The 72,089-nt window shown below is 36.7% G+C and overlaps 4 protein-coding genes across 6 annotated transcripts in view; 1 reads left to right on the top strand and 3 right to left on the bottom strand.

The window, feature by feature from the left end:
* The window catches only part of LOC129272330 (NFX1-type zinc finger-containing protein 1-like), an 18,800-nt gene extending 14,149 nt beyond the window's left edge, over positions 1-4,651 (top strand). For both annotated transcript variants that reach the window (XM_054909479.2, XM_064107523.1), the window contains exons 5-7: positions 1-807; positions 1,647-1,746; positions 2,648-4,651. The exon at positions 1-807 is cut by the window's left edge and continues 3,159 nt beyond it. In XM_054909479.2, the coding sequence (XP_054765454.2) occupies positions 1-807; positions 1,647-1,746; positions 2,648-3,604 (1,864 nt within the window). In that variant the 3' untranslated portion in view covers positions 3,605-4,651. The remainder of the gene's footprint in view (positions 808-1,646; positions 1,747-2,647) is intronic.
* Positions 4,652-21,931: 17,280 nt separating this feature from the next.
* Positions 21,932-41,422, bottom strand: LOC129272336 (folate receptor gamma-like). Of its 2 annotated transcripts, none has more exons than XM_064107448.1 (6): positions 41,281-41,422; positions 33,014-33,204; positions 26,393-26,581; positions 25,475-25,610; positions 24,673-24,848; positions 21,932-23,357 (listed from the first exon to the last, which is right to left on the bottom strand). In XM_064107448.1, exons 1-6 carry the CDS (start codon positions 41,393-41,395, stop codon positions 23,229-23,231), a joined length of 936 nt encoding a protein of 311 aa, XP_063963518.1. In that variant the 5' UTR covers positions 41,396-41,422; the 3' UTR covers positions 21,932-23,228. The 2 variants fall into 2 exon arrangements, with proteins under 2 accessions (XP_063963518.1, XP_063963519.1); XM_064107449.1 differs by having other exon boundaries at positions 41,277-41,352.
* A 19,289-nt stretch (positions 41,423-60,711) lies between these two features.
* LOC129272630 (alpha-1A adrenergic receptor-like) lies at positions 60,712-61,614 on the bottom strand. The gene has a single exon (XM_054909748.2). It carries the CDS (start codon positions 61,612-61,614, stop codon positions 60,712-60,714), a length of 903 nt encoding a protein of 300 aa, XP_054765723.2.
* A 5,688-nt stretch (positions 61,615-67,302) lies between these two features.
* On the bottom strand, positions 67,303-68,205 carry LOC129273069 (alpha-1A adrenergic receptor-like). Its single transcript, XM_054910120.2, has one exon. It carries the CDS (start codon positions 68,203-68,205, stop codon positions 67,303-67,305), a length of 903 nt encoding a protein of 300 aa, XP_054766095.2.
* Positions 68,206-72,089: the final 3,884 nt, after the last annotated feature.

Raw genomic sequence — 72,089 nt, 5'->3', positions numbered from 1 at the left:
GCACAACAATAAGAATTTAGGTGATTATAGGTGCGAGCAGCAATGTCAAAAGTCTATATGCCCTGCCGGACATAAATGCACCAAGAAGTGCTTTGAGAAATGCGACAAAAAATGCAACAAAACATCAGAGAGGACCTTGCAGTGTGGTCATAAACAGGTGACGGAATGTTCCCTAGCCATCAGTAAAATCAAGTGTCGAAGTCCTTGTGAGAAGATGCTGCCATGTGGACATCCTTGTCGAAATGCCTGTGGGGAACCATGTGCTTCACTCTGTCTGGAAATGGTGGAGAGAGAATGGCCATGCAACCATACAGTGAAGGTACGATGTTCAGACACAGAGGAAACGTGTCCCTCTCCATGTCTAGAAGAACTCAAGTGTGGACATCGCTGTCGTGGAACATGCGGGAGCTGCATGAGAGGCCGCCTACACATCTGCTGTGAGGAGCCATGTGGCCGGATCTTGGTCTGCGGGCATCAGTGCAAGAGCAGATGCTCCACTGCCTGTCCACCTTGCACAGAGAAGTGCCGGAATAAGTGCAAGCACAGCCGCTGCACCGATCCCTGCGGGGAACCCTGCATCCCATGTCAGGAGCATTGTGAATGGCAGTGTCCTCATCAGGTTTGCCGACGTGCTTGCTGTCAACCGTGTGATCGAGAACCCTGTAAACAACCATGCAAGAAAGAACTGCCCTGTGGTCATGAGTGCATTGGTCTCTGTGGGGAACCTTGTCCTAAGAAGTGCAGAGTGTGCCACCATGATGAAGTCACAGAACTGTTCTTTGGAAATGAAGACGAACCAGATGCTAGGTAGGGCAATATTAATGACTCCTTCCGTAACTGTGAAATTGAGAAATAAGAAGCTTACAAGGCCACCAAGGCTATTCTATTGATTGGTCTCAATTTGTCTCTCATCCATCTTTGACATTTTTGTGCTATAATACAGAAATAATCCATATAGAAAAGCAGCCTTACATCAATATTTATGGCCTCTCAAGAAATGAATATGTACTAAAAATGAATATTGAAAATTGCTGACCTGCAGTAGGCCTAATGAACTTTGAATATAATGATATGCTTGTCATGTCTTAATAATAGCTGTACCTTACTAAAAAGAAGTTTTAAAAACAAAATTTTGAGGTCACAGCAGTTTCTCTTAATAGAATAATAGAAGCTCATTCCAGCCGTTTTGAATATTTGTGCTGATGACTTATGAAAAGCTGGATTATTTAGACTCGGCTGAATTGATAGCTGGATCAAACGACTGATTAATGCCTAATGTGAGGATTTCTTGTTTGGAACTTTTACTGCACTAAATGAAAAAAAACATCTTCAGTATTCTATTTATTGGACTTGGTACGCTTCAGAATAACTATTATTGCCTGAAAGCTTACCTAAAACGCAGTTGAGCAAATGTTCATCACAGTTCAATATTAATACAGGTAATCAAGTTTAATTATGTCAAATTTCTTGGGACCTCAAAAACTCTGATAGACCTGGGAGAGTTTTTTAATAGAAGCAATGAACCACACCTGCTTTGGATGATCTGTTCTGAATTATGAATGGTCTTTTCGGCTTTAATAATTGGTATCGCTTGAAAGATTCTGACATTTTTTCTCCCACTCGTTTCATAATTCTTGTCTGTGTAGATTTGTTGAGCTTGAAGACTGTGGTCATGTGATCGAGGTACAGGGATTAGACAGGTGGATGATGTCCTCTGGTGATGAAACAGACTCAGAGACAGTTAAAGTAAGTGTTTTAATAAATAAACTGGGTTAGGTTTTTTAGCATATTAACATTTCTAACGGTGCTCAGGTAATTGCATATTTTAACACTCAGTTACCCCCCCCCCACCTCTAAATTCAAAATAACAAGATTCCCTATGTCTCCCTCTCGAAACTTACCATATTTGTCTATTTCTTACAATGATGCACAGATAAGGGCATGGGGGGGGAAGAGAACTTTGATTTGCTATACACTAGTTAAAGTGTTTCCCTTGGAACCATTTTACCAAGACTTAATGGTATTGTCTAGGGACTGTGGCTTTCTTTGATTTATTATGACACTTCAGGAAAATATCAACAGTCTTTGTTAACTGAAATGACAAACCAGAAATTTCGCCCTAGTAAAAATGTGAGGTTGCAACAGACCTGCCAACCAGTACCGTTTTAGGCGTATTTAGTACGTTTTTGCAACCAAAATACGGCAGTACGTTTTTTCTTTTAAAAATGTTTTTTGTAAAAAAATATATATATTTTATTTATCTTTTACAAAATCGTAATTTATTGAGGAAAAATCATCTCTATATGTCTCTATTTCATAAAACGTATACAAATATGGTTATTAGATCAATGTAATTTCAGGTAACTTGTTTTTTTTTCAATCATTTTGTTAAAACCAGGGTGAAGATATACACATGTTTCAATGTTTTTTTTTTTCATCTGCAAGAGCAGTGCGCATTTTAGCTTGCATGCAGCTTGAGCGCCGCGATGAGCGAGTGGGCCAAGCATTTTATTATGAAATACACTTTTGGGGGGAAAAGTACAGTTTTTTTTATACAGTTTTTCATTCCCAGCGGTTGGCAGGTCTGTTGCAAGTGAATTAAGATTGTCTTTGAGGTCCATATCAATTATACATTTTTGTTTCTCAGCTCAAAGGATGTCCGAGATGCAACACACCCATCCGTAAAAACCTCCGTTATGGAAACGTGATCAAACGCACCCTTGAAGACATTGAGGCAGTCAAGAAGAAAATGATGGGTAGCAACACGGAGATCAAGGAGAAGAAACGTCTTCTAAAGAAGAAGATTGGCCTGCTAGAGAAAATTGAAGTCAATGGTCTTTCAGAAGAAGTCATCAGAAATTTCCGGGAGAACATCAATGAATGCCACCATCTGCAGACCTTGGTTTCCCGACTGAACAGATGCAACTTTATCCAGGAAGTCATCAATATGCAGTCTCAACTGGATGGTCTTCGACAGCTCCTAGATGGATCGACCGAAACGAAGATGCACAAGTCACATCAAGATATCATTAAATACCGGTGTGAGCCGTTGGCAGAACGGCTTGGCAAGATGAAGGGGGGACTGTCCTCTGGAGACCTTGGGCGTTTTGCTGAGCAACAAATGAACGATACCTTGACGGAAGTGGTCCGTCTGATCATGGAGTGTGATGCCGCAGGCCTCCTTGTCTATAACTTCAAATGGTGGGACAAGAACCCCTCGCACCAAGGTCTTCTTATCGAGTTCGACAGCCTCCTTTCCAACCAGAAACCACTCACACCCGACCGGGAGAATGAGATCAAAGGAATTTTAACACGTATCAACATGGTTCTTGGTCATTCGCAGAATACGGCCTTGGCCATCAGTGACAGGGAGCGATTGCAGGTGGTCCATGCAGTTGGATTAAGCCAAGGCCATTGGTTCAAGTGTAAAGAAGGTCATGTCTATGCCATTGGTGAATGCGGTGGTGCCATGGAACATGCACGCTGTCCTGAATGCGGTTCCGTCATCGGTGGACAGCGCCATCGCCTGACCGACACCAATGACCTTGCTGGAGAGATGGATCGAGCTCAGCATGCTGCTTGGTCAAAGGGAGGGCAACAGTGAGGCCTTCAAGTAAACAAATTAGAACCGTATCATTCCTGATACTCATGCTTTCAATTTGTAGATACATATTCATTTTTCTGTAATCTATGTGTATGATTCACAAAATATTTGGTCTTTTTTGGAGAGCACAAGCAAATGATTACCATTGGTGAAAATAATGGGACTAGCAATCAATTCCGAGGCAATTATAATACGCTATAATTCCAAAATGATGCATCGAGTGATTGTTTATCCCATCCACTGAAAACAGTGCATTATTTGCTTTATATTCCACGTTGGAAACTATCCGGTTATAGAAGGAAAAGGGATCATATATCCAGCAAAATTACAAGGCAGGATTTGTTTCGATACATTGAGGAAACAAAATAAGTACAGTAGCTGCAGTAACAAACTCCTTGATTGCTTTAGTGTCTAGTAGTAATGCAGCTGCGATTAAGATTACGATACATTATACCAGGCATGGAAAACTCTATGATTATTGTTATGGAGATACACTGCAATGGGCTACATGAAATACTTAGCGCACTATTCGGTATGCTGTATAGCCAAACTTTTTGTGTATAGGTACATGTATAGCGTTAACAGGTTTTTGATTTCTTTTTTTTTTCAATGTTTTCACTCCTCTAAATGTACATGTTATCAAAGTGGAAAATTTCTGAAGTTCGTCCTTGCCCTAAGGCTGGGGATTTCCCTGAAATACACCTGCTGCTAATGGAGTAGTTTTCATTCATTGGCAACGGTTCTACACTCTCCAAATTGATTTTTTTTTATGTATAACATGAATCAAAGTAAAAGATTCAGTGGAGAGATATTTCATAAAAGATGAAATAACTCTGGTTTAAATTGTGCAGTTGAATTTTATGAATAGATATATTGCAATAAATATGTAAAATATATATTTACCCATATGTGTACATAAAAGAGTTTTTTTTTTTTTTTGTTATCTTAGAGAAAAGTTCATTTAACTTACATTTCAATCTCACTTTATGTTTGAAGAATACCTGAAATCACGTTCTTAATTGTCATGATTATTGTACATAGTATTTGAAAGAAAAAATATTCATGCTGTTCACAAATAGCCATTTATGGTCTATATCAGAGTCTTGTTTCGTAAACTTGTAGAGTTGAAATTATTGTTATATTTACACTATTTGGTGTGAAATTCAAACTCTATGGTTTACTGTTAACAGTGAGTGGGTGCATGTTCTCCTACACCAAATAATGTTCTTTGTTGGTGTTGTTATAACACTTACCTTTACAGTGTTAGTTCAGTTATTGAAATTGCTATACGTGATCGGTTGATGTTGAATGTGTCTTAGGGGAAATTCTGCATTTGTTATTATGACAAGTTTTTGTGACAGAGCAGTTGAGCACCCATGGTTGTATTTTGCTTCAATGTTAATTATGGAATTCATGTTTCATGCCACCTAGCCTTATCTCTGATTATATCCAGCTGAGGTTTAGAGGTTAGTTCACAGGCATCCTCAATCGAGGTTAGCAGTTTGATTCCCTACTGGGGCATGCTTGGTTGAATGAGGCATCTTGTCAATCAAGTATTTCATAGTAAGGCCTATCATTCACTCTCATTGTTGCACCGGTGTGTTGACTCAGTTAGTAGAGCGTCCGTCTCACAACCGGGAGGTCGGGAGTTCAAGCCCCGGCCGCGTCAGACCAAAAGACGTTAAAAGATGGGAGTTGCTACTACCCTGTTTGGCGTTCAACAATTCAAGGGATAGAGCAACGTCGATCTGGCGCTGCAAAGCTAGTGGCTGTCGACCCACGACTAAGTGGGCAAAAATAATTTTCTGAGTATTTCGATTTCAGATTTCACTTCGAACAATAAAATATGGATTTTTATTTTTTCATGCATAAGAAATTTATCCATATTGTGAGCACTCAACCCAGTTGAGGAGCTGGCAGGAATCTAATGTGAAATTCAGAACACAGACGCTCTACTAAAGCTAGAGAATTTATGCTGCATTATTGTACAGTACTTAAATTGATTGGTTAACATTGGCTTCACTTTTAAATTATCTGAGCTAAAAGGTCACACTTGTCACCTGTGTCTGTCATATGTTACAAAAATGAAGCCCAGAAAAAAATTGCGTTCGAAAATAATTATTTAGTGCTTCAAAAATTGAAATATAAAGTGACCGAAAACACCATCTTAATTTCATCCCATACACTTATGTGTACTATTTAGGCGTCTATAAGACGCCTATTTACAAAATCGGGGTTTGCCTTGTAGTTTTAGCTTTTCATTCTCAATAATGGTTGTTTTCAGGGTTTATTTGTTCTAATACATGCACTTGTACACATGTTTCATCTTGGTTTGAGAATTTTTTAAATCGGCTGCTCACAAAGTTAAACAGTACCTTTAAAGACTTTCAGTAAAGTGTTAGGCACTATAAGCAAGTATAATTATTATTTTGAGTTTATGTGGATTGTGGTATACTGGTGTTAAGACAAAAGCTATATAATTCAGACACGATGAAAAAGCCGTAGACATTTTCAGACACAATGAAAAAGCTGTAGACATATTTCAGACATAATGAACAAGATCAACCTCCAAATAATGGTGAAAATCTTCTTGAAAATGCTTGCTGAACAAGGATGCTATTAAAATTCATGTGGGTTTTTTTTTATAATACTTGAGAACGTAGTATTATTTTTAGTGTGCAAAATAATGATTTAGCCAACATGTTGCCAAAGAGGTCCCAATTAAAGGACGTTCCACAGTTATGTTTATGCGCATCATGATCTGCGCATATTTTACGCACAATGATGTCACAATTGATGAACAGGTGATAAAGCAGATAGAAATAGGTATCATGATCTGCATCCTGACTGCAGATCCGATGTGGTTTCTTATAAAGCTAATTAGCTGAAAATAATCCATGGACTAACATTTTTTAAATACCACTACAATTTCTGAATACTTTACTCTGAAGTGCTGCAAGGTATGACGAATATGACCTCGAGTTCAAATAAATGGTAGGGTTGTTTGGATTTTTTTTTCTCAAATAGATACAAAGCCTTTGATGCATTTTTGGTGTTTCAAATAGCACACTTGCTCCAACAAAAGTGCTGATAGTTTGAAAACAAGCACATAAACTCCTATTTTTAATGTTTACATGGTATAGGTACACCTTCCTTTCCAAGCTTGCAAATTTTTGTGAAAATGACATGGATTTTGATAAAGTGCAGCATTATTGTACTTCTCAGATTTGTTACATAAATTTCGACTTTTTTAGATATGCTTTGTCCTCTTTCACACCATTTGAAAGAAATGAAGGCCTTAAAAGAGCAAATAAATAGTAATATGAATGAATTCTCCATCTTCAGTATAGAATTCTGAACTAAACTGTAAAATTTGATGAAATTTTTTTGGAGTTTGACTTAGTAATAGAGGTTTAACCCCAACGTAGTGATATTGTGGGGTCTCAAATTACTAAATTATTTTGAATGCGTAATTCTCGAGAACTTCCAATTGGGTGAACTTCAAAGCTCAAGAGCAAAAAATAAATCTTGTGAACCCATGTTGATTTTTGCATTTTTGGTATATTTAGGTGCTAAGTAACTATGTGCAAAATTTTGTGAAAATTACATGGATTTTACTATAACTGTGGAACGTCCTTAATGCAACTCGATGTGAACAGGTGCTTCTATGTTTTATGCACTAATGATATTTTCTTGGTACAAGTAATGCAGATATGTCCACATACATGTAGATCAGTGAAGATATTCAATCCAGTCTGTTTTAATTAAGTGACCTGTTGTTACCTGCACATTTTGTCAGCTGGACAAGTAGACCAATAACCAATCGTATTGTTGCTTCAAATTTGTGATTGATCACAAAGCTTTGTGAGTGGTGGTCCTAGCCATGAAAAACTAGCAGTGTATTAGCAGTGGGGGCATCGTGGTCTAGTGGTTAAGACTCTTGTCTTTCAATCTGAGGGACGGGGGTTCGATTCACAGCCATGGCGTGTTTTCCTTCAGTAAGAAATTTACCCACATTGTGCCGAGCAACTATCAAGGAGGACACTAGCGCTATATAAATACTATAACAGTATTATTTATTTTCAGTATAGGAAGAAATAGGATGTTGAGAACTATCTCACATTTAGATTTTGTTAGCCGTTGCCAATGGCTCAAGTTGTGCAAATTTTAACACTGCCTGTTATTTTTTCATCTGCATACACTTATTCATGTCAGAGAAGAATATTTTGTACATTTCATTTATTTCAAGTTATATAAAGCACAATAGTTTATTGACTAGTTGTTAATCATATTGTTTTTCTATTCTAACAGCTGTAGTTTGAGAAGTCTTGGATTTGTTTGAAAAGCAGTTTCATTGATAGCTTTTAAGAAATTGATACAAGCATACATTGTAGGAATTTTGATTTTTTTTTTTCTTCTTATAACTTGAACTATTTAAGTTGGTATCTTGAGTAAAAGGTTTAAATGTATAGACTATTTTGTTTTAATGTCTAAACCTTGTGCATAGATTTGCTGTTGAACATTGTTTCGATATTCTTCCTTCTTTATTTTATGCTGTTAAGAACGATACAAACAAATTGTCTTAAATTGGAATTATGAGAACATATACTAGACATAGGAAGTACCTAATGGAGAATTGTGCTGCTGGTAACACCAAAGTCAATGGTGAAGTTGAAATACATGTAAATAGTCTTCCAGTAAAGTTCTAGAGATTAGGAGATTCATGCATATTTTTTGTTGAATAAGTACTGTATCAATAATTGCTTTTGCACTTTGTATGTCTTAGACATTGATACACTGTACAAGTCAGTATCTATAATAACTTGGGTCATATTAGCAATTATTTCATTTCAAAGAACAAATCTGGTGAAAAGTTGTGAACTGGATTGTTGCCAGTAAACTGGTATAGAGATAAAAAGTTGCAAGAACTTTGTTTAGATCTTGATACTGTACAGTTTATTCAATAGCCATTGTTGCCAATTTGTTGGTAATGCTTAAGTCATGTGAGCATGTTACTTTGTCCAAGGTTAAATATCGGACATGACCGTCATTTTCAGAACAGAAAACAAAAGGTTTGAAAAATGCTGCTCAAAATTCATCACGTTGACTTTGTCCATTCAGCCAAAAATTGTGGAGCAATTATATGAGATATGCATGAGGTTTGAGGGTTAAGAAATATAAACCTTGGTAGCTCTTTGACAAAACTCTTTGTCATTCAACTTGGATACTAGTGGGGAGTAGGTCGTGGGAAATTCCCCAGTAAAGCAGAGTCAATTGTTTTATGAACAGGATACATGTGTATTACAATAACTCACTTCTTGAAGATATCTCCCTCAAATGGTCATTCATAACTGCAGGAAAGTGGGTGATCAAACAAGAAACACAGAGAAGTGTATGTATCATAATAGCACTGCGGTCTAGTAATAAAGAGCCTGAATTGTCATACAAGAAGTGCAAGATTCATGTTGCTGCAATCCTTAGGCAAGCCTTCTTGGCTATTTGTAATGCCTTCCCCCTTGTTCTTTTTCATGGACGGACCTGGCAATTCTTAAGGAAAACCCATGCTGGGCTGTCAAAGACCACTATCATAAGTATTACTGCTGACGTGGCTTTATTACAGCATAAAGACTTCAACTGATAAAGTAACGTCATAGATATGGTTATACATGTACCTTACAATGCTGTATGTGCATCTCCTGCAGGAGACCCAAAGAACAGTATCAAAGGGTCAGTACTGCTGATCAATGAGGATTCACAGCACAAATAAAGATTTCAAAGATGAAGTCAATTTGGTAGTGATGCCGTTGTATCCTCTCAATTTTCTAGTCTTGGCTATACCACACAATCCTGGAGGAATACTGATGCAGGAGTCTCAAAGGCCACTATCATATACTCAGTATTGGTATTGATGAGGCTTTATTCCAGCTCAGACTTCAATTGATGAAGTAGCTCAGTAGATATGTTAATACACGTACCCGACAAAGGGTATCACAGGGTCACTCACGCTGATGAGGTTTCACAGCATAAGTAAAGATTTCAAAGATGAAGTCAATTTGGTAGAGATGCCGTATCCTCTATACATGAAGTTCCTGGTCAAGGCTATATCAGACAATTCTTGAGGAATACTGATGCAGGGTTTTCAAAGACCACTGCCTGCCAGTCCCAGACGAGGCTTCCCAGCATGAAGCCTTCAAGTGAGAAAGTAACTAAGAAGAGACTTTACTATGTATACCTGATGACAATGCTGGATGATTAGCAATGTGGGCTATTGATGAAGAAATTGCATCATCCTACAAGAAGTCCAAGGTCCACGTTGCCCCATTCCTTGGGCAAGTCTTGTCACAAATATGTAATGCATTTCCTGTAGCTCTTATGTCATGGATGTACCTGACGAATCAAGAGGAATACTCTTGCTGGTGCTCAAAGAACAGTATTAACTATCAGTATCATCACTGATAATGTTTCTGTTCACAAATTAAGAAATATTGTTATACCCCTACAGTAACATATTAACCTATGACAGTGATTAGATAATACTGACACAGTGGCTTCAAAAACAACATAAAAATGCCTGCTTTATTATGGAAGAAGCTCCTGACAAAAAGACTTCAAACAATTAAGCAAACTCTGTAGAGATGTTGTATCACCTATAATTCCAGGTCAATAAAGGAATCATGCCAGGGTCTCAAACAACAGTATCAAATTGTCAGTTGATTATCACTGGAACATATTTCCTGCATGAAGACTACAAAAAGCAGTCGATCAAATATAGATGTATGCCTTGTAGTGAAATGTCATTGATATGCAGTAACAAGAGATCAATCAGAAGTCAATCTATGTACATGTAACTGACACTGCTTGAGGAATATACATCAAAGATTTGTATTATGAGGATATTACCCAGGCTTTCATAACACAGTCATGGATACACATGTGTTATTGTTTTATTAAGTGATTGTGTAGGAGCCTCAAGGAACAGCATTAGAGGAAGGTTCTCTTGTACGCTTCCCGGTAGGAAGAAATTCCTTGAATGCTTGAGCGCCTAGGCAGCTCAGCTAAAGCCGGGGTAATAATAATAGCAGGGCCCGCTGGTGGAACAGTTTTCGAAACTGAAGTGGCTTCCCTGGGTAAATAAACCTATATTATTATTATTATTATTATTACACTTCACTGCAAGACTTCAACAATGAAGCCTACCAAGATATTTTGTATTTCCTCAAGTTCCTTGTGATCTGACAATGCTTGATGAATACGCAGCAGAGGCCTCAAAGAACAGTATTGAAGGATCAGTTTAAAATCAAAAGCACTGAGGCCTTCCTGATTAAATTTGCATGTTAATATATCCCCTTTTCTTCAAGCTTGAGGACTCATGCAAGAAATGCAAGGAACGTTTTCTGCACGACTTCAAGACCTTTTTGCTTGAAGCTTAGCTTCAAGGAGAAACCTGCCATGTTGACTTGTGGTGTTGGGATTAAGGGTCTGGACCGTAGAGTCATGTCCTGAGTAAACCACATAGGTGGGACGTTCTATCACTGGATGCACTTGTGGAGACCTTGCCTACTTGGGGTAGCGTAGAGGTCTTCAACTCTAATGCTTCCAACTGATGAAGCCCTACTTGTTGCTTCTCTCAGAGATGTTTCATTCGCGGCAGATCTCCTCTGCACCATATTGAAACTTGGCTTTGGTTGAAGGTTCAAATGCCAGTCAGGTCATGATATCCGTCAGCAAAAAATTGATCCACACTGCAGCACTCAGCCCAGGTGAGGTGAAATTCCTTAAAATGATGATGTGCTATAAGGCTGCCAGGCTAAAGCCATGGTAATATATCCAAGTCCTTTGGATTGGAAGGGCATAGCATATATCATAATGTGATATGTGCTACAAAAGATCTTTTTATTATTATTATTGAATTGTCTGATTTCAATGCTTAAGCTATAAAAAAGCTCATGCTAGTATAGCAAAAAATGTATTCATGTTAGTCGTTGATTGCATAATTAAAAAAAAATACTGATGAAATTGAAATACATAATGCTTATCCTGATTTGTTGGTATGTTTTGTATAATAGGAACATCACTGTTACAATAAAATTACTTATACATCATAAAGTTGGTGGGGCGAAGTAACTTTTGAGCACCACTGAATATGTGTTCAATGTATATAATCCCTCTAGATTTCTAAATAAACATAGATCTGGGCCCTGTCTAACAAAGAGTTATGATTAATCCGATCAATCCCAAGTATATATGGAAATCCATCAATGTTATCATTCTTCTTTAGGAAATTTGCTCAATGTCTTTTGAAAACAGAGAAGCACACTGAATTGTCAAGAAAACGGTGAATGTATGAATATACATCATTTCCAGAAAATATTTTGAACAAACGTGTAATTGTAGATGTTGATGGCTTTCCATAGTTACGATTGATCGGATCAATCGCAACTCTTTGAAAGACGGGGGCCAATGAGATTCACAAGATGGACATGTTTGTGTAATTGCCCCCTCATGCATGCATCATGACCAGTGTTGCCCAGACCACTGAACCCTGTAACACCAAGGTTTGCAATTGCATAATGACAGTGGTGATCAATATCTGTGCAACATGCTTCTTTTATCAAGTTCATGTAAATAACGCCATTATCACCCAATTAGTCATTGAAATTTGCAACCGATAGAAAATCTTTCTGATATGGGGCACGGCTACCGAATCAGGAGCTGCATAGATTTTGTTAATTGTTCAATGCATGAATTTGCTTGAAAATCAATTATCAACTTATCTAAAAAAAACTTGGAATAACTAGGAATGCACATTAGTTTGATCTTTAATTTTCCAGCACTAGCTGGTATTTAGTGGTTCGAAAAGAAAACAGTATAATCATAATAAAATCTTTGTGCTAAAATAAGAGAACAGTTTCTGTTATCTTTATTTGATGATGAAAACTAGGGTTGAAGTTTGTGCAAGTGCAACAGATTTGGTTTTGTATTTCTCTTCTTCATCCACGATGAGAATCTCGGACTTAGATGTTATATACACTATTTGCATATTCTGGGGGGAGAGGTGTTTCACAGAGATATTTAAGTATGACTTAAGAGTCACACTTACATGTCTAGTTGCGTGCGGTATAAAAGCCATGACCCCATTGGTCAGATCAATCAAGGACGCATACTATTTCGTATGATCAATGGGATCGCACGTTGCATAAATCATGTATGTGTCGGCATTTAAGTGCGAATCTAAGTCATACTTTTAAATCTTTGTGAAACACCCCCCTGGTCTGGAATAATGCTTCAAGTTAGGTGATTATTTGACTTATGGAGGCTTGACTTATGCAGTCTGTTGTACTTGTGAGTGGGTGTGTGTGTGAGAGAGAGAGGGTGCACTTAAAGAGAAAGAGTGGGCATGAAAGAGAAGTTTTAAACATGTGTTCAGCATAGAAAAAAAGTGCTTTTAGAATAGGTGTGGTGAAAAACCTTTTTAAAGGGGAAGTTCACTCTGACAAAAAATTTATTGTAAAAGTCGCAGAATTGGGTATTGCCGAAGGTTTTAGAAAAATACATCAAAGAATTAAAATTTATTAGAATGTTAACTATTTGATTTGTGACGTCACATGCGAGCAGCATTCCTACATAGCGAATGGTAAAAGATCAATGAAATGTCATTTTCTCAGAAAATTTCTCAGAAAATTTAATGTGTTTTTTTACTGTAGGCCTACATGTACTTATTGTTTATCAATAGACATATTATTTCACACCCGATCATGAAAAGAAAACAAAAATAAGTCATCAGGAACCATTTAAAAATTGAAATTCATGCATTTTATATTACAAAACATATGGGGCAGCTGCTTGTTTATGACATCACAAATCCATAACTTAAAATTCGAATAACTTTCTTAATCTTTAAAAGATTTTCCTCAAATATTCACCAGTATTTTTTATAATTTTTTCTGTTTGCAACAAACTTTTCTTCAGGGTGAACTTTCCCTTTAAGAAAGCAAGAGAAGAGAAGAATGAAATAATAACTAAGTGTGTGTGTGAGAGAGAGAGATAGGCGGAGAGCACTACGTAATGGAGCATGTAAAGAGGGGGTTAGAGAAATGTTGGGGATGGGAGGGAGTGACCAAGGAACTCTTGTTGCTATGCTGGGAAAGAAGAGAAAGCTTACCTAACAGATTGAGAAACCTCGAGATAAAATAATGTAAGAGTTAGCTCTTGAATATCCATTAATAATTTAACCACTTCTTCCCCTTCATTCCAGAAGGAAGTAAACAAGATCGGTAAACTCACACAACACTTCTCATTTATTTAATGCATTGGGATCTGTTTGCAGTACACATACAATCCACTTCCATTCTTTGCCTTTGCACTCAATCCCAACATCTATCCTTCATATTAAATTAGTTTTGTTCCAACAATACTCACAGCCAACTGTTAAAGGGATGCTCCAGGCTGAAGATATTTATATTTCAATAAATAGAGTAAAATTCACAGAGCAAAATGCTGAAGATTTGATCAAATCGGATAACCAAGTTCTTGAATTTTAAAGATTCACAATTTTTCGGTCAAACAGTTCTAGGCATGTCTTCATGAATATTCATTAGGTGGGCTGATGATGTCATATCCCCACTTGTTCTTTTGTATTCTATTATATGAAATTAGGTTTATTCAAAATGTCTATACCAAGAATTAAAACAATGGGATAAGTGCATCAGATATTTATTGCTGCAACTTATCTAGTCATAATGGAGATCATGATTTACACATGTATGAAAAAATGAAACAACTATGATTTCATGTAATCACATAAGGGAATGTGACATCATCAGCCCACCTAATGAATATTCATGAAGACATGCCTAGAACGTTTCACCGGAATATAAAAATCTTTGAAATTCAATAACTTGTTATCCAATTTTGATGAAATTTTCAGCATTTTGCTCAGTGAATTTTAATCAATTTATTTATATATAAATATTATCAGCCCGGAGCATTCCTCTAAAAAAAAAATACTGTATGCTCATTTTGAAATAACAGCTGGTTGGCTCATAGATTCAGTTCTCATCTACTTTATTGAGCTCGTTTTCCCTAAACCAGTTTAGAAGGTCACTTTGACACGGTTCTCATTATACTATCTAAAACTATTTACTGGAAACCGGTTCAGGAAACCAGTTTGGAAGATCGCTTTGCTAGCATTCCCATTTTGTCACCCGAAAGTGGTTTTCAAAACCACTATAGGTAAAGCGGTCTTGTTGCTATGGGAACACTCTCAGTGGCTTCCCGAACAGTTGTGTCCTCACACTAAAACTAGTTTAACGAGGCAAAGCGATCTTCAAAAGTAAATCACGAGGTGGTTTTCTGAACCGGTTTGGAACATTGCTTCCAAGACCGCTTTGAGCGTTCTCATTACACGTCAAACTAGTTTCCACAAAACTAGTTTCCAGTAAACTAGTTTTAGGACGGCAGTGATAACAGTGTCTATTTTAGCATCCTCATCACAATCTCCTGAACTAGTTTCCAGAACTACTTCACGTTCAGTAGGCTTGATGTGTTTAGGGACACTGGGTGGAGTCACGTTTCACACAAAGTTAGAAATCGCAGTGTAGGCATTCTACACACAACGTGTGTTGAGTAGCACCCACAAAATGCACACTCTTGTTTTTCCAAGGCATGATCGCTTCCGGTTGTGTTCTCGACTACGCTTAAACCAATTTAACAAGGTACGTAAAGTGGTCTTGAAAAACCACATTGCGAGGTGGTTTTCGCCAACTGGTTTTGAAGACCACATAAGATTGCTTCCAAGACAGCTTCAAACATCCCCATTACACGTTAAACTGGTTTCGACTAAACGAGTTCAGGACATAGACGAGAATGGGGTCATATTCTCATGAACTTAAAGTAGTTAGAAAGCATCACTCTGTAAGGAATTCAAGGAAAAATTAACAAAATTGCAACATGTACATTCTTAATGGTTTTTTAATTATTTTCATGATCAAATCAGATTTTCTCATATCAACATGATATACAGATCAAACATGATATAAAGATTACACATAATATGAACCCCAAGTACAAATGTGTGAAATAAACTATAACTTTCCGAGGATCAACAATTTTAAGCATTGGAAAATAAACGGTTAAATTCCATGATCTTGTTACATAAGAACACTGCAAAGGGTACATGCAGGAAAAAAAAAAAAAAACTGAAGAAAAGAAAGGGACCAATAAAAAGGTATTAAAAATTTATCTATAAAGATTGAATAGTTTTATTACAAGGCTCCACATTAACTTTTTTTCTTGGTGGCCCGATCGGTCCGACAAAATCATCAATTTCATATTTTTGATGGCCCATAAAGTAAAGTTAGTGGCCCTATAACAATAGAAAACAGAATTTATCAAAACTTTGGTAGCCCGACCGGGCCACAAGTGTTGGCTTTTACATTTTACAGAATTTTGGTGGCCCGACTTTCATTTTTGGTTGCCCCGGCCACTGTTGTCAAGCCCTGATTATGAACATGGCAACTTGCACAAAACACTATGGGAGAATTCACACTGGTATAAATGCTTGGCCAATCATTGGTTTGCTAGTCAGTTCACATTACTGCCAACAATTGTATGCAAAATATTGGTTCAAATACACAATTTAGGCCCCATAAGAAAGCTCAGTGACCGGTTTTTCACTAAATTCTTACCAATCAATTGCACATAATGATCAATGTGATCAATCACAAAGATTGGGTTTATGATCAAAATTAGGCTTGTGTTAAAGGGCCAAGGAGATGTGTTCTTCTGAGGATAAGGCATGCAGAAGGGCCAAGCATCTTATACAGTAAAGCAAGTTGCCATTATAAGCTACTGAAATGGGGTGGCCTGATTGGTCAGGAACAAGTTTGTTGTTGAATTTTTACATTTGATGCTGATAAACTTCCTGTGAAACACAGCCTGGGTAAGTCGAGTAGCGGGTTACTGGAACTACATGACAAATATCCAGTACCACCATTTTCAGTTACTTGGCCTAGTTTTTTTTTTTTTAAGAGGGTGCCTTTACTTATTTCATATTCTATATAGGCCCATCTATTTGAAATAAATGTGCTTATATCAAAAGTAACATACAAAACACTTGAAAGGCCATTGCAACTGGCATAATTTTCTAAGCATGCTGATGCATGCATTAAAACAGATATCATGTATCCAAATTATAAATAAGCTTCATTAATAGCAAGAGCACATTATTGTGCAATACGATAGGTTATGAGAGGATAAGAAAAGTAATTAAAAAATATATATATATTTCTCTCGCCGATAAATTATTGTCAAAAGTGCAATGAATCCAGATTTCTCAATCAAAGCACAAGAAAGAAACTGATACACCACACACCAAAAAGAAAAAGGTAAAAAAAAATAGTGCTGAGAATTATAAACCTCAACATTGAAATAAATGAATAACTGAACAAACAAATGATCATGGAAATTGTAATCTAAAAATTATTGCAATTTCAGTTTAAAATCATACATGTAGAAATAGTATCTGTACAATGCTCTCCAATGTAGATTTCAAAAATCGAAACATACGTCTTCACTATCACTGGAAGACATTTATTTAGAGAGAAACCTTTTGATTAAAAAATAAATCAAATTTGATGGATTCTTGAGGTGAACGTTAACTCTTTCTCACAAAAAATAATGACACAAAATTCACGTCCTACAGCTACAACTTTCTTTCTCAAAAATATACAAAATGGCACTGAGTAGGTAATATATATTTTTTGGTATCGCACAAAAAAAAGAAAGGAAGACCAATTAAGTGAATATTACTGAAATACAAACAGTTCATAGAGAATGTACCATACATGTACATTGGATAGATCATCTTATAGTACATGAATATCACATCTATATGAAGAGATAAGTCTGTCACCATTAGTATATACATTTACACATACATGTAAAGTGTAGTTAATCATTATACATGTACACATTAAACATTACAATAATCATATTTTCATCATTCAGTACTAAATATGAACAACTCCGTAGGCTTAACTGATGAGACACAAATATTTTTCTTGATGGGAAAATATTTGAAATTGTAAATTGGGTGAAATAAAGCTTCAAGAAGCCCCCAAATACACTAATTATAACTAATAAAATCTTGGTGTTGTTTGAAGGTTTGCATGGTGGTATGTACAATCGCTGATGTGGTTTACGGTACACCATGTGAAGTGTTATAGATACAGTGGATAGAAGAAGAGAAGAAATGGATAGGCGAGAAAGTGGAGATTTGAAGACGGACAGTCAACCTGCCCGAAACGTTGAGTCTCTCTACTACTCATCATCTCTACTCGCCGACTCAAGCCAGCATCTCCTCATCAGCTCTACTACTCAAGCTGTTCTCAACTCATCAATCTTTCCTGGTTTACAGTCCTTTTCAGGACTACTTTCAAGAAAGAATACTCTACTCTCAAATCTCCACTTTCTCGCCTATCCATTTCTTCTCTTCTTCTATCCACTGTATCTATAACACTTCACATGGTGTACCGTAAACCACATCAGCGATTAATAAAATCTTGTCACACTGAACAGAATGAAATAACATACATGTACTAAGTACTGTACTGTCATGCCGAGGAGGCCATTTCATAAAGCTGTTTGTAAGTTAAGAGTGACTTCAAGAACGACTGGTGATCCTTTCTTGTGGTACATGATATACACAAAAATGTTCGTTGGCGAGGGTTTTGCGCGGAAGAAAGGATCACCAGTCGAATCAGCCAGTGCAAGTTTGACTATTAGCTTGGTCCTCGTAAAATGCTGTATATCAAATCGATCTGTGCACCAGCATTTTTAATGAAGGATGCTGCCTTCTGAGGAGCACATCAACAGTTCTTGTCCGACAAGTTATCAGATCTCACAACTTTCCTTGATGTTGATTGGCTGAGAAGCGATGTTACTATGGCAACAGTTAAATAAAACAAGGCTTGTCAGATAAAACATCTGACGAGTCTTTTCATGAAACGCTGCGCTGATGTAAAGCTGGAATCTTGCATATTCGTAAGTTGGAACTGACATTATGAATGATTGCAGGAGATCTCTTTCATCATCATGACCACCTCTATTTTCATCACAGAGTATACAAATATATAAATCACACATCAGTGATTCCATAGAAGTTTATTTCAATATTTCACCCTGACTACCGAATAATGATGCACCAGATGATCACAGCCTATTGTCACAAGATAACAATCAGTAATATCAGATAACCCCAGGTGGGCTACATGGAAAAAAAGGACAGTCCCCCCCCCCCCCATAGGGACAATTTTTAAATCCGATTCCCAAATGAAGAATCACGAGAACTTCTAACCAGGAAGGAGAAAGGTCCGCGAATGTGATAGTCACGCCTTAGGACACCTAACTCTCCTACGGATTATTTTCCATTTGCTAGGGAAATTTCCTTACTGAAGGAGCTGAACTAGATGATGAAATATACAATACCAACTACAAATATTCAATGATTATGAGTGTGATCCTTCCGAATATTACATGAGCGTGGCAGTTGAAGAGTGGAATCAACGAGTTATAAAGACTGAGCATTCAACTTGCACTGAATGTAATATTCGATTGGTCGCAGGAATAACAAAACATTGAATATTTCTGTTATAAAACACACAATATGTAGACATAAAATGACAAGACCAAATAACCCTTGATTGAATGCTAGGCCTAGATGGAGCAAACGACTAGGACAGTATTATTGGATCGACTGGGGCCTAGCTTTAGCTTTATATTTTGCTAAATTTTACCTACCCGTAATGTGTGCAGCGCAGTGATTCAGGTGAGCACATGCAGTAAGTGTGTAGGCGCAGGCCATGGTATGTAAGTTCATTGAGTTTGCGATCTGTACTGCACTGCTGACTTCTTTCTTGAGTATGACTTTTAGCCATCATAGCATTTTTGTAAGGTATTTAATAATCACAATAATGTATTTGTATTTGAGACCAATTGCACATCAATTTTAAAATATAATAAATCACAAATACATTTTGTGACAGAAAACATTTTTAAAAAGTGACCCTTTCTATGGTAAAAATCAAATTGTCCCATACATTGTAAAAAAATTCAAAATTGTGACAAAGTAAATCTCATGTATGTTCTTTTTTCTATACTCAAATCTATAAAATCTCTTCCAAGTCTTTTGCAAGCAATAATTTTTAGTATTAATGGAGGTTATTGTTATTTTACGACAGATGAGAAGACTTGCAAACGATTCTTTGATTTGAAAAAGGCTCGTATCGGAAAAGGGTAAAGAACGGCCACTTAGACTTCTTGAACGAATGTTTCCCATCAGTTAATCATCATGAAATATCTTCTTCATTGATGTTGAGAAAGAAGAAGGCAGTGAACTGGAAGCACGGCCTCTGAGAACATCAGCACTCTTCCAGAATCTTGGGTAAAGGTAATGGTAAGAACTACTCAACTGTATTGGTGAAATAAACTGATATTGTCCAGGTGTTTTGATAAATTGGTGACCCAATCGTAATGACTTTGAGGTGAAAATAAATATTCAAACTTAATATTTTTAATGAATTTTTCAGTTTTACAAATTCAGGGATAAAACATTTCTGACCACAATATTTAGGGAATATTGGATGGCCGTGAGTGGGATGCGTAGAAATATTGCACGAGCTGAAGAACAATATTGGATGAGTCGGAGACGAATCCAATATTCTTCTTCAGCGAGTAACAATATTTCTATGCATCCCACGAAAATTGGTCATCCAATATTATTATTGTTTAGATACCCCCACAAAGCTAAACATAAATTAATAAAGCAAGATGTCAACAAATATCTGCGCCTCTAAAACCCTGCATCTAAATAATAATAGATGATAGCGGTAACTACCTTATGACCTGATTCTATGAACAGCACATTAAATGCTAGTTATTAATGATGTTTATTGTCATTATTATCAGCAGCAGCAGCAGCTGCATCAATACCCTGTGCCATTGTATTACTATCACACACAGGGATGCCAGCCTTGTAAAACGACCTCAAGTACTTTGAGGGATGAAAAAAAGGTATTAAAGGTTTCTGCAATATACATATATTCTTGGAAAAACTACTTCTATAAAACCTGCAATATATTCATTTAACTCTTTGCGCGCTGATGTTGCTATCTTACACATTTGTACAATTAAATTCAACAATCGTAATAATTGGTTTTCTCCTCTACCTTCAAATTAGATAAGTTAATAAAAGGCAATAGTTCTTGGATAACATCTATATAATAATAATAATAATAAGTATCAATGGTGCAATATGAAAATCTTGAATTAAAGAAAATAACATGGAAACAATTGTCATTATTATCCCCCAAACAAGTGGAATGCCTCTGGCCGTCTCACCTGCATCACGCGATTCAATATAGCAGCAGTGCTGATTTTGAAAACTACTATAACTCGCACAAGATGTTCAGTGATACTTGGTTACTCTTATTTCCACGTTTTATGAACTAGACGACCAATACACTTTCAAATTTATGGCTGTAATTCAACAAATACCCCAATTTGGCCAAAGTTCTTTGACCTTACATGACCTTTGACCTTGATCATGTGACCTGTAACTCGCACAGGATGTTCAGTGATACTTGATTACTATTATGTCCAAGTTTTATGAACTAGACCAACACACTTTCTAATTTATGGCTGTAATTCAACAAATACCCCAATTTGGCCAAAGTTCATTGACCCTAAATGACCTTTGACCTTGATCATGTGACCTGAAACTTGCACAGGATGTTCAGTAATACTTGATTACTATTATGTCCAAGTTTCATGAATCAGATCCATAAACTTTCAAAGTTATGATGGTAATTCAACAGATACCCCCAATTCGGCCAAAGTTCATTGACCCTAAATGACCTTTGACCTTGGTCATGTGACGTGAAACTCATGCAGGATGTTCAGTGATACTTGATTAACCTTATGTATAAGTTTCATGAACTAGGTCCATATATTTTCTAAGTTATGATGACATTTCAAAAACTTAACCTTAGGTTAAGATTTTGATGTTGATTCCCCCAACATGGTCTAAGTTCATTGACCCTAAATGACCTTTGACCTTGGTCATGTGACATGAAACTCAGGCAGGATGTTCAGTAATACTTGATTAACCTTATGGCCAAGTTTCATGAACTAGGTCCATATACTTTCTAAGTTATGCTGTCATTTCAAAAACTTAACCTCAGGTTAAGATTTGGTGTTGACGCCGCCGCCGTCGCCGCCGCCGTCGGAAAAGCGGCGCCTATAGTCTCACTCTGCTATGCAGGTGAGACAAAAATGAATTCAGCATTCAAAGAGTTAAAATGGGTATAAAATACTGCACAAAAAAAGAACAGTTGGCATCTCTGCCATCACCTTATATCAGCTAAACACAAGTAAAATTGATTGAAATGCTCTTGCTTTCTTCCCATCTGCTGTGTGGAAACAAAGAACAAACAAAGACACAAAGAACATGCCTTTCGGTGGCAGTAATGTATTTATGATGTCTATTATTGAACACAAGGAGGTACTAGCTGTAATGTATCCATGGCTTACATTAAGAACCCAAGAAGCACTGGGTGGTAATAATCAACATTATATACTTCAAAATATGGTTCAATGAACTACATGTCCTTAACTAGTGTTACTAAATTGGGGCAATGTCCAATCTCAAGAATGCCTATGAGATGGATTTACCTTTTTTTAAGATCGAATGTCGACCTAAGAAATCGATTCGGTGTCTGTTATTTTCTTTGTCAAAGGATGGGCAACAGAGGGTTGAGCTTTGTAGAATCATTCATCATTCCTTCCGAGGAGGGAACCCAAAATGAGAAAGATGAAGGCGAATAAAGGAAATACAATGAAAACAGTGAAGCAAGGGTCAATTGAGTGCAAATAAATGTGGACATAGCCCAAGTGCGAACCTACCAAGCTGTTATGTAACCACATAACATTCAGTGAGCGCATATGCTTAAGACACCTACAAAGTCCATGAAGGTGGAGGTTCAAACCCCCTGAGAGGTTTTTAACTTCTTTTGTGATTTTTAGCTTGGGATTCCAGCTCCAAAACCCAACCCGACCTACAGCAGGCACGATGCATGTGTAGCATGCATTCCATATGAATCAGTAACAAACACACACTTGCCTCCGGGAAATGCATTGAAAAGCCGAAGAAATAGAAAGCACACACCATAGAAAACATCCCTCCTCCCTCTCCAAATCTTCATCCTAATCATCATCAAATAAAATTATGCAGCATAAATTCACATTCGAATCATTCCGATTCTTCTCACGATCAACAGAAATCATTGCTCAAAATGTCACAATAGGAAGACAAAGCAATAAAATGTTTGATTAAGACACAATTAAGGTTACTAGGCAAAGGTTACATACATGTAACTGGCAAAGAACAGATACTTCTATCAAAATTCAAAAGAAATGACATTGAAGAAGTTCTGTCAAGCCAGTAATGTAAGTGACCTTTCCCCTTGCTATAATGAGATTACTAGTGACATTTTTGTGTCATTTCGTTAGTACAGCTCCGGAAGATTAGTGTGGCAAGATCACCTCGTATCACAGGGCGACGCCTTCGTCAATGATGCAGCCACCTAGTGGCGAGAAGGACTGTCGTAGCCGCCATGGCAGTGGTGAAGATTGCATACTGTTGTGGTCCAGGTCGAGTGGCATCTCCGACAAGCTCCTGAGCCTTGGCAAGGGCAACCTAAGCAATGGAATTCACAATAATAGTAATATTAATAGTCAGGGAATAATTTTGCTTACCAAATTTGATTTGCATTTTTGGTTAAAAGAGAAGAGCTCTCAACTAAGTTCTGTACATTTCTATTTGAAAATATGCTACACAAAAGAGTATTTGTATACCAATCTGTAAAAATTGTGGAGCTAATTTTGATGCGATACTAGGAAAATTATTCCCTGATAGTATTTGTATGACGCTTAAGAAAAATATAGAAAAAAAAAGGAATATCACATAAATATTGACGAGAAAAAAACCCCTGCACTCCAGAGAAGCAGAACTCTAATCTAGGCTTGTTTTCCCACTCCATCACTAGGATCAAACCAGGTTACAAACTTGTGAAATGCTTGCATCTGATTGGTCGAGAGCAAATTTCTTTGTGAAACACACTGCCAAATGACTCAAATATTCTCTCCATGATCCTAAGGTTAAAGATAAATGCCAGTTGTAGTAACGATTTCAAAATGCGTTGGTACAGAATCCAATAAGATGACCATCCAAGTGTCGGTATAATTGCCAAAGAATTCTGGAAGAAATTGTGCGATTGCTGAGCATAATGAGTATTGTATTTCATCAAAATGTTAGGTCTTTTTTAAAGCAATAAAAAATACACTGTCCCACATGTGCTCATCTGTGTCGGTCATCTCCAGTGTGATTGTTTTCAGCTTAGATTTCATGATTTCACAAAGATCAGGTTATGAAACTGAAGCAGATCTAGATCTAGGATGATATGGTAACAATTTACCTTGGTTTTAGGGGCTTTCTCATGAAACCAAGGACTCAGTTTTAAGGGAAGTGAGAGTGATCATTCGCTACCGCTCTCCTTAATCCATTTTTGGTAGAGCGATTTATCACTCGCCTCAGCAATTGCTCAACAAGAGTGACAGTCAATGATCAAACTGTTAGAGTCAACCTTGAAAACCTCATTCTCTGTCAAGGTTTTGTAAATAACACACAATTACATTGTAAGCAATAACAAGATGACATTAAAAAGTTAAATGAGATAAATATTGCATAGATCTATATCTGATTGTTTGTCTCTTTTGGTTGAGGGTTGTAAATACGTTCCTCCATCAATTTTGAAATCAGACAAGACAGCTCCCTTGTATGTCAAAGAAGAGCTTTTTGTAATGCTCTCCTAATGCTCCCCTTGAAAGTTTTAGGAGAGCTTTTTATTGCTCCCTCATAATCATAAAACTGAGTCCCTGTGAAACCAGTGTTTAATACAAATACTTTCATTTACACTGTATCTTCCATTAATCTAATTCTAGAGATGACATACCTGATCATTAGGGTTTCCGCCATTAGCAGGATCAAACCAGAGTGTCATGCAGGCGTCAGTATCAGCCGGGACTACAGTGTAAGACTTGTTCCAGATCTTCTCACACATGTTCTTGGCATTCCCAAACTTGGCCTCAAACGTCTCGCAAGTAGCATCGGCGGGGCATTCGTTCTCACCTAGGATAAAAAGAAATGGGATATTGCTGTAATAATGGCAACGATATACATTATAATAGTGTAGGAGATTATTTTGAACACAATGAATGTATTGAATTATTCTATTTCCTTTGATGTTACCTTTCCTTTCATGTTACCTTTCCTTCTAAACTGACTCCTTTATTCATCTCATGCTCTTCATTGCCTTCCTTTTATCTCCTGCTTTGCATTCCTTATACAATACCTTTGCAATGTTCTTTTCTTCATTTTCCTTCCTTCCATGGTTCAGTTGATTTACTCTGAATGGTTTAGCTTTAGTTAAAGTAATGTTTATTCATAGAAGCTCATTAATATTCATTTGAGAGCCTTTTATATTCATGTACTTCTTTTTGCATACAAATTATCTTATTTGAATATTTATTGTGTAAGAAATTTTTCATTCAAATAAACCCCGAGGTTGAGGTTGGTACACCACCTCCAGGCAGATCACCACAGGCAATCAAGGAGTCAAGTCGTGTCTTGTATAATTCTGTAGAGATATACCAAGCGTATATGCTCGCCCACGGCCACTCCACAATAGAAATCGTCACTGTACAAAGACTGTGGGAATTACAGGACTAAGCAGTGAATGGGTCAGGAGAACTCACCTGATGACCAGTCCCATCCTTTAGCCCAGTTATCTTTGCAGGTGTAGTCATTCCTGCAAGCCTCGAACCACACAGAGCAATCGGTGTCACACAGCGGCACATGCTCAAAACGCTCATTCCTAATGCTGATGTTATGCTGGGTAGACAAATTGGGATACACAGAGAAGAAAAGGGTGAATTTATCCAATATCAATAAAAACAAGAAAGAAAACACACTGAAAATATTACATCAAACACTTTCTAAATGAAAAACGTGGCATGAAGGAATTTAAGCTGATATAAGAAGGAAATAAATATCCATAAATTTGGTATCTATTAAAGCAAACCCTACATCCTTTATAACCTGTTCATCGACATATTAGTTCACCAAAATCTTCTGGCTTCTTAATATCCTCAATTGAAATGCCAACAACTAGCCTCTTCCATGGTTTCCAGGGAAAAGAAACTCTCTCAGGAAAGCTGTTAGTATGATAACAGCAGGCAATTTTAATTTTTTAGGGCCACTTGTAGACCTTTTTATGAAAGTGATAATTAACAGAGAACTTTTGTTGATTTAGATAATTTCCCCATAAAGATTAGTACCAAAAAAAACCCAGCTACATAACAGCAATTTTTTTCCGCTTAGCACAGTTTTGCTCAATTTGATGTACAATTGGGACAAAGACTATGGGATGGGCAAAGAAAATGTATCTAGTTTTTCATTTCCGTGGGGCAGCAAATACAATGATACGATTTCGCATATTATTATTTTAATTTTAAATTCAGGAGCAGAATTCAGCGATGGCAACATGTTGCATGTATTCACACGTAATATTTTACATATTATCATGTCCAAGAACCGTGGTTGCGTTTGCTGCCCCACGGAAAATCACAACTTTAGCCACCATCCCACAGTCTAACACATTAAAGAGTACTTACCGGTACAAGCCATGGGCCTACATTGGGGGAGCACTCGTAGAAGCATAGATCCTGTCTCATCCATTGCTCGCAGGACGACGACAGGGGCGTGTCGCAATGGTTCCATTTGAAGTCATGCCATAATGGCTGGATGTGAAGGTCCTCTGAGATTTCTTCGGTGCAACAAGAACGATCCCGCCATGGTGTACACTTGAGGTGGGTGCAAGAAAAAAGTTCCATTATCTTTGGGGACCACAGGGGGCCGGTCTTACAAAGAGTTACGATTGATCCGATCAATCGTAACTCTATGGAAATCCAACAGTGTCATATTTTTTTCCTACGAAAAATTTGCACAATGTCCTTTGTATGCAAAGAGAAGCACAGTGAGTTTTTTAAGAAAACAATGAGTGCATGAATATACATCATAGCTGGAAAATATTTTGAACAAACATGCATAATAGATGTTGACGTTGCGGGCCGTCCATAGTTGCGATTGATTGGATCAATCATAACTCTTTGTAAGACGGGGCCGAGGTATCCATCAATGTCATAATTTCTACAGGAAATTTGTACAATGTCCTTTTTGTTAACAAAGAGGAGCATACTGGAAAGTATGAAAAAAAAATTTGATGATGTAAATGTACATCACATCTAGAAAATATTATGAACAAACATGCCTTTTAGATGTTGATCTTGCTGGGTTTCCATAGTTGTGGTTGATTGATCAATCACAACTCTTTGTAAGATAGGGCCCTGAAATATGTTTGACTTTATAAAACAGTTGCGTACAGGTTTTGCATATGGGCCCGTTTCATAAAGGACTTGCAACTGTTGTAACTGCGCCATTATGGCAACTACCATGGTAACAGGGCTCAGCAGCCAATCAGAATCAAGGTTTACCATGGTAGTTGCCATAATGGCAAAGTTGCAAGAGTTGTAAATCTTTATAAAACGGGCCCTTGGTCTAAATAATTGCTTTGACTGAAGCCCAGCGCACACTATATGCTATCCAATGCGATGCAATTTTTTTAATAAAGCGCATTTTCCAGTAAATATGAAAATTCCAAGAAGTAAGATTATTTCATTTTAAGTTTGGCATAATGTATAGGAATAGTAAAATCATAATTTTGCCTTGCAGCAAGCCCTGTGGTCGGAGTAAGTGTAAATCGGCTTCAAGTTGTAGCCGATGATGACGTCATTACGATTTGGACTTCAATTTGCTTTTATTCCAAGAGGGAGGCTCGAACTAGACTGAATTTCGATTTCAGTAGTACTACCACTATCCTGAATTCTGATCGCTGAGATTTTTAGTCATATTACAATTTCTTTGAAATTCTGATCGTAACGAATCGTATAGTGTGTGCCGGGCTTTAGGCGACTAATTCGACTTTAATATCAAAGGTTGATTTATTATACAAGCTGCATGTACATTGTAAGCTATGGCGCAGAGAGAAAATGACAAGGCCGAGGCTAATTTGCCCCCAGTATCAGTTTGCGATGCTATATTTTTTTTGTAGAGCATGATGAAAAATCCCACAACCCAAATTTGGTGGTAATCGGTCCATGGGGCCCAAAAATATGACCTCAGTAAAGTAGTCCAATTGAAGTCAATGTACTATTAGCCTGGTTCCTAACATTTAGAACCAGTCAACCAGGCCAATAATACAACAACAAAAAATACAATAATTCACAAAAATTACCAAAATATGGTATAAAAAATGCTTGAATGCTAAAAGAGTTTTAGGGGAAACCCCGTTGTAGTGGTCCACCTGCACTCCCCCAATCAGTTATATCGGGAGAGACATGCGGGTCATAGTTCGCTTTTCGCCTCCCAGGCACAGGCGACGCCAAACAAATAATAATAATAAAACAGTAGGCCTAACTCCGTTTTTAAGGCTATTTTACGATTTTAGAGTACCAAACATTGATTTAAAAACAGGATGGACGAACCAAAAAACATAAAGTCTCGAATGGGGTCCTGATCCTGGCAACTACATGTACCTCCAATCAGCAGAAGGCCTGTAAAAACATAACTTTAAAATTTTATATTTCTTTATCCAGAATAAAGACCAGCTTGGTTTGGCCTTGTCCTCTTTATTGCACATACATGTATTTCCTTCCGGACACATTTAAAATGTGAATACTAGCAGATGATTTTCCAATGACGAGTCATTTCACTACTGTTGGGACCTTCAAAGTAAATGCCGACAAGGTCCCCAGTTCATCTCCCACAAAATAGGCAGAAAGCCTGAACAAACATAACTTTCAAAGTTTTTTTCCAGATGAATTCATCCAAAATAATCACTATAATACCAGGGGCGGTATTCTGAAAGCTCAGTTAGCACTCAATTTAGCATTTTGGTACTCTGAAAAGTCACGTAAGTGCCCCTTTCCTTATTTGGCACGGTTGCGTTGCGCGCACTTGCAATAGTACGCGTTATGACCGCGCGAAGACTTAATTGAGTAGTTACAAGACTTTTGGTATTCTGAAAAGTCTCATAGCGCTCAATTAGTGGACTTTCCAGTGGGGAAAGATAATGGTGATAAGAGGTCCATTAAGTCTCATCATCTCTTGCTAAATGTGGCTTTCGTTTCATATAAATATCATCAAATCGGTTTAATACTGCGACCAAAATTAGGAGGAAGGAAGAGAATAAAGGAGAACGGTATAAGAAGGGAATAAAGGGAAAGAAGGTGGTACAGAAACAAGTAAAATAAGGAATAGGCCTATATTTGGTAATAAAGAAATTAGAAAAGAGGGAAAAAGGAAACAGAAATTGTGTATTATTTTTCTATATTTTCTTTTATTATTAGCATCATAAAGTGTTTTGTTTTTGCACATTATTTTGACAATAATGAGATTGCCAAATAATGGTAGGTGCAGCAATGTTCAGGGGTGAATCAAACCTTGTTTCCGACAATAAAAAAAATAAGCATAGACCCATTTAGTATTTAAATGAATATTCTCTCATAGAATAAAATACAAAAGAAAAAAAATAGTGAGTGATGCCATCATTTTCCCACCTATAATATCTTAAATGTCATAAAATTTGTATATCCAATTTTAATAAAATTTCGACTACCGGTATTTAAAAAATTATGCTTGTTTGATTTTTAAAATCTTTTAATTCAAATCAGCATTTTGTTGGAGATTTCTCATATAAATGAAAAGTATGTTGTAAAATAAGTAGGAATCAAATTAAAAAAGAACCCCCCCCCCCCCGATCAGGGCCCTGAGACAGGCAAATAAAATATTGTAAAAAAAAAACAAAGAAAGCTACAAATGGAAAGAGAGAAAGGGACAGAATACGAATTTGGAGGTACATGTACATTAGTGCTCCATTAAATGGGTAACTTATGAGGAAAGTTATGTGGAAACTTACGAGACTTTTCAGAATACCCCCCCCCCCCCCTAGTGGTTTTAGCATTGTCCTCGTCATTGAACATAAATGTATTTCCTTCCGGATACATTTAAGGTGTGAATACATTGTAAAGATGATTTATATTGATATAAATGGGTGAAAGCGGCAGGATTAATTCCTTGCATGCACTGAGCGCCGGTGATGGTAGCTCGAGCTAAAGCCGGGGTAATAATAGCAGCGCTTTGTATCCTAAGGCAAAAGGCGCTTTATAAATACAGCTATTATTATATTCCAAAGCATGGAGTCATTGGACCACTGTCGGAAACTTTCATCAAATTGAATGCCAACAAGTGTATAAGGGAATTCCCCAATTCATCTCCCTCTATCAAAATGAAAAGGGGCGTTAATCTTTAAGTTGATTTCCTGTTCCTCTAGAACAATAAAAAGGCCTTGCAGTCTTCCGTCCTTGGTGGTTTTGATAGCCTTCTTAAGCGAACCTAATTACTCAGTCTGATTTGTGAACCATTATTTTACCAAAGTAAAAAAAAAAAATGGGGATGAAGATGCTTTGCTCTTAAAGTTCAAAGCACTATTACACATCATGTTATAGGCCATTGCACTATCTTTATAACTTTTAGTCTGGTCATGGGATTTTATCATAAAAGAAATTTCTCACAAAATTGGAAAATGTTGATTATATTCTATCATAGCACACCAAAGAGTATGCTCATAAGGGCCGTCTGCATCAGCCCGAGTTTTCAAATTAGCACGCTATTTCTGATCCGGCAAATTATCCCGATCTGAACAATCTCAAGATTATTTGTAATGGAGACGCAATTATTGCGCTAGTTGTTAGGATTAATCTTAAGATTGCAATCCCAAGTCAACTTGGGAATATTTGCAAAATAGCGCACTATTTTACGAATTATCCCGCTAATTCGCAGGTGCAGATGCTCCGGGATTATTTATTCACGGCGTCAGACCATAATGCAACGATGCCTCGCTCTTGCAGGAATCGCTCTTCTTGCGATGGTGGAGATGGGGTTTCTTGAATCTCGAGATTAATCGTGAAGAGGGCCGATCGGGCTAAAATCTTGAGATTGGGCAAACTCGGGCTGGTGCAGCACTGCCTTAAGATTTGGGGATCATCAAATGGATAAGAAATCAGACTCGAGTCTGCCGTTATCACATGCACTGCACACGTGTACACATAAATCATGCAAACACTTACTGATCCTGAACAGTGGCCGACTGTGCAGAGCTCATGGTCTTTTGAGCAACGAGAAAAAGTAAACTTCTAATCTCCGTGTACAAAAAAATTGATTACAAGTTTTTTTCAAAAATTTTTTATAATCCCACACCTTTTCATTATGATCAATTTTGTATAGTTTTTTAAATGTTATTTGTTATTCTTTGTATAATACATATATGTATTTAATGAGAATGTGGAAATCAATTCAAATAATAAAATGCATACGTGAGAGTACATGCGAATGTTCAACATGAGCATTTTTGCTGTGAATTGAAATGTTTTTAATGTTCCGGCATCTGAAGTGCACCTTTTTCATTGATGTTCTTCCTACATAGATAATCCTAGTGGTCAATCTTCACATTTCTCACAAGATTTTCCCTAAAAGGGATACTCGGGCTGAGAATATATCTAAAAATAGAGTAAAATTCAGAGCAAAATGCTGAAAATTTAATAATAATAATAATACACAGTTCTTGTATAGCGTATATCACAATTACGAATAATGTCTATGCGCTTCCAAAGGACTTGGATATTATTCATTTGGTGGTCTGATGATGTCACATCCCAACTTTCCTTTTTCTACATGAAATCATAATTGTTTCATTTTTTCATAAATGTGTAAATGATGTGTCTCCATAATAATGAAATAAGTTGCAGCAATAATTACCGAATGCACTTTAATTAATAATCAGTTGTCAATCAAATTGTTTTTGTTCTTAGTAAAAAATTTTTTGAATTACCTAATTTCATATTTACAAAAGAACAAGTGGGGATATGACATCATCAGCCCACCTAATGAATATTCATGAAGACATACCTAGAACTGTTTCACTGGGATAATGCAAATCTTTAAAATTCAATAACTTTGTTATTTGTTATCTGATTTTGTTCAAATTTTCAGCATTGTGCTCTGTGAATTTTAATCTATTTATTGAGATATAAATATCTTCAGCCTGGAGCATTCCTTTATAAATACAGTATGTCTTTCTAAATAAATGACTTTATATCCTCCTATCAATGCACTGAATTAAGGACAAAATTCCCTCCCTGCAAGAGCTGAGATAAATTCTGCTGTCCCATGACAAAAGGAAGCAAGTTGATGATTTTCAAAATTGACTTTTCTTTTTTATATACTTTATTTGGGATAATTTAAAGGGATGGTCCCGGCTGAAAATATTTATATCTTAATACATAGAGTAGAATTCACTGAGCAAAATGCCGAAAATTTCATCAAAATCGGATAACAAATAATAAAGCAATATTTTGTGAAAACAGTTGTCATGAATATTCATTAGGTGGGCTGATGATGTCACATCCCCACTTTCCGTTTTCTTATGTTATTACATAAAATCATATTTTTTTCATCATTTCATACTTGTGTGAATAATATGTCTCCCTTATAATGAAATAAGTTGCAGCAATAAATATCTAATGCACTAAATCAATTGCCAATCCAATTTTTCTAGTTCTTGGAGGAAAAAATTTGAATAAACCTAATTTCATATAATAAAATACAAGAGATTAAGTGAGGATGTGACATCATCAGCCCACCTAATGAATATTCATGACGAATGTTTTCACAAAATATTGCTAAACTTCAAAATTCAATAACTTTATTATTTGTTATCCGATTTTGATGAAATTTTGCGGCATTTTGCTCAGTGAATTCTACTCTATTTATTAAGCTATAAATACTTTCAGCCCGGACCATCCCTTTAAATACATGTACGTACATGCTGTACATGATGGATAATGCAAAGGAATTTTGTAGTCACATAGCCCGCAATATTTGGCGCAATTCCCAAAAATATAGACGTTTCAATAGCAAAAAACTCTCTATATTTCCACATAAAACAATGACACACTTTTCTCATTTGCTATTAAAGTAAGAAACTTATTCCACAGAGTTGCTTCCGTTTATCCTGGGATGACAACCAAGTGAGCATAACCCAAAATCTAAAAAATAATAATGCTGAAGGTTGAAACAATTCACCCAGTTACAAACGACAGGAAGTGTCAAAGACTGACCTGGCTGAAGAGATCACTTTCCGGTCCAGGCTTATCCTTTTGGTACTTTCCATCCAGACACCTATCAGTGTAGTATTCAATGGTCCTCTCTGGTTCCGAAGACTCGGCCAAGCACAGGTCCACTGAGATTAGGACCAGGGCCAGGAGAGCGGAGATGAGTGGTAGTTCCATTGCACTTCTTGTACAAATATCTAAAGATACAAATATTAAAAGATGTGTCATAAATAAGAACAAATATATCCTTCAAGTGTAGGGTACAAATAATAGAAGTATACAACTACATGTACATTTGTATTGTTTCTATTGCTTTACAACCTGGTCAACGGAACCTGGCATGTCCGCACACAATGCATCCACTTTCTCCACACCCTGGGGAGCATTCCAAAAATAATTCAAAGACTAAACTGCTTAACATACCGTACATACTACATAGGCTTTAACACCTGGGTGGAGAGTTACAAAGTGCGGATTGACCCCCCCCCCCCCCCCCCCCCCGTAAAAGGACGCTAGGCAGCAGTGGGATTCGAACACACGACCCACTGATTTCAGGGCAAGAGTCAGAACCGCTACACCACGATGTTTCCACCTTTCCCATTTTATAGCCAATGGGAGGAATAAAAATTCAGTACCAACGTGTAAGTAGGCAATCGTAAAGTTATATGAAACAAAAGCCAGGGGTCTGTAACACCGTGGAGGTAAAAAGAATGGAGAGATAACGATATGCAAATAGAATCCAATTTCTAAAGTACAAAAGAAATACACAGGTGCAGTGTATCCTTGGTCGCTACCTATGATGCCGCCAGCTTCATGCGGAAACTGAAAAGTGATTTATGTCAAAAAATAGATAACTGGGATATTTCCATTTTCCTTTGAGCATATTAACATGTATATATATTGAACAAATGACGAAATATACATCAAAGGCTTATTGTGTCATGCAATTGGGCGAAACATTGAATGATAACAGTTTTGAAATGTAATAAAACCTCATAACTTGACATTCTTAGAATCAACATTTTACAAATTTCCACACTATAAAAATATCATGAATAGTTTGTGAAATACATGAATTTCTGATGATGTGTGTCAGAACTGCGGCCAACCGCAGCCAGTCGAGAAATTTTAGATCATATTTCAAGAAATATTGCAACATTTATTTTTTGTCCCCTGTATAAAAAGTGACAAGGTGTCTGCTTATATTACCCGACCAGAGGCAGTGAAAAGTAGTTATACAAAAGCATGCTTTCTTTTGTAATTCACCTGTAAGTCTGTAGTTAGGCAGGAATATTTTGTCTTTTATCTGCAAGAAATATGCAATGAAACACATTTGTAACATGTTTTATCATTGCGGGATCAAAGTGGCTATAAAGGGAAAGTGTTTGATGGTTCTCCATGTCTTTAACTCCTTGGTAACACAATGCTTTACAACCAAACACAAACCTGAAAGAAGATGGTTACTGGCGAGTCTTTGAACACAACTCACAACAATCTTGATTAGCCACATTGTAGATTTTTTTAGCAAACATTTGTGCTACACGGCCTAGTCTTCAATTCTCATTCCATGTATCATCCTCCAAAACAGATTTCGGGGGGGGGGGGGGGCATTTCATCAATATTTTCATCCGACAAGTTTGTCAGACCTGACAACTGTCCTTGATTTAGGTAACAGTCGGGACGAAATGGGACTTGTCGGATAAAACGTCCAACAAGTGTTACAAGTCCTTTTTCATGGAACGCTCCCCAGATGTTCATATACAAGAAGCCAGTTCATAGTTCCACTCTGCGCATGATCAGAAGATTTTGCGCATGATCAGAGGAAGGTCATTGGTACTAAAGTGACACAGTGGTTTAAGATTTAATGAGATGAGCACCAACTTTGATGACCTGATTATTAATATATTCTTTTGAATTGTGTTTTTCATTCACATCCACAAACAGAACGATGAGACCAAGATGGACTGGTATTTCACATTTTGCCAAGTACATTGTACAACATGGTACATGTACAATTTGCATTCAAAGTAGAAATGCAACTAATACCTTCATACAGTGTTCATTGATGTGCTATTCTACAATGTAGTCACCTGGGGCCCGTTTCATTTAGAACTTGCAACTGTTGTAACTATGCCATTATGGGAACTACTATGGTAACCTTGATTCTGATTTGCTGCTGAGCCCTGTTACCATGGTAGTTGCCATTATGGCAAAGTTACAACAGTTGCATATTCAATCTTTATCCTGCTATGTAAGGCATGCTTACATAGTATCTTGCTTTGAAATCTGCCTATCATAATGAAAGAAATGAAAGGTCATTTGACCAAAATAATCCATGAAGTAACTACGAACTGGTCTATTACTGCCACATTGGGCAAGTGATGCCCAATATCAAAAGCAACTCCAAGAAAATGACTGACAATATTGCAATTTTATCCTTACTCAGGACTGGTGAATGAGTCTGCAACAAAGCTACACAAATTACCTTCAAAATTAATTGTATTTAACTACAATTTAACTACATGTAACTAGTACATTACAATCGTTCATTAACCACTTTTATCATGATTCCATTCTAGACTCATTACTTTTGTTATAATTGTGCACATCCATTTTATCACCATTTATTCCATCTTTATGAAATCCAGCAGCAATTTAAACAATAGCACTATCTGTACAATCATTCTGTCAAATATTGACTCTTGTTATTCACATTATTTGCCGAGTCTGCAAAATCCTATGTCGGAGCGTCTGGTATTTACCTATTGTATCATTACTTTGTGTGCTTTATTGCAGGTTATAAGTTCAGGTGATAAACCTGTACACAAAAACTATATAACTTTGAACCAGACCCCCCCCCCCCCCATCCGTCTGTAAAAAAAAAAAAAAGCCGTACTATTTGAAATAAGAACTGCATGGAGCAAATATACACGACTTTAAGACTAAATAAATAAATTGCAATTAAAAAGAATTGAAATTTTAACAATACAGTGCATATAAAAAAAACGGGACAGTTTTGAAAAGTCTATAAAAAAATTGTTTCAAATTATTATATCTATATTTTGATGTTAATAGCTGCTCTTAAAATCTTATCTTTTAAATGCCATTTAAAAACTTAATTTTGTTCATGCTTGAGCGAACACGGGACGTTCTTGTCGGGGGCTCAAAAAGAGGCTTGCGCCAAAATGGCAGAAAAGAGAAATTTGATGATTAGACTTTTGACTAATCAGCAGACTTCCTCTTATTCTTTTCATTATCTTTGCCATAATTTTCTAATTATGCTGTCAAATTTCATTTACAAATTTATTTATTTACCTGAATTATTTTGTTTTTCATTTAAACTTCTTTAACCTTTGAATTTTCCTTCAAAAGTAAGAAAAGAAGACTTTTTGTCAACCCAAGTAAGAAGATTTGCATTAATAATTGGGAGAATTTGTAATTATTCAAATCATTTTATTATAAGAAACAAATCATGTTATGGTACCTATAAAAGACATGAATCCTATTTTAAAGGGGTTATTGAATCCTTCACGAAGTTTAATGTGCTTGACAGGATAAACAGGAAAGGATTCATGTCTTTCAATGACAATGATGAATTGAGTCAATTTTGGTGGAGCAAGATATGGCAGATCGGGTAAAATGTATTAAAAAGTTGTGCAGCGAGCAAGCAAGATTTTCCACTTTTTTATTAAAACATCAATTTTTGTGATTTTAACAGAATATTCTGGAAATGATATCATATTTCTCTTTCTATGTTTTCTGTTATTTTCCTTTCCACTTTTTTTTCTTGGTCATGACCTTTTTATTCGGGGGGAGGGGTGGAGCACCCCGAGCCCCCATCCATCAGTATGCCCCTGTTCAAAGGCACCATAACTTTCGTAGCATTCAATGAAATTTGAAAAAAGAAACACGCTCTCCCATACTTCGGTTTTAAAAAAATTGTTCTTGCCTACAGAAGGAATATTCAAAGCTAAAAGAGAACATATTAAAAAGGAACATACATATTCAAGCAAATAAGTAGATTTGGAATTGAATTTTGACCGCATAATTTGAAAATTATGGCAAAGATAATGAAAAGGTTAAGAGGAAGTCTGCTGATTAGCAAAAAGTCCGACCATCATATTTATAATTTTATGCCATTTTGTCGCAAGCCTCCTTTTTAACCCGAGACAAAAACATTCCGTGTACGCTCAAGCATGAACGAAACTAAATTATTTTAATGGCATTTGAAGTATAAGACCTCAGAGCACCTATTGACACCAAAATATAGAGATCATAATTTGAAACAAAAATTTCATAGACTTTTCAAATTTGTCCCGTTTTTTTTTATACGCACTGTATAGAGAATTGATATCTTAAAGATCAAGTCCACAGTCTCGTAAAAATGTTGATTTGAATCAAAAGAGAAAAATCAGACAAACATAGTGCTGAAAATTTCAACAAAATCGGATGTAATATAAGAAAGTTATGACATTTTAAAATTTCGTTTATTTTTCACAAAATAGTGATATGCACAATTTAGTCACATGCAAATGAGAGAATCGATGATGTCCCTCACTATTTCTTTTGTTTCTTATTGTTTGAATTATACAATATTTCAATTTTCACAGAATTGACAATAAGGACCAACTTGACTGAACCATACAATGTTAAACAATGGTAATTCCACATGTTCAGTGAGAAATGAAACTTTGTGTTTGACTCTGGTGGCCATTTCCTAGTGTCAGTAGTAATCACAAACAGCAATTGCCAACATCCACACATACATGTACATGTACTTGTTCAGTTGTTTTATCTTTACTTTCCTTTTATTTTTGTAGCATTCAAATTTGATGACAATGTGCTTGAAACCCAAGTTGAACCATCAAGATAATAAACAAATATAACTTTTTGAAAGATATAAAAAGATAAGATAAGATAAGATAAGATAAGATAAGATATTTATTCGTCTTTCTTTCTGCACATACATTTTATCTTACAAGTGTGATTTCACATTCTACAAATGAAAATAAATTAACCATAAATCATTGTTACAGTAGAAAAAAAGAAACACAGCAAATAACTAATTACGTATTGAGAGAAAGACAAGGAGAACCCCTGAAAAAGCAAGGTTTGTAAGGCTAGGGTCTCCTTTGTTTCAAGTACATGACTGAATAGTATTCAGTGTGTACATGTAATATCTTTAGAAATACAAAAGAAACAAAACAACTTAAAAAATGCAACAACAATAAAACAAAAAAGACAAACTAAATCTAATCAATGACAAAAAACACACACTAAAAAGAATAGAATACATTGCTTGAATGTACAATTATGAAGTCTAAAAAACTAACAACAATATGATATAATTAAGTGATATATGATGGAAGAAGAAATAAGTATGGATAACATGGCATGAAAAAAAGAGGAAGATCGTATGTATAATAATAATAGTAAAGTAAAAAACAAAACATGACAAAAGATAAATGAATTTGAGAGCATTAAAAATCCATGGCATGGATAAAAGACAAACGGAAGTACATACAGCCTTCCATATCACATCTCATCAGCATAGAGAGAAGATTCTTTAAGAAATATTATTTAAGCCAATTGGGATTTACACATTTCAAATATTTGATTTGATTTATTTAGTCAACAATATTCACATGTTTACAGGTTATGAAACAAATTGCCAAATAATTACACATACATGTATGAAACACAATGGTAGGAAATGGGACCAGAAAATAGCACAAGTGCTAGTCGAGCCTGGCCCCACAGACAATGTATATTACAAATGAATATTTAAGAACAAAAAAAAAAAAAAAATCAATTACAATATACTCCTTGTAAATGGTTATCAGTAACATTATGAAGTTTCTTAATTGCAGACTTTTGCAGTAATTATATACTGTAGAATGTATGTAGGTGGTGTGCATTCACATAACAATTAACAAATAACTTTTTAGAGAATTCCTAAAACTTTTTCTGGATTTTTTTCAATTTGATTTCAACTGGTACTTTATTCCAGAAATCATTACCTAGAAAAGACAGCAAAAATTGACCTCTAGTTGTTCTTTAATAGTCTTGGAAGATTTACTTGTTTTTTCTTCTGTCTAGTAGGATAATTGTGCTCAATCAGGTTACAATAATCTGCTAAGGAGTGAGGTAAATTATTATTACGCAGGTCATAAAAGGTACATACTGATTATGCAAATCAAACACATTCATTTTTTGAGAAAGATACAATTCAGGCTGCTTTTGTATATATGCTCCCCCACACCTCTATTCCATAAGTAAGATGAAGCTCTATAAAAGCTAAAAATAATATCAAAGTAAATTTAGGTACGTACAGTGTAATGTCATAACCGAAACAAAATTTCTATTTTCTTATGTCTATAGATCTACTTTAATTAATCGATCATACATGTATATGCTCTTTCCACAATATGCTTGTCGATTGTTATATTTCTTGACAGAGTTTCACTTACTTAGAGTTATCAAACTGAAATGCCTTGAAGATAATCTATAGTTCAGTTTCCTAGGCCTAGATGTAGGGAAGGCCTTCATATTACACAAGGGTTTACATGTAGTTGAATCCTTACATTACATCAGTGTGGTTATATCATTTGGGGATCATACATACACAGAAACAGTGTAGGCCTAACTCTATTAAGGATATCAAATAAGCATTATGTTGAAAATTTCATCGAAATTAATGTTTTAGTTACCGGTAAATCTTTTTCACAAAATGGATCATAGTCTACATGCACAACACAGTGATATATGCAATTTGCAAATGAGAGAGTCAATGTCAATCACTCACCATTTCTTTTGTATTTCATTACATGAAAATTATGATATTGACAATTTTGCATACTTGACAAGGACATTTTCAGTTCATCATAAACTGAAAATGGCATCAGGAGCATGATTTGCTGGCACACTCGTATGATCAAGCTGCAAACATGGGGAAAACATGGCAAAAGAACATGAATGCGAACGATTGTTGGAACCTGATACCGGTACCGGCTCTTTGGAATTAAAATTTTGGATATTGATCACATGTATTTCACGAAGCCGGGAATTTACTTAGTGATCTAATTCTGAGCTGATTAGATTCTCCAGCTCCATAACATTACAACTTTACATTGCACTCTGACTCTGTAATTTCCCCCACCAAAAGGGGGAATTAGGAGAAATCGAGGAGGGTGTAATATAGCTCACCCTTCTGCCCTTTGGCTTTTCTCCATAGACTCTGTTGTCCAACGTTGTGTAAAGCACGGCACCAGCACTCACTTGTTAGATCTAACTTAGTACGAGTGGAGTCCTAAAAAAGTAACATTAAAGCTAAATGATAGTAGTTGCAGTAATATACTGATTCATGAGACAGTCTGTAAAACCAAGGTTAAGTATTACTACTATATCATCGTGGATCTAGATCTGGTACAGTTACATAAACTGAACTTTGTGAAATCATAATATCCAAGCTAAAAAAGGATCACACTGAAGATCGCTAACACAGATAGGCACACGTGGGACAGTGTATTATTATTAGTGGAATAAAGACCCGACACGGCGACGGAAGTGACAGAATCCGCGCTTATTTTGCTTATTTCTCAGCAATTACACAATTTCTTCCAGAATCCTTTGGCACATATTTTTTATTCAATCATACATTACAAACACTAAACAGACACTCTTTGGTGATTATACTAAGTTCTGTAAAGTCATTTTGACTTTGAAATTGTCCCCACAACTGGAATTATCTTTAACGATATGGCATTATCAATGATCTGCAGGCTGCATATTTCGACCTGTCCGACCATGTCCATACTCCATGGCCATGCCGACTCCGAGTCTGTGACTCGTGCGCCAGACAATAGCATTAGCAGGACTAAAGTAAAAATGTCAGAAAATGTTTAAAAACAGCAGATTTTTCAGTCTAGTTCAACTACACAAGCAAATTTCAAGTCAAAAATACAAATTCTAAATTACATCACAACTAGTCTAGGCACAGGCCACAGCCACATGGGCCAGGGCAGCCCGACAGCAGGGCCAGGGCAAGCGCGGATGCAGGCTTCGGAGTTCACATGAGCTGATCAAGAGCCCGTTCCCGCGGCCGCTAGCGCGGCTAAGCTAAGCGCGCCGGCGACGGTCGTGAAATTGGCCATTGCATGCTGCAGTGCAGGCGCACTCAGTCTCAGCTCCGCTCCGAACAGAAGCACATAAATTCATTTAAACTCATTATATTAGAAATATAATAAAGATAAATAAAATAGTAACGTACTTACATATAACAACAGGAAGCACTTTCAGTAGGTAGTTATCCCTAACTTGTAGTTGTATTGTTTCAAGTAGATCTAAATTCAGTTTCTGGTAGTGGATGGAATCATGCATAAACGACATGCATTATGTAAGGAGCGCACGTGCGTCAAGTTTTACTAGTTTCTTTACCAGCCCAATGTTAGTTTCCTTCTTTCTCGATTATCACAAACCTGGGAAATTTGCATTACTAACTAAATTCAGGGGAACGGAACATTTATTTTTTTCATAAAATCAATAAGAACCTACACTTGCGATGACAAGAAAGAGTGTCGATTTATGATGTTCATGCGAATTATCTTGCAACAAACGCATAATGTACGTTTACTAAAGACTACTACACGAAAAAAAAAACCGGAATGGAATGGAAATGTACACTGAAGAAGACCGACTCAGCAGATCAGCCAATCAAAACAAAGAAAAGTTGTGAGAACATAGCATGGAGCTACTAGAGATAGAGTACCGAAGTGTGACGTCATCAATTTTCCAATTTTTCCATTTTTTATACCATATTTTGGTAGAGCATGATTAGGAACCAGGCCATGCATTGACAGCTTTTATATGGGGCCAATTATGTACATGTATTTATGAGGCCCCCGGTCATGGACCGATTCGCACCAAAGTTTGGTACAGGGAGGAATTTCATGATGCTCTACCAAAATATGGTATCAAAAAATCTTAAAACCTAATAAAAAAAAGTTTTTTTGTGACGTCACCACTTCGGTACTCTAGAATGGAATGCATCATGTTATTTTCAAGGTAAAATAGATTAGTTGCAACAAACAATTACATCAGAAAGTCTTGAAAATCAAGGTTAATCATACATCTAGATCTGGTAAATTGAAATAAAGTCATCTTTGTGAAATCATGAAATCTTAGCTGAAAACCTATATATACAATTCTGATGATCACTACCACAAAAAGGCATCTAGGCCTATGTGGGACAGTGTATTAATATTGTTTGGTAAAATAACCGGCATTATTTTGATGGAATTCCGTGCTTCATGATTTTCCTTATTTCTCAGAAGTTACATAAATAGTTTCTTCCAAAGTAATTTTGCACATATTTTTATTCATACATTCAAACAATTGGGAGGTAATTTCATTGGATTCTGTTCGATCTCATTTCCACAACTGGTATTTATCTTTCAGCCCTGGGGCTCGCTTCATAAAGAGTTGCAAATGTTGTAAATTTGCCATTATGGCAGCTACTAGCTGACCTTGATTTTGTTTGTGACATTTTAAACATGTTAAATTTTCGGGTTAATTTCACAAAAACAGTTGTAATTATGCACTCAGTGAGTCCCTGGTATGCAAATGAGGGGAGTGATGACATCATCCATTAACTATTTCTTTTGTATTTTATTATATGATAGAAATATGAATATTCTAATTTTCTCCTCATTCGCTGTGAAACAAAGTTTTCTTCCTCCCTGAACATGTGAATTAACATTGTTTTAACATTTTATGTTTCAATCAAGCCGGTCTTTGATATCAAATCTGTAAAAATTTAAATATAGTAGGCTAGAATTCAAACACATGTCGTGCATGCACTGTAAAAACTGTTGCGTTAGAACTGACACCACTGAGTTTGCGTTAATAGAGGACCACACCCTGAGGTGTTAAAATTACACCCTAGAGATTGAACATAATACCAAAGAGTGTGAATGTATCAACCAAAGGTTGAAATAACGTCCATAGGTGTTAAACTAACTCTTGTCAATTTAACACCGGTGTAAAATAACTGATGTGGTCCTCCATGTACACCGGTTAACACCACAGTTTTTGCTGTGTGTACACACATGTCGTGATTCCAATATTGGTGGAAGTATTGCCTTGTATATTTCCAAAAACATTGAATTCGTTGAGAGACCAGACCTGACTATAATTCCTTCAAACTAATTTTATTGAAATTGTTAATGTTAACTCTAAAAATGTAATTGTTGGGAATGTCTATATGCACCTCCCGAAAACGAAATTGACTCGTTTTTACATGACATGGATTCTTCTCTTTCTCAAATATACATAATGAAAAAAGTATTATACTTTATGGGAGATTACAATATTTATTTATTAAATACTGAAAGCCCGGCACACATAAAGACAAGAGTTTGCTGATACTATGTTCTCATACAATTTATTCCCAGAAATCACTTATTGCATATCATATTAATCTGCTTCCGTATTTAGATAACATTTTTACAAATGCAATCCAATTTGAACATGAAAGTGGATTCTCTGACATTTCAGATCATTTCCCAATATTTTATGTTGCAAAAAAGTTTGATGATAATTTAATTTCAAGGTAACCTCGTCTGAAGTGAATGATAAATCATTCTTGGATCGATTGCTTAAAAAGAAATTGCGCTGTTTAGACTGGAAACCAATCTATGCATCCAAAGATGTCAACCATGCCTATGATCTGTTTTACTCAATTTTTTTTTATGATGCTTATAATGAATGTCTTCCTATTAATAACAGTAAAACAAACAAAATAGGATTCCATAAACCATGGATTACTTCTGGCATTATGAAATCTATAAACCAAAAAATATCTTTTATAAAAAAAATCATAGATACTCTGGACCAGCAAAGATTAAAAAAGGAAAGAAGAAAATTACAAAAGCTACAAAAGCAATTTGGTAAAAGAGAATATCATAATAAAAAAATGTAACACCTTAAAAGGTAACATGAAGAATTAATCATATATAGTATAAGGGGGAAAAACTCAATTTTCTCTACCAACAAAAATGTATCATATTAATGAATCTTTTGAAACCAATTAAATAAAAATCTAATCGTAAAGATATTGTTAATTATAGAACAAAAATGTTTTACCCAGCATCTTCTCGAAGATACTAGAAAAAAATGTTTTTGAACTTTTGTACAGTTTTTTTGTAATTATAATAATATATTAGTTTGATATATAATGCAAGAAATAGATAAGGGAAATCTCACCATTGGTATATTTTTGGATCTCTCGAAAGCATTTAACACCGTCGACTAAGACATACTTCTTAAAAAATGAAATATTATGGAATGAGAGGTCTCGCTCTTGATTGGTTATTTTTCAAATCGTATACATTATGTTGTGGTCAACGGTGTCAAGTCCAATTTCAGTCATGTACCACACGGAGTTCCGCAAGGGTCCGACCTCGGCCCTTGTAAATTGTTTCTTGATCCCTAATTTCATACTATTTGCTGATGATACCAGTATTACTCTTTCTCACAAAAAGATTAATAATATTAATCTCTTTCTTTCTTCCTTTCTTCCTTCCTTCCTTTCTTTCTTTCTTTCTTTCTTTCTTTCTTTCTTTCTTTCTTTCTTTCTTTCTTTCTTTCTTTCTTTCTTTCTTTCTTTCTTTCTTTCTTTCTTTCTTAATCTCTTTTTCTTTCATTCTTTCTTTCTTTTTTTCTTTTTTCAATTGTAATCATTTCTCATAAATATATGCACTTGTTTTCCTTGAATATTCATTGTCATGTCAAACATTGTTTTAATTGTATACTTGACATGCTTGACTTTTTGTTATTATACTTTTGAATATTTTTTTCATTTGAAAAAGTTGAAAGAAATAGTAATTTGCGAGCTAAGCCAAGAAAATTAATTTACAAATATTTTTATTTCGTAAAGAGTGTACTTCACAGAGCCTAAGATCTAAAGATGGCGCTAGCCTGATGGAGTCAGAGTTATCATGAGTTAATTTACTACTCTGGATGCTATTCAGTGCCGTACGGGCTCAAAAACTAGAAGAATAGCATTTGAGTCGTGACGTCATCCAATTATAAATTTGCAAAAAAAAAAGAGAAAACAAAAACAGATAATTTCATGAAACGAGTCGTGAGAGTCGAAATAAAGTCGACCAATTTCATTTCCGTATATAGGTATCAGTGGCGAAATGTGCCAATATTTTTAGGAGGTCAGGCAGGACGAATATATGGCAAAATTATTATTTCAAAAAAGCTGGGAGCGAACGAAGCGAGCGAAAAAATGTGACTACTTTTAATACAAAAGCCTAATTTGGTGAAAGATTTTTACATGATATTCAGAAAATAATACCTTATTTCATTATTTTTTTCTTTTCCTTTTTTTTTTTCTTGGACATGAAAACTTTTGGTGACCATGGCCAATAGCCCCCATCCGTACGCTAGTATAGTAGGTATAACAGTTTAGGCAGTTTGCAATGGTATGATTCAGATTTTATGAATTTTTAAGTTATTTGATAACTATTATGGTTGCATAGGGTGAGCTTGTAACAAAATTAATTAAAGACAGCATAAGAAGACCCTTTGTCAAGAAACAGTACGAGCAATGGCGTAAATAAGAGGATGGGAATGGGAATTATACATGTACAACAGCTTTGGCAGCTCTTTTATTTAAATATTTTGTGAAAGAAATGGATGAAGAGAACAATGGTAGGCGTAGCTTAAATCAATGTTCCCCAGAGCTATCTACCCTTCGGAAAATTGGTAATGCCGAAAAAATGTCTCTTCCGGGAATATATATATATAAAGAAATGGATGAAGAGAACAATGATAGGCGTAGCTTAAGCCAAGGTTCCCCAGAGCTATCTATCCTTTGGAAAAATTGGTGATGCCGAAAAAATGTATCTGCCGGGAATCGAACCCGGGCCCCCAGCTTTGAACGCCGGTGCCTTAACCACTAGACCACAGAGACGGGTTAGTGGCTAGGACGACCCTGATCCGATTAACCGTCAGATAGACAGATTTTCGACACTATACCTATACCTCACCCTATACTAATAAAAGAGTTGCCAAAGCTGTTGTACATGTATAACTTCACACATTTATATATATATATATATATATGAAAAAGATTTAAGAAATAACCAAAAGCGAGAAAAGAATAGGAAGAAGGGGTCGGGGATAAAAAATGAATGCTATATAAATATTTTTTCAAGAAAATTATATCACACGGCGTAATGAACCAAAAAGATTAATGGACGTCAATTTTATGGAGTTTTGTATCGAAATGATTTTCAGTGTCACGAAGGGGAGGGGGGGGGGTGAACATGGATGAAGTTACAATTTGATGGTAATTTTCACGTAGTTTGTACAAGTCATGCTTACTGAAAAAAGTGGGGGGCATGCAGAAGCACCCGCCTCTCGGCCCCCGTGATTCGGTGGCTCATGCCCAGGTAACACGGTCGATGCAAGTATCGTCTACGATATAGGGTTAGGGTAGGGGTTATTTCAAGAAATTGGAAGGAGGAGAGGGGTAAACAAGTTTTGAAGGTAAAACTTTACGCCCACAAGGCACTGGCGTAAATCCGTGTTGAGGGGTGGGGGGGATGACTGAAATATTTTGGCTTTTTTTTGTTATCATGTTTTTAGATATTCAAGGAATTGTAATTGATATGTCCACAGTGGCATACCGTGGGTCACGGCATTGTGGGGGCACCAGAAAATTTTCGAATCACTGAGTGAGCGCGCGAAGCGCGCTCGGTTGCTAGTTATTCTGACCTAATAGAGACATTTTAAGGACAATGTCATTGAACGGATATGTATCTCACTGATCAAATAATGCGAGCGCGAAGCGCGAGCTGAATTTTTTATATTCACACCTAAGAAGGGACATTATAATCAAATTTGTGTAATCATGATAGGTACCTGTCTCGCTAAACAATGCGAGCGCGAAGCGCGAGCTGAAATTTTCGTATATTTTGACCCCAAACAGCGAGATTTTAAGGAATATATTTTAGGAATCTATTGAGTGTGCATATCTCACCATAGTCATCTAATGCAAGTGCCAAGCGCTTGCTGATTTTATTAGAATTACATCTGAACACATGAAACACTTTTTGTACTCATTGCAATCATGATTATCATACGCATCTCACTAATCAAATATTGCGAGCGTGAAGCGCGAGCTGAAAATTTAGATAATTAAGACCTGAAGTGGGGCATTCTAAGGTTTCTTTGTAGGAATTAACTAGGACCATACGTATTTCATTAACCAAATGATGCGAGCGCGAAGCGCGAGCTGAAAATTTTTGATATTCAGATCAGAAGAAGGGACATTTCAAGGACTGATTTTAGGAATTCATGAAGAGCAGACATATCTCACCAATCCACTAATGCGAACGTAATCACGGAAGGAAATGTTTTTATATATACGAAGACCTTAACATTGGGCAATCACCTTTTTAATCATGTAAAAGAAGCTCGAATGTCACTACATAAAACAATGATAACTCAAGTGCTAGGAAATATATTTAGTTTATATTGACTTGAAAACGGGATGTTTTAGTACAACAGGATTATATATCTCGTTGAACAGACAATGCGAGCACCAGGAACTATGAAGACGTAGGCCCTGGGCAAATTATGTTTCATGAAGTTATGATAAAAATATTTCTTATGTAATGTAACATAACATAATTATAATACAACATTATAATGAATAATATTTTCTTCTTTCCCACTACGTTTCTCTTCCTTTCTCCCTCTTTTCTATTTTTCCCCATTTCCCCGTTTTTGTTTTGGTCAGCCGATGGGGGGGGGGGAGCATGTGCCCCCCATGCCCCCCCCCCCCCGTAGTTACGCCACTGTATGTCCATATGGCAAATACCCCTCCAATATTATTATCTTTTTACCCCATGATGGTTTAATTGTTTTATTAGAGATTACATTGAAAAAAAATTGACATTCCATCTTAATCCCTTCCCAAAGACCCCAACATTGATGAATTGGAAGAAACGGGGATTTCTCTTCAATGTTATAATAAGGACATAAGTATTTCGTTTGGAAATGGTGAACTGGCTCTTTATTTGCATTTTATGATTCAATAATATTGTTTTATTTGTTAAGCGGTATTTTAGGAAGAATTTTCACCAATAAAACAATTATCTCTTGTGATTTTTTTTTTATTTCTTTCGTAAAAAGTGGGGGGGATGTTTGTACAGGCCATCCCCCCCTCCTCGAAAAGTGGGGGGGATATATCCCCCCCATCCCCCCCGGGATTTACGCCAGTGCCACAAGGTATGTTACAAGGGTTGCAAAAGGGTTTTATGTTAGGTTTAGGGTTATATTTAGAAAATGGTATAATCCAGGGTTGAAGTTGGTCATTCCATTGGTGCGTTGAATCTACTGCGGAGCAATATTACTGTCGACGGAGAAAATGCCCCGGAGTTGCGCCTAGTTAAATCAACGAGATACAGGTTTAATGTCCTACATGGGAAACCCGTTATACGCTAAATATTAATCGAAGGTAAAAACTGTTTCTCGTCGAACACAGATGCGCCCCTGACTGCATTGACAAATATTTATATGGAGTTAGAGCAATTAGCTAACCTTCCTACCCCGTGTCATTTGCATATAAATCCAATCTATCCCATTTATCTATTGTTGCTTTGGCAATTAATTTTGCAGTGACCAATGACGATGATATTGTACATAATCTCACCAATCAAAATTAATAATGCAGTTGTGAAGTGCGAGTTGAATTTTTTTAATTTCTGACCTGAACTCTTAACTTGATTGATGTTCAAACTAAACAGTCGATTTCCCTTCTTCTCCTTTTTTTTACATTCGATGCCCCTCAATGCTGTGCCAAGAGTCTATGCCCTGCGTTGGATTATTAACCAAAACACAAGACAATATACAGTGTATGTTATATTATTTATTCACATTCCGTATTAAAGAAATTAATTGAAATCAAGTCAGGGGCGGATCCAGGATTTTCCAAAAGGGGGGCACGTTTTCCCGAGGAAAATTTGACAAGTAAAAAATAAGGGGGGGGGGGTCCTCACTAGTATATATACTAGTATATGAACTACAAATTCCCGTTAAAAATACATGCAGTGACTTTCAAAGGGGGCACACATATTTACAATACATTTACAATTTTCAGTGTTATGGCTCTCAAAAGGGGGCGAACCCCCGGGGGGCCAGACAAATGTATAACTGTACACACGCGTGGCCAAATTATTTCCAAACGCCACCTAAACGAGTTTTTCTATATGTGCAAACTATTTCCCTTACAAGGTTTTTCGCGAGCTTCATTAACACATTTTGGCCCCTTAACAAGTTGTCGCCAGAATATGACCTCTAAACAAGTTTTGTCTTTTTGCTAACAAGATATTTAAATATAGACAAAACTTTATTCATGGGTGTTGCATACCCCTCCCCCCCCCCCCCCAGTGCAGTTAGGGTTAAAATACCACAATCAGGAAAAACCTGAACACTTTTAAAAAACGAGGAGGAAAAAGCCCCAGGGAAAAAAAACATACCCTAAACACGTTTGGGCTAGTCTTAGAAAAAAAAAGTTGTGGAAAAAAATAACCTAAATACGTTTGACCCCGCGATTAACCATTGACCAGTCTTTCAAAACCACCCTTTTTTTTTAAATCGGTGTTTTTGATACCCTTGACGAGTGTACGCGTGGGGGGGGGGGGCGCACGGGCCGATGTCCCCCCCCCCCCGGATCCGCCACTGAATCAAGTATATTCAACACGACATGGCTACGTTAAGTCTTTATACTGCTGCAGCAGCTATCCACAGAATCACCTTCTACGAATGATTTGAAATCATAAATTAAATCATCACAGGCCGAGTTATTTCTATATAGACCAATATCTGCTGTGCATTTGCTCTTGAGAAGCGCTCTATGATGATCCCCACTTAAAACGTCCAACCGTCCTCGTGGGTGATGCTTTTGACCCTTTAACGCGCGTTAATGTGCTTCTTGGAGAAAATCCAGGCAACACTTTTATACACGAAAACGGCCCCCTTCCCACACCATTTCACATTATTCCACTTCATATATATATTGCAGATTCATATCTTACTAAATTAAAATCCTCATTGCGCATTGTTGGAGTTGGCTCAGATCAACTCACAGTGACTTGGCAGTAAACTGGTCTATCTCGAAGATAGATCATTTTACCATCTGACAGCGACGATTCAAAAATCTCAATTACGAAGGTCAAAAGGTTTATGTAAAAGATAGGTCGTTTTACCTCCAAACGATATTACCGACAATGGGCTAACTCAAAGATAGACCATTTTACCATCAAATCTGAAGGAAAAATACAAAAAAAGTACCAAGATAGCGGAAATTATCTCTAAATCAAAACATGATGGGATTTTCTCGATAGCACCATTGGAAAGAGCGACCTCACATTGGAAGGAAAGCGAATTTACCTCAAAAAGTCAAATTTTCGAGTTAGACCGTTTTACCATTACTATGACAGGGTTTTTTCTGCTGAAGGGGGGAGGATAAATCTAGTTGTGGTGGTAGGGGAGAGCGATAAGCTATGATGCTCCACAAAATGGGAGGGGAGGGGGGGGGGTGACTGACCGGCTCTCCGAAGTCCATGAAGTCTTCAATTGATGAAGAAATAATAGAAAATAAGATGAGGATTGTAGTACTCGATGTTGATATCAACCGAAGATTTAGCATTGCGATTTTCAATTCATGAAAACCACCCCTAAACTATGAGTCATCTGTGAAATCAGTTAATGGATAAAGAGTAGGCCTACATTTTCTGAACTTCGAATAAAAATTGTTAAATATTTTTGTGTATTTTTCTGTTAAACTCGTTTTTTTCATATATTAAAATGACTGAGGGCTTGAAAGTAGTAGTCTATTAATAAAATATGGGAGAAAGCAAATCGAGCTGGCCAAAATGTCAAATAGGTATATAAAAAAATTCTAAAATAAAACTAGAATACCATTTTCGTGAAATCGAGGAGGGGGTTCCAACGACATTCCAAGTACAATCTTGGCTTTTGGTTTAAAACCTATTTCAACCTCTGTTTTGATAGGCTTTCTATTTTGATTGCCTTTTAACCATTCATACCTGACTCTGATTTGAAAACCTCAACCACCCTCCCCTCTCATCCATCTCTCAATCTCTCTCTCACTACCCCCTCTCACTCTTCTCCTTTTTTCTCGTTCTCTGTCTATTTCTCTCTCATTCTGTTCTCATTTACACAATTTTCTTTTAATGTATGATTCATATTTCCATTGTCGCACGGTCCATCATAATATACATGATAAATTATATTTTTCAATTTCAAGGAAACTCCCAAAAGAATACTATCCCATTGAATCATTGCATATTATCCAGAAAGACTATTAAGCCGATTTCAATCCTCATAGTCATTATATTAAGTAAAGATATTAAGGGGCACTTAATCACTTTGAGTTGCCTTGGATTCTATTCCAGCCGGACCTGAAGTGACTTGGAATTCAGAATTCTTTTGACCAAAAGCTGGGGCGGTATCAGGGTATTTTCATAGGGAGACACTAGCGTACCTACGGGGGGGGGGGGACAGAGGGGGCAGATTGCCCCCCTGACGAGTCTTGAAGACCTTTTTTTTTTTTTTTTTTTGCTTGTCAATTTTTTTTTTGGTACGAAATCCTTTATTTGTGGTTGAAGACCTTTTTTTTTTTTGCTTGTCAAATTTTTTGGCGGACGAATTTGCCCCCCCTGTGGAAAATCCTAGGTACGCCACTGTAGGGAGATATTGGGCAAGACAACTTACACTGTAAAGGTGACAAATTCTTCTTCTTCTTTTTCATTTTCTTCTTCTTTTCCTTCTTCTTTTTTCTTCTTCTTTTTCTTCTGCTTCTCATTCTTCTTCTTCTTTTCCTTCTTCTTCTCATTCTTATTCTTCTTATTTCATTTTCTTCTTTTTTTCCTTCTTCTTCTGCTCATTCTTCTTCTTTTCCTTCTTCTTCTCATTCTTATTCTTCTTCTTCTTTCATTTTCTTTTTTCCCCTCTTCTTCTTCTTTTCCTTCTTCTTCTACTCATTTTTCTTCTTCTTCTTCTTTTCATTCTTCTTCTTCTCATTCTTCTTCTTCTTTTCCTTCTTCTTCTCATTCTTATTCTTCTTATTTCATTTTCTTCTTTTTTTCCTTCTTCTTCTGCTCATTCTTCTTCTCTTCCTTCTTCTTCTCATTTTTCTACTTATTATTTTTTTCCTTCTTCTTCTTATTCTTCTTCTTTTCCTTCTTCTTCTTCTCATTTTTCTTCTTCTTCTTCTTTTCATTCTTCTCCTCATTCTTCTTCTTTCATGGTCCTGGGAAGCGGGACTGATGGGGTGCTCGTGTATTATTCTACATAGACAGCACCCCCAGGTATTCCGGAAGATGTGTAAAAATTGAAAAATAATGTAATCAAAATGACCTTCATTGTGAAATGAAACTTTTTTTTTCATTTTCCTTTTTTTTTTGCATTTTAAATTTCTCGGGACCGATTTGATCTCCATTTTGTAGTGAAATTTTTTGGGGGGGCATTTCACATTTACATCAGCACCCCAGTGAAAAAAAAATCGTTCCCAGGGCCCTGCCTACTTCTCCATCGTCTTCTTCATTATTTCTTTCAGTTCATCTAAGTTTCGTGTTTTATAATAAAAAAAAGATGTCTAAGCAAGTGGAAGTATATACTTGTAAATTAGCAGTAATGTATCAGCATTTAAAACTTAATACTATTAGCCGCAATTCTACGTTTAAGTCGCCGGTTAAATTTTAGTTTATGAGTTAATACTCGAACGTAATCGTTTCACAGGGTTTTATAGGCATGGCCCTTTGATGTAGGTCTAGTATTAGAGATTATGTATGAAAAATTTATACGATGATGGTGTATATTCACTCCCAGTGGAGAAAATACATAAGCTGCTTAAATAACTTTCGAACTCATCTAACAGGGACATAGAAGAGGAGAAAGGAGGATCGTCTGATTCTCTTCGAAAAAAAACCCACACACTATAATTTGGTCGTTTAGCTGCCAATCAAGCAATACCCAGACCCCAACATTATAGGCCTTTAATATCACCCCAATGTTGGTCATGTACATAGATGAATGTATTCATTGTATCAATATGTTATTGTTTTAACCGAATGATCAATATTCTATGCGTTACATCTCAATATCCTCCATTGAATTTATGAATTCTATAGAAAATGTACACCAAGCTCTCTCTCTTTTGTATCCTTCCTCCGTTAAGGTCGGAGATCGCTAGTATCAGTAGAAGAATGTAGACACTTCCTAAGGGTTGTTAGAGCTAGGAAAGCTGCTGAGGAGGTTTTGGCGGGTTGTGTGAAGGTTGCGGATGAAGTATAGAATAAGTGTGTGGAGCTGGGTTTACTGGCATTGCTGAGGTGCACAGGGGGAAGAAAGAGAATACACTCTAGAAACTGAGGGTCTGTCTCAAAGAAGCTTACAAATTGTCTAGTATTATCATTTTCCTTTATGCGGTTGATGAGGTCACGGCGCACAGATGCAGTGGCTGGACATGATGAAACAAAGTGTTCTACATCTTCTCGATTAGCAGAACACAGTCGACAGATGTCATCAGCAGCCTTTCCAATTCTGACAAGCATGAAATTTTGATTAACCATTTGTAATGTGGATTTCATGATTTATTTACTACTTTGATTAAGGCTCAAAGACGGTGAGAGGGATGGATGGGGAGGGGGCAAGCATTGAAAGAGAAATTATTGAGAGGGGGGAAATAAGAGCGGTAAAAAAAAGAACAAAAAACGGAATGAAGTAAACTTTGATAAATATTACACTGAAAAAAAAACATGATAAAGGATGTGATGATGGGTCCATCTGTAGACTGATAGATAGTTAGGGAGAAAGAGAGAAAGAAAGAAAGAGACAGATAAAACAAGAGGGACAGCGGGGGAGAGAGGGAATGCCCACACCCTGGTGCCCACCCACCCACCCACCCCCCCCCCCCACACACACACACACGCACGAGACATGCACAGAACATACACACTGTGTGATAACTATTTGTCATTCTCCCCCCTCTCTCTCTCTCACACACACACACACCCTCACACACACCATACACACCCCTACACGCACAACACACACACACACACACACTCATTTATCTATCTCTCTTTTCCCTCTTTCTCCTTCACTCTTTTCTTCCTTGTCCCTTCCCATTGTACACTCTTTTACTCTTGCCATTTTTCGCCAATTCTATCCGAGGCCTCCATTCACCAACGCACTTCTTCCATCCTCATCATACTTATTGCTGCTATCTTTCATTACAATAGCAAGTTGTTAAACTTGTCAATTCTCTAATTAGTTGGACCAACCACACATGAAATAATGGAGCAGTATACCGTAATATGATCTATATTAATATCTGGATTAATTCTTTTAAAAAGAAACTAAAATTAGGTCTTGGAAATATTAACACAGTAAATTGTTTCTCGATAGTACACATTATTAAACATAATTGTCTACAGCCATAAACGATACAATATTTAATTTCTTCTTAAATATTAGAAGAAACTCTAGCGGCAATGACTGCGATTACTAATTGGCAGCAAACGGAGAAATAACAATAATACTACTATAATAATACAAGAGAGTGCAATGCTATATGGTAGCCATATAGTACAAAACACTCGAATTTGTCTGTTTTTAATATGAAAAGCATGAAATTCAAATTAAATACCGGGTGAGTAGAGTGTTTGTTTTTAGCGACGGATCTCAAAGTTACGGCTTCGCGACGAACATGACGAATAAAGAAAATTGAACGACTTCAAGATCCAACGAGGTTTGCTGCTGCGACAGTCGATTACACAAATAGTTCCAAATCTGTCTTTTCATTTAACATGTATAACCACAAAAAATATATCATTTCATTTACTTGCTGATGATAACAATTAAATTGCAATCTATTACAAGGACGAATCTGTACTTTTTGTACAAGAACCCTATTTCTTATGATATCTGAAAAAAAAATGGCCAACTAGATACCCATATTCTCATGTTCAATTCTGGAATAATAGTTATTCTATATTATCCTATGTGTTATAAGCTCTGGTTTCATTGAATTACTCTACTAATGTTTTTTATCAAAATATATCAAAATGAATCTTACGCTTGCAGGATCTGCTTAGTTGTACTTCATGTATTATTATTTCATGTGTCACCGACTAAATCATAATCCTTGCAAGATATATTAATTTGTACGCTCCACTTTCTTCGAGATTATGACATTCATAGGTAATGAATGTTCCATTCACTGTAAAAAAAAATATTGGGTAAAAATTTTACCACCACGAGGGTAAAGTGTCCAACCAATTTGGGGCGGTATTTTACCCAATGCGGGTAGCATATTGTCCAGTAATATTTAAAAAATAAGCAGCAATTCCTTTAGAATGGGCAAATTTTTCATCACACTGGATACATAAAAATGCCCCAAAGAAATGCCCAATAATGGTTGGACACACAATTACCCTCATGGAGCACTTTTACCCAATATTTTTTTTAGAGTGTTGGAAAATGAACAACATATCAAAACAGACTGAAATTAAACACATCATGCGCATGACAAAGAATATTGTTCAAAGAGGACACAAATATTGTCAAACTTAGCACTGGATGAAGATATAGAAGAGAACTGAAGAGAGAAGAAGAATTTCATCAAATAAGGACAAATATCATTGACTGTGCCGATAGAATGCTTTTAAAGACTTAAATCCAATTTTACACTAATTTTATGCTTCCTGATATCTGGTCATAATTACAATTTCCACATCAATCTATAACATCATAGTCATCTTTCATGTAGATTGCTCGATAAAGAAATGGTAACTAAGGTCTTTTGAGAGAAACATTCATTACCAAACAATGAATGAAATTGTAATATTGAGCATATCATAAGCTGGTTTTAGATAAAGTAGAAACATAAGAGAAAATCGAAATTATGGCGTTTGAAAGTTATTATTCTGCGACGTCACAGACGACATTCACAAAAATGTAATTTTCTCAATATTTAAAGCGATTTTATTTGTGCAGTGGATAAATCATCAGACACATTCCAAGAATGTATATTCTATTAGACACATGCATTCCATAAATGTATATTCCATCAGACAATTCAATAAATGTATATTCCATCAGACAATTCAATAATGTATATCCCATCAGACACATTCCATGAATGTATATTCCATCAGACATATTCAATAAATGTATATTCCATCAGACACATTCCATGAATGTATATTCCACCAGACACATTCCATGAATGTATATTCCATCAGACACATTCCATAAATGTATATTCCACCAGACACATTCCATAAATGTATATTCCATCAGGCATATTCAATAAATGTATATTCCATCAGACACATTCCATGAATGTATATTCCGTCAGACATCATTCCATATCCCCTTTTATGAATTTTTTTTTTATTCATCATATTATATTAAAAGTTATTTTTTGGGAATTTATATTACATGACTCATGCATGTATATGGTAAAGGTGCTCACAAAATTATGACGTCACAAAATTACAACTTAGATAATTCATAATCAATCATAATTCATTCACCAATCAAATCTTCACCAATATTTTTTTCGTATTTTTCTTCCTTTATCTCAAAGAGAACTCACCCTTAATAGGATTAACTTTCTATCTGTGATACAAAAGAGACAAGGAAGATATTCTTAATTTGGAAAACTAATTGAAAAAAATGTGACTGAGATACTACTTTCTTGAATTCCATTAAACCATTTTAATTTGTTTGTTGGTGTGAAGGTACTTTATTTGACAAGAATGATAGATATAAACTTGATTTATTCATTAGATTCAATGCGTAGCAGCTTAAGAGCAAAATGGCTTGCCATTCTACAAAATTATGACGTCATGCATAGTGCCTATAATTATAATGTGCATGAAGATTATTCTTGCAAATTCCACCGAGGAACAACATCTTAATTCATGAAGCTAAGTCTCCCTACGAGGAGGAAAAAGTTATAAAGCAAGAATTCATGCTTGACTTGCTTCGCTGTAAATAATTATGATTCTCAGTTAGCTACATTTATCTCATAACGAAATTAAAGACAATATTGGGCAACGGTATTGAATGTTACATGATTATGAACTCTCTTCTTTTTTTCTGTCATTTTACTTATGTATGTTTAATCATTCAAAATGTATTTTTGTATTCACATTTTACAATTTGGTCGAAAAAAAATGATAATAATGATAATGATGACAATAATATAATAACAATAATACAAATAATAAATAATAATTCGTCTTCGATCCAATCCAGGGGGTGGGGGTGCACTGTCGGGCCGTGCCCCCCCCCCCCCCCCCCCATTGAGAGGCACAATCAAAAAATTTAATGTAAAAATGCCGTTATAACACAAGTGTGCCCGCCTTTTTTTTTTTTTTTTGCTTGTCAAACAAATTTTCCTCGGGAAAATGTGCCCCCCCTTTAGAAAATCCTGGATCCGCCATTACTATACACTAATTCAAATGACATATTATCTGTCGGTTTGAAGTTGGTTTCTTTGATATGACTGCATCACACATAAAATAAATGTGGCGAGTCTTCTTCTATTTTAGGGGATTTTTGAAGGCTTTGATGGTGAAGAGCAGTAAGTAAAGCCCCTTTCACAATTGACGTAAGACCAGTTTACGACCGCCTGCAACAATTTTTTCTTGTTGTTGCACGAACGATCTCTTGGTGTCTTGGGAGCACTCGCAGTCGTTGTAGACGATGTCACGAACTCGAGTTGGCCGTGACTGGTCGCATCTGAACTTTGTACATGTTCAAAATCAAAACGCGATCAAATACGATCGATTTACTCGCATCAGATCGTACCATCGGTCGGGCGATCATCGTGTGAGTGTTGTTCAACGTTGTACGCTTGTACGACTTGATACGAGAGCCCGTGAGAGAGATGGCACAACTAAGTAGTCGCGTTTAGTCGACTGGAGGTCGTACAACACTTGCACATCTGCTAGCAACCTATATAGAGACCAGTCTTCCGACTGGGTGCGATAATATATAGGCCATAAGACTGCTGCAAGACCGATCGCAACACGGCTTACAGCATTGCACTACCGTTACCATGGTTACATTCGCATGTATGCGACCTTTCCTCGGTGTTACAAAATAGGAGTTAAGAATAAATAAAAGAGAGGGCAGAAAATAAAAGAAAAAAATTGTAGTATAAACTGCACGATATTAAAAGGGCAATATCAGTTTATATTTTTGTCTTAAAACACAAATCAAACTTTTCCGAAATCAAACCTAGAGAAAATAGGGTAAAGGGCATTCCTTCCTCAACAAAATAGGCCCGTATACTGAATTCGGGTTTGAATTAAACTCTTCTAAGGTTGTGGTTTAATTATGGATTGCTAATTGTTACATAAATCTGTAAAGGTGCAGGTTTATTACATTGCTCTGAGATCAAATTGGTCTATACCTCACATCAATCACACGAACACTCGCACTGGTTTCATTCAAAGGTACGAGCAATCGCATCGTCTCCCGTCGACTCTCACGACTATGCAATCAGTCGTGCAACTATTGAGACTGATATGAAACCACTCGCAATCCCTCGTGCAACACTCGCATGTGATCGCACGACCACTCGCACGAGCACAATACGGGCATATGCGACCTACTCGTGCACAGGTTATACTGGTTGTTTGCTTTACGACAGCTGTGGCATTTGTGAAAGCCTGTGCGCGATCTTATGAGACCAAAAGGTCGCAAATGGTCGTACGTCAATTGTTGTACAACGCCTACTTAGCTTGTTGTACGCGAGCAAATGGGAGGCTGAATGTCAAACATTCGTACCGTTGCACAAAAGACGTACCATCCAAAATGTACCGTCCAAAATGTACCGTTGCACGGCTTTAGGAGGTGACGTCACAATACGATTCAATTCATTGCGCTCAGTAAAAATGCAGGTGCAATACGCGTATAGCCTGCTGGCTAAATGCGCAATGCTGCCCGAGGTGTTCGCTTGTGGGATTTTGCTTTTCGCTTTTCATATTTTTGCTCCCTTTTCATAGAATAGATTACTGCAGGAAAAACTCTTTGTTTTTTCATAAATTCGCTAAACTCCGAGGCGTTGTACAACACAAATAGCGAATATTCTTATTCGTGCAATGGTGCGAGATTTCGCATTCGGTGAAAGAAAGAAACACTCTATTCAACTCGGCTAACGCCTCGTTGAATAGAGCATCTTGCTTTCACCTCATGCGAAATCTCGCACCATCGCACTCATGCCTATTCGCTATTTGTATATTATTTTTCAGTAATATAACGCTAGATCTAATAGTAACGATCCACTGTAGATAGTTAATGCGCTAATGTACATAAGGGCATTTCCTACGCAATTCAACCGATTAGTTCAGTACACTGAACTTAGATGTACGAATCTACATTGCATCTAAACCTTGAAAAAAAGGAATAATAATGAAAATTAAAAAAAATGCCGTGGTATGAATAAACGAGCAAACATTAACTGGTTTTTGACGAGAACCATGATAACAAGTCCTTACTTTTTCAGAAATATAATTTTGCTTTGAATTTTGCACGAGGCCCGCACTAAAATAGTCCGCACCACAAGCGTGCAGGAACACCGCTTCAGTAATTCGCTGGTCCAGACCAGGGCTCCGTAACCCAAAGCATAACGATTTATCGTATGATTGATATTTACAATTGATTGTACATTGTTGTCAATGCAATCAATCGTGAAAATTTCTTCTACGATCATTGCTTAGCTTTGTGTTACGGGCTCCAGGTGGATGTTTCATAAAGCTGTTCATAAGTTAAGAATGACTTTAAGAACGACTGGTGAACCTTCCTTGTGTGCGAGATAATCACAAATGAAATTTCATGGTGAGTATCATTCACCGCTTGATTCTTTACTCCGAGATGAAATTATTGATCGCTTGAAGGGCAATAAGCTGTTTAGTTAATTTCTAGTATGGCTTCGTTCCTGGGACATGTGGGAGGTCCACTTCTCTTCAATTGGTGGTAATTTGCTTATTGTAAACTATGTTGGACAAGATCACTGAGTTGTCTGACTCAACTGGTCAGGTATAGGTGTAATTCATATGGACGTATGAAACTAAGCCTTTGACCAGGTTCCATACATGCGATTGATAAATAAGGTTAAGAGTCATGGCATCAACGGTTGTATCCTTAACTGGGTGAAAGGTTTCTTAGCAGGTCGTTCTCAGCAGGTTATTGTTAATGGTTGTGCTTCGTCTTGGGCACCTCTAGTCGGATTCCTCAAGGGAGTGTTTTGGGTCCCATTCTCTTTGTTTTGTATGTGAACGATTTGCCTGTGTTACGAGTGATGTGTAGCCTACCCTTTGGCAGATGATACTAAGATCGTCGGTGAGATTACTTGCGATCGTGATTCTTCTCGGTTACAAGGCGATCATCGTGTATTACAATCCTGCTCTGATAAGTGGCTTTTGAACTTTCATCTTGAGAAGAGTAAAATTTTGACTTTTGGTCCCGTGAACAAGGTGCCAAGTTGCCCTCCCAGGTCATACCATTTAAAGAAAGGTTACATTGTATAAATTCTAGACAGAAGATCTTGCGCCCAGGACTAAGCCTCATGCTATGTAAGGTAATCACGCGGCCACATTCGTCAGAGGATCACGACTGAACAGCTTCATCACTGGGCCACAGAAAACAAAATATATGGCTTGGCGGTAAGTCTTGTTGCCAAACCCGTAGACGAATGGATGAATGGCTACATTAAGGAAAACAATGGCGCGGCACATGGAAAAGGCAAGCGGACTTACGACACTGGTGAACGATCGGTAGAGGATGAAGACAACATAAGGCAACCAACAGACTGCGAAGCTGATGACGATGATAAAAAGCAGAGCAGCAGACTTGACCTGGCGCTTCCAGACTCTGCGATCATTGGCGGTCGCAGCTACCCGACCGGGATCACCCGATTCCCCTTGAGAGGTTACCGACTGGATCACGGTGAGATCAGAGACGGTGCGGATGTGGCGACGCAGAATTTGAAAAATGCGACAGTAGATGATGATCATGGCAGGTATGGGCAGAAGCCCGTTGGCAAATAGGAATGCGACGTAGCGTTGACTTGAAATGACGGTGCTGATTCTGCATCCGTTAGCGTCGCCGGATATGTTGCCTTTGAAGCCAAGGGGAGTAACGTAGGGGATGAACATGGCTGTTGTTAATGAGTAGATGAAGATGACCAGAATGACACCCCCGATGCGACGCTGGGTGAGCAAAGTCGGTGCTCTCAGAGGATTGCAGATCGAAATGTAACGCTCCACCGTCAAACCAAGGACGTTGAGTGTGAAGCATATCCCACACGAAGTACCAAACGACATTGCAAAGAGACAAACTGGATTGTTGTCAATGATGTATATATCAGTCAATATTTGAATCGGGTAATAAACACAGGACATGAATTCGCCGGCGGTAAACGACGCCAGGGTGAACCAGTTTGACGTTTCTCGGACTTCTTGACGACATAGGTAGGTGATAATCATGGCAGTATTTCCCAACGTGCCAAAAATGGCAATAAAAGCATTTGTCACAATTATAATGTTTGTCTGTAAGATTGACATACTTTTTTAAAATTTCAGTGGAATAGATCGAAAAATGAAGAATTAGAGTTGGGGCTTGTAAAAAAAATACAGTGATGATAACATTCACTTTCAGATGCGATATTGACTTCTGTTATTACACCCCTTGAGGCAGTTAGTTGCAAAATAAGAAAAACAGTGCGTGATCAACTTACTATCTGGGCTATTTATGTATGTAACGAAATTACCCATGCTGATTACCTAGATAGAAAAAGTAAATACGTAAAAGTGTTCGCATACTAAAAAGATGAAAGTAGTGCATGTCTGAGAGTGGGTCATGGTGTACGCGCATGCGCGAATTGGTATGCATGATTCACAATGCGGCTTGCTTGCTCGTGCGGAGGAAATATAGTTGTCAAATGTATTTCATCAAACTGCCTCGTAAATTACCCATGTTTCTACAATTGCGTTGATTATAGAAATGACTTTGAGTGCATGAATTTAATATCCAGGGGCGGAGTCAGAAAAAAAAATCCCAAATAGAATTCAAATTGGAAATACTGTAAGCAGCATCGCAAGCTAACACAATTCCCGGTAGACATCGTGTGGAGATATTACTGACTTGAATTCCATGTTTAAATCATTTTTACTCGTTTGTTGGTATGAAGGTACTTTATTTGACAAGAATGATAGAGATAAACTTGATTTTATTCATTACATTCAATGCATAGCAGTTTAAGAACTATATGGCTTGCCATATTACAAAATTATGACGCCATGCATCGTGCCTATAATTATAATGTGCATGAAGGTTATTTTTACAATTCCACCGAGGAACACAACAACACCTTAATTCATGAAGCTATGTCTCCCTACGAGGAGGAAACAGTTATAAAACAAGAATTCATACTTGACTTGTTTCGCTGAAAATAATTATGATTCTCAGTGAGCTCCATTTATCTCATAACGAAATTAAAGACAATATTGGGCAACGGTATTGAATGTTACATGGAAAACCACCTTTTGAACTCTCTTCTTCTTTTCTGTCATTTTACTTATTTATATTTCATTATTCAAATTGTATTTTTTTTATTTATAGTTTCTATTTGTATTTACATTTTGCTCGATAAATAAAAACAACAACAATAATAATATCAATAATATTTAGAATAATTCGTCTCCGTCTTTTAAAAGAGTCATAAGAAACTATCAATAAACATAAAATTACAGTGCAAAACACTGGTGTAAATCCAAACGACATGATCGATGAACCTACTTTCCAGGGAGGTGATCGATTGTTTCACTCCCCCCTTGAATAGTATGACGTCACGGATTTACGCCAATGGCGCAAAAAATTGACATATCTTTGACCATTACGATGTCTTTAAAGCTACATTCACAAGGGCTAAACCGTCTCCAATCTACCAGAATTTATATACACCACTTGCGGATCCAGGGGGGGGGGGGGAAGGGGCACAGTCGACCGTGCCCCCCCCCCCTTGAGAGGCACAATCAACAATTTAAATGTAAATATGCCGTTATAACACAAGTGTGCCCCCCCCCCTTTTTTTTTTTGGCTTGTCAAACAAATTTTCCTCGGGAAAATGTGCCCCCCCCCTTTTTTTAGAAAATCCTGGATCCGCCCCTGCTATGCACTAATTCCAACCAAATATTATATTTGAAGTTGGTTTATTTGATATGACTGCATCACACATTGGTCAGAATTACCATTTTGGGACTTTCATCCCCAAATTTTCAAAATTGGGGGATTTTTAAGCAGCCTTTTGGGATGAAAAAAAACTATTTGGGGATTAAAATAAAGGTGAGGATTTTCTTCTATTTTAGGGGATTTTTTAAGGCTTTGTTGAAGAGCAGTAAGCTAGATTCGTTATTTTTCAGTAATTATAACGCTAGATCCAATAGTAACGATCCAGATAGTTAATGCATATAATGTACATCAGGGCTTTTTCTACGCAATTCAACCGAAGAGTTCAGTATACTGAACTTAGATGTACGAATCTAGATTACATCGAAACCTAGAAAATAATAATAATAATGATAATAAATCTGCCGTGGTATGAACAAACGAGCACACATTAACTAGTTTTTGGCAAGAACCATGATAACAAATTCTCACTTTTTCAGAAATAATTTTGCTTTGAAAAATTGGGGGATTTGGGATCCAATTTGAGGATTTTTCAAGTGTCATCTGGGGATTTGTTTAGCTTGGACCTGGCAACACTGACATTGGGTTAATGGTGAATTAAAAAAAAATGGAATTATCGAATCTTCGAGTATTCGAAACTTCAGGATAACGAACCCTGGGAATAATGAGCTGTCACCAATTAAAGTCTCAAATTCAAGGTATATTAGATTCCATAATATCCATCTGAAAATGAAATTAGAAAAAAATGATAATCTCCCATCTTTTTTTTTTCTTCATTTAGCTGCATCTATTGTCCTCATAGCCTTGTAATCACAAACAACAGAACAAAACCAACGTGTAATGATAGCTTTTTTGATTCCTGCAAATTTCTTATGTGTAGAACTTTTAAAACAAAATAAGTTCTAAAACAGAGCTAATTGCTAAATACAATTAACATTCAACACATTGTGCAATTGTCATTATGCCGAAAAGCATCCCTATAAAATACCTTGCCTGCCACCGCCCCACCATGCCCACCAAGGCATCAATTTTTATCAACATGGCTAACAGATGACCTAGCCATGTAATTTTTTTTTGTCATTCCTTACACAAGTCATGTTACATGCAGTGTGGTGTATCAAAGTATATCTTTCCCATTCTAAATAACAGTGAGAATATATCTAATGAGAAACTCACATATACAAAAACTGTCAAAATTACAATTATATTGAAATTTTCCACAACGAATGATGTTTGGTGATGTCGATCATTATTTGTTTGTAAACGAAGTACAAAACAGCCCCATTACTATTTACAATTAAAATTTTGGTCAGTATGAAATATCAAGTGGAAAGATACCGTTTTCAGTAACTCATGATTTCTTGGTCCGCATCAGGCCCGCACTAAAATAGTCCGCACCACAAACGTTCAGTAACATCGCTTCAGTAATTCGCTGGTCCAGACCAGGGCCCCGTCTTACAAAGAGTTACGATCGATCCAATCAATCGCAACTCTATTGAAATCCATCTGTGTCATAATTTCCTCTACAGGAAATTCGTAAAATGCCCTTTGTTAATAAAGGAGAACACACCAAATTGTCAAGAAATCAATGAATTTATTGACATACATTCATATCTAGATTTTTTTTTTGAACAAACAAGCATTTTACATGTCGACGTTGCTGGCCGTCCATAGTTACGATTGATCAGATCAATTGCAACTCTTTAAGACGGGGCCTAGGGGTCCGTAACCCAAAGCATATAACAATTGATCGTATGATTAATATTTACGATTGATTGTACATTGTAGTCAATGCAATCAATCGTGAACATTTCTTCTACGATCATTGCTAAGCTTTGTGTTGCGGGCTCCAGGTGGATGGTTCATAAAGCTGTTTATACATTAAGAACAACTTTAAAGGTCAAGTCCACCCCAGAAAATTGTTGATTTGAATCGATAGAGAAAAATCAAACAAACATAACGCTGCAAATTTCATCGAAATCGGATGTAAAATAAGAAAGTTATGAAATTTTTAAGTTTAGCTTATTTTTCACAAAACAGTTAAATGTACTACTCAGCGATATGCAAATGAGAGAGTCGATGATGTCCATCACTCACTGTTTCTTTTGTTTTTTATTGTTTGAATAATACAATTTATTTCAATATTTACAAATTTGACAATAAGGACCAACTTAACTTAACCATAAACTGTTAAAATAATGGTAATTCCACATGTTCAAGGAGAAATAAAACTTTGTTTCACTTGACAAGGAGAAGAAAATTAGAATATTTTATATTTCATATAATAAATTACAAAAGAAATAGTGAGTGGGTGACGTCATCAGTCTGCCAATTCGCATACTGACCAGGATGTGCATATAACTGTTTTGTGAAATTAAGCGAAACTTTAAAATGTCATAACTTTCTTATTTTACATCCGATTTTGATGAAATTTTCAGTGTTTTGCCTGTTGGATTTTTCTCCTTTTTTTCAAATCAACTTTTTGTTAGGGTGGACTTTTCCTTTAAGAACGACTGGTGAACCTTCCTTGTGCGCTAGATAATCACAAATAAAATTTCATGGTGAGTATCATTTACCAGTTGATTCTTTACCTCGAGATGGAATTATTGATCACTCGAAGGGCAATAAGCTGTTTAGTCCTAGTATGGCTTCGTTCCTGGGACATGTGGGAGGTCCACTTCTTTGCAATTGCTTACTATGTTGGACAAGATTACTGAGTTGCCTGACTCAAATGGTCAGGTAGATGTAATTTATATGGACTTTATTAAAGCCTTTGACCAGGTTCCATACATGCGATTGATAAATAAGTTTAGAGGCATGGCATCAACGGTTGTATCCTTAATTGGGTGAAAGGCTACTTAGCAGATCGTTTTCAGCAGGTCATTGTTAATGGTTATGCTTCGTCTTGGGCACAAGTAACTAGTCGGATTCCTCAGGGGAGCGTTTTGGGTCCCATTCTCTTTGTTTTTGTATGTGAAAGATTTGCCTGTGTTACAAGTGATGTGTAGCCTACCATTTTTCAGATAATACTAAGATCCTTAGTGAGATTACTTGAGATCGCGATTCTTTTCAGTTACAAGACGATCTTAATATATTACAGTCTTGGTCTGATAAATGGCTTTTGAACTTCCATCCTGAGAAGTCTATTATTTTGACTTTTGGTCCTGTGAACAAGGTGTCAAGTTGCCCTCTCACAGGTCATATATTGAAAGATAGGTTACATTGTATAAAATCTAGAAAGCATGATGAATCGATGAAGAACCTGGGCATATTATATATAGATGGCGTACTTTGGTCACATACAGAAAATGTTTCAAAAGCTAACAGGCTAGCAGGTTTGGTAAGTAGGACATTTATATTTTATAGATGAATATAATTATGTTTACGAGACTTTTGAAGGCTTTTGTTCGGCCCCATCTAGAACATGGTCACGCTGTGTGGAATCCATATAGAGTAAAACATATTGATGCACTTGATAATGTGCACTGAGGCGAGCTATTCGCTACATTCCATCTTACCTTGAGAGATTGAAGAAGCTCAATTTGCCTACTCTTGTTTATAGACGAGCTAGAGGTGACATGGCAGAGACCTTCAAGATTGTCCATTAATATGACCCTGATGTTGCCCCATGTCTACAACTTAATTCTCACACCAGTACAAGAGGTCTTGCGCACAAGCTTGTCAAGATTAGAGGTTATAAGAATACGCGTTTATTATTTTTTTCTTTTACATTGACAATCTGTAACGTTTGGATGGAGTAGTCTTCCTGAGCTTGTAGTAGGGTCTAAGGATGTATTAACATAATTTGAAAAGAGGATTTTTGGTGACGTAATGCAGAATTTAAATTTGATTATAAGGTCCCTCCCCATGACCGCACCAATTCTCCAGACGTCACTGTATATCACCAGGAGCTGGATAAAGGGGAACAGAAGATCTTGCGCCCACGATCTAACCTTAATTAACCTTATGTCATGTAATTAAGGTAATCACACGGTCACACTCGTCAGAGGATTACGACCGAACGCCTTCATCACTGGGCCACAGAAAACCAAATAAATGGCTTGGCGGTAAGTCTTGTTGCCAAACCCGTAGACGAATGGATGGATGGCTACATTAAGGAAAACAAAGGAGCGACTCATGGCATAGGCAAGCGGACTAACGACACTGGTGAACGATCGGTAGAGGATGAAGACAACGAAAGGCACCCAACAGACTGCGAAGCTGATGACGATGATGAAGAGCAGAACAGCAGACTTGGCCTCGCGCTTCCAGACTCTGTGATCATTGGCATTCGCAGCTACCCGACCGGGATCACCCGATTCCCTTTGAGAGGTTCCCGGCTGGATCACGGTGAGATCAGATACAGTGCGGATGTGGCGACGCAGAACTTGAAAAATGCGACAGTAGATGATGATCATGGCGGGTATGGGCAAAAGCCCGTTGGCAAACAGGAATGCGACGTAGCCCCGACTTAAAATGACGGTACTCAGTCTGCATCCGTTAACGGCGCCGGATATGTTGCCTTTGAAGCCAAGGGGAGTAACGTAGGGGATGAACATTGCTGTTGTTAATGAGTAGATGAAGATGGCCAGAATGACACTCCCGATGCGACGCTGAGTAAGCAAAGTCGGTGCTCGTAGAGGCTTGCAGATCGAAATGTAACGCTCCACCGTCAAACCAAGGACGTTGAGTGTGAAGCACATCGCACTTGCGGTACCCAACGTCACTGCAAAGAGACAAGCTGGATTGTTGTCAATGATGTATATATCAACCAATATTTGAATCGGGTAATAAACACAGGACATAAATTCGCCGGTGGCAAACGACGCCAGGGTGAACCAGTTTGACGTTTCTCGGACTTCTTGACGACAGAGGTAGGTGATAATCATGGCAGTATTTCCCACCGTGCCAAAAATGGAATTCAAAGCATTTGTCACAATTATAATGTTTGTCTGAAAGTTGGACATACTGTTTTAAACTTTCAGTGCAATAGATCGAAAAATGACGAAGAATTAGAGTTGGGGCTTGTAAAGAAAAATACAGTGATGATAACATTCACTTTCAAATGCGATGTTGACTTCTGTCATTTCACCCCTTGAGGCAGTTAGTTGCAAAATAAGAAAAACTGCGTGATCAACTCAGTATCTGGGATATTTATGTATGTAACGAAATTACCCATGCTGATTACCTAGATAGAAAAAATAAATACGTAGAAGTGCTCGCATACTAACAAGACGAATGCAATGCGTGTGTGAGAGGGGTGATAGTGTATGCGCATGCGCGAATGGGTATATGCATGATTCACGTGCGGCTTGCTTGCTCGTGCGGAGGAAGAAGTTGTTAATTTTTCTTTCATCAAATTGCATCGTAAATTACCCATGTTTCTATAATTGCGTTGATTTTACAAATGAATTTGATTGCATGAATTTGTTGGGGCTTGTAAAGAAAAATACAGTGATGATAACATTCACTTTCAAATGCGATGTTGATTTCTGTCATTTCACCCCTTGAGGCAGTTAGTTGCAAAATAAGAAAAACTGCGTGATCAACTCAGTATCTGTGATATTTATGTATGTAACGAAATTACCCATGTTGGTTACCTAGATAGAAAAAATAAATACGTAGAAGTGCTCGCATACTAATTCAAGACGAATGCAATGCGTGTGTGAGAGGGGTGATAGTGTATGCGCATGCGCGAATGGGTATATGCATGATTCACGTGCGGCTTGCTCGTTCGTGCGGAGGAAGTTGATTAGTAGACTTGTTAACTGCATGCCCCCCCCCCCCCCCAAAAAAAAAAAAAAAAAAAAAAAAAAAAGATGGGTGAACGCTGTATTTTTGGGTACAAATGTGCCTCTTGGCATGTATATTCCTTGAAACCATTGGATTTTTTTTCCCAAAGAGACACTCTGTATCTATGCAAATTAACCCTAATTAGCATAAATTATGTTAATTAACCTCTAAAATGGGTAATTTAGTAAAAGCACTCGTAAAAATGTAAAGCTACTTCATATAAATGTCAAATTTTATGCAAAGCGTTGGTGGAAGTAGCATAAGAAAACTAATGAAAAAAAGGATGCGGTAACCATTCATTTCATTACCTGATTTGCATAAATTATACACATTTTAAATAAAAAGTGCCTCTTTTTCAAATGATTCTGGATGATATAAATTGAATGAATGTGGTATGTAAATGATAAATGGTTGGAATGTGTCTTGGGGTTTGGTAAAGACATTGGACAAACGAACTTTTTGAAATATGCAAATAATCCCCAATTACCGTAATTTATGCATAAAACTGCAAAATGCTTTGAAAATTAGACAAGTGGAATGCCTCTGGCGGTCTCACCTGAATCACCCGATTCAATATAGCAGCAGCACTGATTTTGATGTTCAGTGATACTTGGTTACTCTAATGTCCACGTTTTATGAACTAGACCAATACACTTACAGAGATATGATGGTAATTCAACAGATACCCTATTATGGCCAAAGTTCATTGACCTTTGACCTTGATCATTTGACCTGAAACTTGCAAGGATGTTCAGTGACACTTGATTACTATTATGTCCAAGTTTCATGAATCAGATTCATAAACTTTCAAGTTATGATGGTAATTCAACAGACACCCCCAATTCGGCCAAAGTTCATTGACCCTAAATGACCTTTAACCTTGGTCATGTGATGTGAAACTCATGCAGGATGTTCAGTGATACTTGATTAACCTTATGTTCAAGTTTCATGAACTAGGTCCATATATTTTCTAAGTTATGCTGTCATTGCGCTATTTTATTCATGAGTCCACTCTTCAAACAGTGGACTCATGAATAAAATAGCGTATCTAACCATGGTAACAGGCGTCAATTTGGCGCATTGTGACAAAAACGCGCATCAGCATCGGACATTTTTCATACACGCGCCCGATACGCGCTAAATTAAGCGTAATTTATACAGGAAATCTGCATAAACCATGGACTCAACCGTGGGTTTTCAAAACCACCTTTGTGAATTCGGGCCTTCTTGTTTATGCTTAGTTCCTACTTTGTATTTATATTATTATTATCAATGTAATATTATTCTGTCAATTTATGGAGAAAAATAAAACATTGCTAAGATCATAAACGATGTCATATTAATTTCTGAATATCATGGCATAAATCCATCAGAAAAGTATAATTTTATATACTGTAAGAATTGTAAGAGAAATAACATTCATCCATTTATTTCTTATTTTTCTCCAAGGAAGTTCATTGCATAATAAGAATATTTCAGAATGTCTTGATTAAACCTCGGTATGTAGGCATTAGGCACAGGGGCGTCGATCCATTTTTCAGATTGGGGGGGGGGGCAAAATCATGAATCAACGTTCCAAAGGCGCTCGATCGCACAAAACGAACAAACTCACCCACACACACCACTACACCCCCACACACATAGACCTGTATAATATATGCAAATATATATTGTATATATATATGTGACTCATGAGAAAGAGACATATATGTCACTCTCACCAACAAATTAATGCGAGCGCGAAGCGCGAGCTGAAATTTTTTAGTATACTGACATGAAAACAGGAAAAGGGTACCTCTTAAAGCCCCCATCACACTTATTCGGAATCAGCAGGAATCAAGCAGAAGCTGGAAAGAAAAAAATATTCAAAAAATCTAGAAATTTTTGGGAGGAACTTATCAATTCACCAAACTGGAGTTGAAATTCAGTAAATTGACCACGTGTATCATCATACACTAGTCAAAATGAACCGCAATGGAGTCAGATTGATAATTCGTGCTACGTTCTTGGACATTCTAGGGGCATTCTAAATATCCTGACTGCATTCTGAGTGCATTCGAAATATTTTTGTCATTTCTTTTGGCCGTCCCGAAGGTTTTGGTCATGTTCAAAACATTCGAGGGATATTTTCGAATGGTGTTCGAAGTAAATTTAAATGACCAACTGGTGGTCAAACAATAGTCCTTTCATTCAGGCCAATTCTGCTTGATTCGGAATAAGTGTGATGGGGGCTTTAGGACTGTTTGTAGTATAACTTATGAGGGGGATAGATACATGTATCTCACTACACAGATAATGTGAGTGCCGAGAGCGAGCTGAAATTTCTTTATATTCAGACCTGAAAGCTTGATATTCTAAGCATTTTTGGTACCAACGATTAAGATGGGTATCTAGAAGAACAATAGATGCGAGCGCGAAGCGCGAGCTGAAAATTTTGATATTTCGATCTGAAAAAATGACAGTTTAATGGACGCTTTTAATAAAGAACAAGATATATATCCAATAAAAGATTATTGCAAATCGAAGCGGGAGTTCTTTTGAGGTTTAGAACTGAAAACGGGAAATTCTATTTACCTATTTGATTATGAAAAGTATGGGTTTTTTCTACAGAAATGATGCGAGCGCGAAGCGCGAGCTGAAAATTTTTGTATTCCAATCTGAAAAGCGAACATTTTGAGCACGATTTAAATAAAAAACTAGTTGGTATCTCGATCTCGCTTGCTGATTTCCGTGTAACATTACAATCTTATTTTATTTTTAGTTGCACATGCGGAATTATTGGGGGGGGGGGCAAAATATGATATGTTTGCCCCCCCAATATTTTCAGTGGTGGGGCGATCGCCCCCCCCCCCTCCCCCCCCCAGGATCGACGCCTCTGATTAGGCAGAGTAATGATTGCTATCCTTACAATAATTTGGCTAATCTTGTGTGTCGTTTCGTTTGTTTGACGGCGATTTTCTCCGTGGTTTTCCACTTATTC

The sequence above is a fragment of the Lytechinus pictus genome, chromosome 12 (genome assembly GCF_037042905.1).
Source record: "Lytechinus pictus isolate F3 Inbred chromosome 12, Lp3.0, whole genome shotgun sequence".
NCBI classification, from domain to species: Eukaryota; Metazoa; Echinodermata; class Echinoidea; order Temnopleuroida; family Toxopneustidae; genus Lytechinus; species Lytechinus pictus.
The sequence above is the reverse complement of the archived record's forward strand: the minus strand, read 5'-3'. Positions and strand labels throughout refer to the sequence as shown.

Bases quoted from the DNA above. Each gene is read 5' to 3' on its own strand.
- LOC129273069 (XM_054910120.2), bottom strand. From the start codon at position 68,205: ATGATTATCACCTACCTCTGTCGTCAAGAAGTCCGAGAAACGTCAAAC.
- LOC129272630 (XM_054909748.2), bottom strand. From the start codon at position 61,614: ATGATTATCACCTACCTATGTCGTCAAGAAGTCCGAGAAACGTCAAAC.
- LOC129272336 (XM_064107448.1), bottom strand. From the start codon at position 41,395: ATGTCGTTTATGCATGATTCCATCCACTACCAGAAACTGAATTTAGAT. The intron at 33,205-41,280 runs GTAAGTACGTTA...TTGTATCTTTAG, and splicing joins AGTGCTTCCTGTTGTTATAT to ATATTTGTACAAGAAGTGCA. The intron at 25,611-26,392 runs GTAAGTACTCTT...TTGTCTACCCAG, and splicing joins TAGGCCCATGGCTTGTACCG to CATAACATCAGCATTAGGAA.